At 47.7% G+C, this 67,643-nt stretch overlaps 4 protein-coding genes, 1 non-coding gene and 1 pseudogene across 7 annotated transcripts; 3 read left to right on the top strand and 3 right to left on the bottom strand.

The window, feature by feature from the left end:
- The first annotated feature begins 7,444 nt into the window (after positions 1-7,444).
- On the top strand, positions 7,445-31,188 carry LOC149347429 (fringe glycosyltransferase-like). Its single transcript, XM_089587100.1, has 4 exons — positions 7,445-7,634; positions 9,449-9,543; positions 18,269-18,351; positions 26,341-31,188. The coding sequence occupies exons 1-4, from the start codon at positions 7,541-7,543 to the stop codon at positions 26,393-26,395; spliced, it is 327 nt and encodes a 108-aa protein (XP_089443226.1). The 5' UTR covers positions 7,445-7,540; the 3' UTR covers positions 26,396-31,188.
- Positions 31,189-43,884: 12,696 nt separating this feature from the next.
- On the top strand, positions 43,885-46,381 carry LOC149347428 (uncharacterized). The gene is made up of 2 exons (XM_089587096.1): positions 43,885-44,248; positions 44,949-46,381. The coding sequence occupies exons 1-2, from the start codon at positions 44,046-44,048 to the stop codon at positions 45,058-45,060; spliced, it is 315 nt and encodes a 104-aa protein (XP_089443222.1). The 5' UTR covers positions 43,885-44,045; the 3' UTR covers positions 45,061-46,381.
- Positions 45,281-47,122, top strand: LOC149347427 (uncharacterized; annotated as a pseudogene). Its single transcript, XR_016282572.1, has 3 exons — positions 45,281-45,285; positions 45,859-46,067; positions 46,709-47,122. The product of XR_016282572.1 is annotated as an uncharacterized LOC149347427 (transcript).
- LOC149347426 (uncharacterized) lies at positions 47,072-48,685 on the bottom strand. Of its 2 annotated transcripts, XM_089587094.1 has the most exons (6): positions 48,553-48,685; positions 48,369-48,404; positions 48,101-48,202; positions 47,979-48,023; positions 47,799-47,843; positions 47,072-47,741 (listed from the first exon to the last, which is right to left on the bottom strand). In XM_089587094.1, exons 1-6 carry the CDS (start codon positions 48,648-48,650, stop codon positions 47,519-47,521), a joined length of 549 nt encoding a protein of 182 aa, XP_089443220.1. In that variant the 5' UTR covers positions 48,651-48,685; the 3' UTR covers positions 47,072-47,518. The 2 variants fall into 2 exon arrangements, with proteins under 2 accessions (XP_089443220.1, XP_089443221.1); XM_089587095.1 differs by having other exon boundaries at positions 47,602-47,843.
- Positions 48,686-48,687: 2 nt separating this feature from the next.
- On the bottom strand, positions 48,688-54,662 carry LOC149347425 (uncharacterized). The gene is made up of 2 exons (XM_089587093.1): positions 54,529-54,662; positions 48,688-49,688 (listed from the first exon to the last, which is right to left on the bottom strand). Exon 2 carries the CDS (start codon positions 49,675-49,677, stop codon positions 48,880-48,882), a length of 798 nt encoding a protein of 265 aa, XP_089443219.1. The 5' UTR covers positions 49,678-49,688; positions 54,529-54,662; the 3' UTR covers positions 48,688-48,879.
- Positions 54,663-57,939: 3,277 nt separating this feature from the next.
- TRNAF-GAA (transfer RNA phenylalanine (anticodon GAA)) lies at positions 57,940-58,012 on the bottom strand. Its single transcript has one exon. It is a non-coding gene; the product is annotated as a tRNA-Phe (tRNA).
- Between the last annotated feature and the right edge of the window lie 9,631 nt (positions 58,013-67,643).

Genomic DNA, 67,643 nt, shown 5'->3' with positions numbered 1-67,643 from the left:
TGGGCTCTCTGTAGTGCTGCAAGGCGAAAGCGTTTCCTCGGCACACTGTTTGTTTCTATTTACTTTTTTTCATATTTTGTTTTTATTTACTTTTGCTCCTTTTCTTAATTTTATTGGTTTTTTATTTTTATGTTCGCATCTTATTTGTATTTTTGTTTATTTTCTTATTTTTATTTTTTATTTTCCTTTTCTTGACTTTACTCCTTTTATTGTATTTATGAAGCCGATGCATTCACTAGATGCGCCTTTATTCATGCTGGAAACCTTGAGCCTTTTAAGCAGCGACGCCGAAAGGCGGACGAATCTGCCGACGCGTCTGTCGACACGGCTGCCGACACTTCTGCCGACGCGTCTGTCGTCACGGCTGCCGACGTCACGTCTTCTTAACGACAGTATGAGGCATTAAAGGCTTTCGCCTTAATAAGCAAAATGCACAAAACAAATCACTGGTTGCGTATTTTCTTGGTTTGTCTCGGCTCTTCGCTGTTTCGTTTTTACTTGCCGGCATCCACTGGCCGCATGACCGCGACGACGCATTTTTTTTTTTTTTCAGTGAGGCTTTTAATGCTTTTGCATTTAAAAGAAGGCGTCTATACAGTTCTATCTTAATAACAATCATAATAAAATTTCAGATGGCACTGAAGATGCTTACGTGCTGTGAAGGCGTTTGTGTGTCATCGTGAGCGTTCAACCTCGACGCACATTGAGCTCTGAGAAATTAAACGAAGACGCGCCTCCGGAACGCTAATTCCACAAACTTTTGAATTCGCAAAATAAATTAAAATTCCAACATACCTGGCGCGCAGCAGGGATGTTTTTTAACAGCTAAAACAGAAAGCCAGTCGGGACTCTGAATGTTGAAATCCCGACTTCCTTTGAGAGAATCGCACACTCACTGCGCTTTTGCCGCCCGATGTTCTTTTCTTCGTGCGACTTTAATTAATTGGGTATTTCCCGTAAAATGGGGTGCCTTAATTACGCGTCTCGTTTTAATTGCCGCGCGGCACACCCCGCGCGTTATTCCGCTACTGGCGCCTCGGGGCCCCAACACCGCAGCGATTAAAATAAAGCAATAAAAAATAAAGGCAGCTAATGATACCTAGCCGCCTTGCAAAGGGGCCACGTTTTCTCTTTTGCATTCTGTATACCTGTTCAACGCATAACGATAACGAATGGCTCATTATGAAGCTTGAACTCTGAGAATAAATTTCATTCCGTCGCCGGTCCCGCCGGCCGTGTATACCTGGCCACAGCAGTGAACGGCACACGGGGGGGGGGGGGGGGGGGGTTAGGTTCGAACGGTCGTATATCGAAGTGGCCGCCCCCTTCTGGCCGGCTTGGGCGTTGGCTCGGCTTTATCTCTTGCACCCCTGCTGTTTCACTATACTTGTTTATATTTTTCTCTCTCTATTCGTCCTCGAAGGCCGAAGCACGCAGCGAGCTGCCGTCCGGTCTCCGAGCTGGCTGCCCGTTCGCGTTCTACGTATAATGACCGGGGCGGTCGGTGGGAAAGAAAACAAAAACTATAATCTAGAGAGGCAGAAATGTGGGCGCAGCACTGGCCTATACCATATCGCCTTGCTGCGTGATTTTTATACATGCGCACTGTCTGGGTGTTGTCTAATTGTCCTCTTCTCGGTATCTCGTCGAGTATTCTTTAATTTCTCGATTAGTTTATACTCTTTTTATCACGCGGCGGGTTTCGATTCTGTTCTCTTCCTTTCTTGGAGCTCGGATGATTGCCCCAGTTTTCTTGGCCTCTTATCTTCGCTTCTTATCACTTTACTGGACAAGTCGTCGTGGTCCTCGGCTATAGCGTTGTATAGCATGCACACCGCTCAACGCGTCCGCGTACAGCGGGAACTTATCTCCGGCTGTCCCTGCTTTTTTTGTTTGTTTATTTTTTTCTCCAGCTTGAAGCAATGAAGGAAGCAGGCGGGGAGGGGCGCCCAGATTTGTTCCGGTCTACCAGCTGCTCCCTGGGCTGGGTCATTATAAAACAAAACGCGCGGCTTTGGACGACGGAATAGAGGCCGCCTAACGGCGATGGCGGCGCTCCTATCGGTCCCCCCACCTTGCCTGCCGCGACCAAATGGACCGAGACGGCGTCTGCGGCGGCGCGCGCGTCTGTAGAAGGTCCTCGCGGCGCGTGTTTCTACCACGCGGAACTCAACAGACCTCGGAAAGCGGTAGCAGCTGTCGGCAGGAAAACCTGTGATTACGTTTGGAGAAGCCAGTGTCTGGCAGTGTGTAATCGTGGCACTGCTCCGACCGATTGCGTCCTTTATCTTTTAAACTAGAAACAAGGCAGGTGGGGGGGGGGGGGGGGGGGGTGAACCTGCTGAATTCTGCCAAACGATGGCTGCCCCTTTCTTGAGCGGGTGTTGGTTGTACGACTGGACTGGACGCGCTTGTCTCTCTAGTTGTATACGTTTCTTACCGGCTTTGAATGCAGGCAAGGTTGAGATAACGTAGACAGGTGTTGTGTACGTGCGCTGTCATCTCGCGAAAGATCTCGGGCTTGAATCTGGATCGCTCGGCATTGTGGGTAGCGGGGAACGGAGGGCGAGGAAACTAGGGGGAGGGGGGGGGGGGGGGACCCGTTATTGTGAAAAAACTTCGCATATACAGGGCGTCGCGCGCGCGACCCACATACCAGATGTAATCGCGCTCAAACTCGCCCACTGTTTTTTTTTTTTTTCGCGTCAAGGGAGATTATAACAGAAAAAGAGAGAGAATAACGTGTTTGTCCGTATACGCGCGTGGTGTAATTTGTGAGTCGCGATGTTTCGCGCAGTCGCGCCGTCGGCTTTTCGCTATCTTGACAAGTGTTTTTTCCTCGATGCTGTCCTTCGTTCCGATCGAATGGGTTTTGATTGTGTCGTTTCTTTCGAACGGAGTAACGGTTGTGCCCGTTTCGCAGTTGGATGAAACGGAGCTTAAAGAGATGCCGAAGGCGAATACAGTGGATGTTGTCCTATAAGGTACCGCGTTCTAATCACAAAGGGAGCGCTCATACCGAGTACGAAGGTTTTTTATAAAGTAGAAGAGGCCGAAAAACGAAATACCGGTGTCGCCATCACCCGGCCGATTTCTCAAGTAAAATGTGCGCATCGACAAAAATATTTTCCAGGGATCCCGTACAGCAGGCCAAATCTTCAGCTCGCGTGCGTTACGGCCGCGTTTTCTGCGCTCCTGTAGCTTATGACGGAACAAACATGCGGACAGCTCAATATTAAGCACGGGCTTAGTGAGCCTGTGCTTAAATTTGATATTTTCGCAAATTTGCCCTGTCATAAGCTACAAGAGCGCAGAAAACGCGAGCTGAAGACTTGGCCTGCTGTACACACAGCATTTTCGCTAGAAAGCGATCGTAGCCCGTTCTTTTCGGTGATGATGTCACCACGTCGATTGGCGGGGAGATTTTTAAATCCATTTTTCTCGCCGATGAATTACTTTTTTTCATGTCGGACAGATGTCAACATATTCAGAAAGAACCAGAGGATAAATTTTTACTGAGAATATATATAACAACTGGATGCATCTTTACTCAATGTGTCTGAATAGAAAACTGCTGCTCTTATAAACTGCATTGTTTGGCTGTTAAATTCGGCCAGCAGATACGTTTTTCGAAATCAGCCGAACGTTTTTTGGTTTGGTTTATTGGGGTTTGACGTCCCAAAGCGACTAAGGCTATGAGAGACCCCGTAGTGGAGGGCTCCGGAAATTTCGACCACCTGGGGTTCTTTAACGTGCACTGACATCGCACAGCACACGGGGCTCTAGAATTTCTCCTCCAAAGAAATTCAACCGCCGCGGCCGGGATAGAACCCGCGTCTTTCGGGTCAGCAGCCAAGCACCTTAACCGCTCAGCCACCGTGGTTTGCTTATTATTAAGGCAAGTATCTATTGTCTCAGTGCAGGTCGCAGTAGTTTCAAGATTTTCCCGTTGATCGCGCTTGCGTATATATTCCCAAGAGCATTGCACTTGGCGGTCTGCTTCCTGGGTGTACGACGTTGAGAAGATCTGGATGTGGACATTGAACTCTATTTCTGGCGTGAAAATCGTTTATGCCCAGACGCTTTCGTTTTTGAGATATAAACCGAATTTACTTCGTTCTAACACTCCGAGATTATTCCTTAAAAATCGGATTGAACAGGATTTGTAACCGAAAGTGCGCCGCAGAAAAAGGACAGTTTACCACTGAACAAGTCTGAAGGCATACACCACGAAATTTAGGGCATATCTTGTATGTTATGTATGTACGCGATGAAATAATTGCAGTAAATGAAAAAAAGTAAGGAATATCTGGCTTGGTGAAAGTTTCCTGCTACAAGCTTGCCGTTTATAGATTGTTTATGAATACAGTGAGCAAAACATAGAACATTTTATGTCCTGCGCACAAAAGTTCTTGATAGTGAATAATTTTTGCTCGATAAAAGTTTACTTAGAATAGCCGGATATTTTATAAGGGTAGCTGTTTGGTCGATTTTTGAACTTCTTCTTTATTAACTGAACGCGAAGAAAAGGACCCGATATTTTATCCTCGCCATTCCGAAAAGCAAAAAAGGAAACTAAACCCGAAAACTAACGGCTCTGTTTATGTATAGCGAATCTCATGCGATAATCTCCAGCACTCCGGAGAACTCGGTGGGATAATCCGCGCAAAATTCTGAGCTTCCTTCGGACCACACGATTGGTTAAAACCGCTCGCTGATCCGCTCAAATGAGGATTGGGATTGAGGCCGCTGATCAGTGCTCGAACTTGTTTCCTGTCTTCGTCAATGAGGCCACCCTCGTTGATGCCATGGCGATCGCTTTGGATCACTATACTGACCGGAAACGGAAACGGCTACGCGTTCGAGCCTATAGCGCGCACGACGACTCATCCGCGCTTACAAGCCAGCCTCGGGAAGATTGGCAGCTAAATAAACCCTCCTCTTGGGTGGGATACGGCCATAACAGACAACACAGGGAGGAGGGGGGGGGGGGGGGGGTGAGATTGGTTTGTTTTTTCGCCGGCTTGGCAACGTACGGATGTGCTGTAAACCCAACGGGCTGTGGAACATCCGTTCGGGGGAGCTGGTTGCAGCAGCCGCGAATTGAGGCCCGCGAGCCAGGCTTTGAGTCACGTGTCGGAGGTCAATTTGATATCCTCCTCCGCTGTGTGTCATGCCTGGGAGGAAGGAAGCTTCGAACGAGGGGGGGGGGGGGGGGGGGGGGGGGATTGGGCCGTCGTTGGCGGCCGCCCCGCTGGCTCGCACTCTGTTGAGCTGGCCGGACGGATGCTGCCGCGATGTGGAAGAAAACAAATTGATTTTGGTCGTGTTTTTCTTCCGCCTTTCCCAAACAGTGACAGCTCCGATAGGAAAGAGAGAAAAAGAAAAGACCCGATAGCATCTGGAAGCAGTCACTCAAGCACTGCTCTAACTTCTGCGCCGCAGGTAGCTCCTAGTCTAAAACAATATTTTCATTTCGTCTCTATTATTTATTTACCCGCCGCGGTGGCTCAGTGGTTACGGCGCTCGGCTGCTGGCCCGAAAGACGCGGGGTCAATCCCGGCCGCGGCGGCCGAATTTCGATGGAGGCGAAATTCTAGAGGCCCGTGTACTGTGCGATGTCAGTGCACTTTAAAGAACCCCAGGTGGTCGAAATTTCCGGAGCCCTCCACTACGGCGTCTCTCACAGCCTCAGTCGCTTTGGGACGTTAAACCCCATAAACCAAACCAAATCTATTATTTATTTCTCTTTATGTTGCATAGGAAAGGGCGTGGAAAAGCTCCACTGAACAGCTTGAAATACCCATCACCAGCATGTGGAAGCAGTCAGTTTCGACACGTCTAAACTGACTGTTCCCTCTTATATTGGAGCTGGCTGTAAGCAGCGTTCTTCCGAGAACCGGTTCTTTCGAGAACCGGTTCTTTCGCTACATCTGCTCTGAAGTTTGAATCGTCTCATGGGCATTACCCGTCCGTCCAGTCGGAACCTGTTTAGAACAAAGGGAATCTGTTTACGGTTACTGAACTCCATGTACGCGAAAACTCACGCGAACGCGACAGCGGCAAGCGACGCCGTCGCGCGAAGCGAAATGCCCGTGTCGCTTGTCGTGTCGCTCGGATCTGCAGTCACAGAAAATTTCGCTCGTTGCTTACGCGATTAGCCAATAGCAGCTAATCCGGCAGCGTACGTCACTACCGGGCCTCTTGCCGGGCCTCTTGCTTCACCACCGATTCGTCGTTGTCGCTGCGCTGTGCCCCACGTTCACGGCAAGCTAATTGCGCACGAAGCTTTCGCTTTGTCTCAACTCGCCTCAACCACAAAATTTTAGCGATAAAACACCCCAGATTTTCAGATTGCTTCTGTGCTTAGCGAGTATGCGTCGTTTGACGTCAGAAAGCGCGCGAGGTTCAAACCGGTGTGCGCCCCGCGTTCAGGCAACGGCGGCGCCCGCGACATTGACATGCAGTGACAAATCTGTAAACACATTTTATTCGGCATTTTTCTGCCCAAAATTTTAATCCTTGCAAATAGCGTGACTCGGCGCAAAGAGCTTTGCGGTGTATTATGCCAGCAATAATGATCGTCGTCTCCATTTCGCGTTGTCGCAACGCATGGAGCTTGGCCGGTGGGCGACGGAGCGACAGCCAGCCGTCGTCGCCGCGCCGCCTTGTCGCATCGCTTAAGGCCCAACTCCATCGGCGCTTTTCGGCGCGCGTCCTGCGCGCTTGGGGGCCCACGCGTCGGCCAGAACAGGTCTGCGCATGCGCGACGCGTCGGCCGCCGCCCAGCGCGTCCACGACGCGCGCATCCGACAGTGCCAGATATCGGCGCCTGCGCACGGGCGCTAGCGCGCGCGTCGGAAGCGGGGTCCGGTTGACAACAATCGGAGGACCGCGGGGCTCTCGAGGACTCTTTTCTTCATAGCTTCGTGTTCCTCGAACTTTTCTTCGCGGTTTAACTCGTCCTTTCAGCGCCCCCAACCATGTATTGTTCACGGCTTGACATTATTTCGGTCGGCTCGCGAGGGGGAGCGAGCCAGCACCAGGTGCATGGAGATGCAAGCCCCTTTTCGGCGCTCGTCGCGGCGCGTGCTGGTCGCGCAGGCGTTCCGCGCGCTCACCGAGGGGCGCCGATGGAGTTGGGCCTTTACTTTTTCGCGTACATGCATGAGCTCAGTCTTAATCGTTAGTTCAATGCGAATAACGTGCTTCCTTTAAGATTGGAGCTATTTGTGCGTTAGTGGATATGGTCGAGTCATGCGGCGGTTGGAACGACCAAACTGTCTGTCACTTTCTTTTTTTGCTCAAGCGCCAGTTTGGACAAAACGAGTTTCGTGCAACGTGCAGGCATTCATTTGCTTCCGAAGGAAGTGATGGATCGTGAGGAGGAAGCGAAAATGACGGTGGCCATTAGCAGTATCCACGCAATGTTTTCTGTGTTTCGAACAGCGAAGGTCTGTGTCGCTGATACGTGGAAGGAAAAGAGAAAACTTTTTTGCGCCGCCGCGTCACGACCGTTTTATATTAACCGAAATGTCGTATGTTTTTTTTTTTGCGATGCAGAGCGGGCAAGTTCATCAGCATCGGCGAGCACATCCGGTTGCCCGATGACGTCACCATGGGCTACATTATAGGTGAGTTTGCTCTTGCCTTTTGACTTACTCTAATCTGACCAAATAAACGGTTATGCTTCGGTATTTTTGAAGCCGCCATTAAATCTTCCATTTCTTTGTTGTTTTTTTGTTTGCGCCATTTCTGGTTTGTCAAAATCCACGGTTTCTTTCTTCGATTATAGCCAGTTTTTCAGTATCACAAAGCACTACACTGCAAACGCGTTTTGTAGAACCGTGCACGTGCAGTAATCCATGTACGATTTCATATACAGGTAAATGATGTTTCAGTTTAGATATTTATAAAACGACGGACGGCTTACATGTTTATGATCGTGTTATACTGTTGACCGAGTGCATTATGGTCCAAGCTGACGATTTATTTCATAGGCCTAAGTACACGCGCCGTCAAAGAAATTTACATGAACGAATGCACCGGTTCCGTGAAATAAAGTTGGCGTTGTGAGTGGTTTCTTCCTCTACTAACGTGGCTGTAACTCATTTCCTCATGCGCCTACGCATTTTCGGCATTGTTCGAGGACTCAGTGGTCTCAGGTCTGAGGACTCAGGACTCTCTCTCTCTCTCTCTCTCTCGCGCGCGCGCGCGCGCACGCACACACACACACACACACACACACACACACACACACACACACACACACACACACACACACACACACACACACACACACACACACACACACACACACACACACACACAACCGCGTTTACATGAACGCGACAGGAGTCGACTCCTATTCACTTACTGAGGGAAAGAGCGGGTCTTGAGAAGGAAAGGCGCGACTCGTCTCCTACTGGCCTGACGTTTTTGCGCTTTTCCTCAGAAACTGGACTGGAGTCGACTTCTGTCGCCTTCATGTAAACTTGGCTATAGCAGGTGTGAAACTGGTCGTTGCTTTCACGTATACTTTTGGATTCCGAATTACCCTAATGGCTTCCGGGTCACCTGTAAAGGCCTCAAAAAGGCAGAGGTACTCTGGTTTCTCCGTCTATACCCAAACACGGCACTGTGCCGGGCAGTATTAAAACAGTTCAATCCCGGAATTCTCAGAGAAGTGTCCACATTGTGGGCAGGCGTTCGCGGACACCTGTCACATGCTGTGGACTTGCCCCTCAATTCCTTCCTTCCCACCCCATCCCCACCCTACCTGGGAGGACAGGAAGGCTGCACTGCTCAGTTGCTCTGTCCTCCAGTCCCAACAAGCCCTGGTGGCTAGAGCCAGGGCCACCGCGGAAGCCACGGTGGTCCCAGACTAGGGACCCTCCCCGCTCCCCTTGAATTTTTAAGGGTCAGACCCTTAAGGTCCCAAGGGGTTTGGGGTCAGACATTAAGGGTCTGACCTCAAACCCTCTCTGTACATAGTTTAATAGAAGTTTACCACCACCAGGTAACCACACGGTGGTCCCGGACTAGGGATCCCCTCCCCTTGAAGTTGTACGGGTCAGGCCCTTAAGGTCCCTCTCTGTACATAGTTTAATAAAAGTTTACCACCACCAGGCCACCAGCTACAGAGCACTTGCTGTTCACCGCCTCTTGCGCTGCGTCCTTACTGACCCAGAGCCTTTACGTACCCACAGTAGCAAACTGCATGCCACTCGCTATAGCGCTCCTGACGCGCTCTGTCGATCTGCAGTAACGCCTGTGTGTGGCGAAAGAGAACGCACGTGGTCGTCACGCGGTGTGGGTCGGCTAAGCCTCACGGACGGTTGGCTTCGGCGCCTTGCCGTGTGCACTCTTTCTCTTTGCCGGTTGGCTGGAAGCAGGCGTGACGGGAGCACTGATCCGTTCCTCTCTAATCGTCCCCCTCCCTGCGCAGAGCACCTGCTGAAGAAGAATCTGACCGTGGTCGAGAACTTCCACTCGCACCTCGAGCCCATGAAGTTCCTCAAGAAGGAGGCCCTCAGCGACCAGGTCAGTGGCCATCACTCTCCTGCTGCCCTACTCTGACACGCGCTCAGTTCCTTTGGAATTTTGCGCTCTTTTATTTCGGCATTGCTGGGGGCAACTTTTCTTGGTTGTATCGTGAAGTTGACCGGAATGACTTCAAGGAACAACAACTGGCAAGGTTTATTACGGTCCGTGCATATATAGGGACGTGGGGAGAGAATGCAGGGTTAAAAAGAGGGGAGGCAGTGCAGCACGTTGCACATGAGCTGGTGATAGCAAACAGGCACCGGCACTGATATGATACATTGGTCAAGCAGGTGTCAAACATTTTGTTGTTTTTTTTAGAGCACGCATTGCTTACGGTCTTTCCAACGAGGTCGTATTTAATGCACTTGGATCTTTTTGTGCTCACCGCGTACTTTGAACTTGATTAGCTTGGAGATGCAGTTAATCTTTTTTTTTTTTTTGCAGCTTCAAAGCGTTCCTACATGATAATGGGTACGCGTCGCTCGTGTTTTCTGAAAGCGGCATCATATCGCGTTTTTCGTTCGTTGCATTAAGTGTACAAATTATATATATTCATGCTGTCGTGCGAAGGCAACGTATAATCTGTCATGGGCTGGTGCGCTACAGGGTTTAGATTTGTGCGCCAGTGGAAGCAACACCCTCATAAAACACCGCCTTACACGGCGAATCCTTGATGAAAGTGCCGATCGCAATACGCGCGTTCTGTATTCTGTTGTGAGAAAACATCGATTTTTTTTAAATGTAGGTTCTGCTCACAAGTGCATTCAGTTTTTGGCTTCCAGTGCACATCTTCGACCGGATCGCCCACTTCAAACATTACTTACATTCTATCTGCACTGTAAACAGGAAGGTGTATAAAAAAGAGGGTAAGTTGTCCTCTAGCGCATTCTCTTTTATAATATGGAATTCGCTAGAGGACAGTTTAGTCGCTTTTTATACTCCCATTTAGCCGTATTCTTGTTTAGGGTGTGTTCGCTTCTTAGCTGTTGCAAGCGCCCTGAAGGCTATGCAGTGGTTTCTTTTTGTTTCCTTGTTTCTCGTAGCGGAGACAAACTCCGCAATTTTGTACACTTCGCTATCTAGGCATTCGTTGTTTGTATATAGGGCCCGCTCGTCGAGTGACGCCCCGATGATGATCTCGAAGACCTGTTTTTCGAAGCTCTCGAAAACCATTGATCTCGGAGGCCATTGTTCCGCGTACAGGTGCGGCCTGCGCAGCACGCGCTGCCTTTTCTATCTCGGCCTCCGTGCTCGCATAGACGGCGAAAGAAACGCCGCTCAACTCTTGTCAGCGGCGGCTCTTCAGGAGAGTGACGAATGAGGGCGGACTGTCTCGACGCCGCTGCAAGCCGCTTGCCCAGACGTGCTGCTGCAGGCTAGACATGATCGGCAGACTTGCAGACAGGAAAACTACCAGATGCATATTTCAGAGCCCCCCCCCCCCCCCCCCCTTCCTGCATTTGCTAGTTTGACGTTATCTTTGTGGTTGACGGTTGGATTAAGCCCGTTATACTTAATGGCACCGACCGAGACACCTTTGTTTTTATTTCTAATGCGGTAGCATTACAGCGGCCATGAAGGCGGAACCGCCGCCGTCGGCGTATGTGTCAAGCCGCCGCCTGCCAACCGTGGCCGGCGGTAGGCGTTGTTTAGGGGACTTCCCTGCCTTCACCCGCCAACCGTTCCCCTCTCCACTTGTAAAAGAGAGAAGCAAAACGCCGGACTGAGAATCGCTCAGCAGAAATGGATAAAAGAAGCGATTACGATTATAAATGGGATGCCAATAGGATCAGAATTCGATTTGAATGAGAATTGGAATAGGCCGGTGAATGAAAGGCAATGGATCCTGGAATAGATTGCCCAGTGTAAGAAAAATGCAGTCGCATTTTCGCCGCATTAGTCTAACTGATCGAACTTTTTATTAGTCCCGCCATAGTATTAGTACTTGGTGGCACACTTGTCAGGCAGTAACCGTGTGCCGCTCAGTTGCACTTGTTGGGCATAGAATTAGACGCACCGGCTAGGCTGGGGAAAGGAGAGAACCAGCCATCCTGCATTTTTTTACACGATATCCGCAATTTCTCTGCGAGACACGGAACTTCACGAACCCCGTGTTGCAGCGGCTGGTAGTGATGGAGTTATTGGCAATAACAACGACCATAAAATTTCAGCTATCAAAACAGCAGTGAACGCGCTTTCCTGCAAAGCAGGTTATGCTGGCCGCACGCGACATCATGGACCAACACACTACGCAAGTTTTTGCCACAGTGCAGTCGCGTTAGTTTCTTTACTCTTGTTCCTGCAAGGCATGGCGGCGACGCGGAATCGAACCCCTGTCCTTGGTGCGCGGCCTCTTTGCAGTGGGCTTTAATTCTCCAAGATGAAAGACGGGCGTTTTTGTTCAGCGCGGCACGATTTGCATCTTGTCTCTAATGCTTATCGAACGTAGACGACCGCCTCGCCATATACGTTCATCCTGCACCCATTTCTCACCAAGCTCGCTGCGCTGCCGCTCATCCTTTACATAAATCGTACCACAGTCCGGGACGTCGTAAAGATGCCCGTGAAAAGGCATCCCTCATGGTGCTACTCCGAGCGACAGTGTGTCCTGGGCGCTACGTCTCCATTCGCTTGGAAAGAAAGAGCCGCATTTCCCGCCGAGCCGGGTCTCTCTCTCCTCGCTGTCCAGGTTTAACACACGACGGCGTCGGTCCCGAAACCGGTGTCAACGTCCCCCCACCTCCTCCGACCGTCGCTCGCACTCTTGCTATCGCGGTCGTTTATCGCTGCATCTGCTTTCGGCGCACGTTTTCCCCCCATTCTATAGCCTACCCTTCTTTCTTACGTCCTTCCTTTTTTCTTCTTTCTACAGCGGTAAGCATTCGTTAGGCGTCACCATATAAATATGCGTGCTGCCATCTACCGAGTGTCAGCCGAGACGCCAGCTGGTGTAACCTCGTTAAAGCTGCAGCGGCTGGGCAAGGCTTGCAGGTTCGAGCGACATTGTCACCGTTCAACAAAAAAAAAGGGGGGGGGGGGGGAATAGTCTGGTTGGTTTATTGAGGTTTAACGTCCCGAAGCAACACAGGCTATGAGGGACGCCGTAGTGAAGGTTTCCGGGAATTGCGACCACCTGGGGTTCTTTAACGTGCACTGACATCGCACAGCACGCGGGCCGCTAGATTTTCGCCTCCATCGACATTCGGCCGCCGCGGCCGGGATCGTACCCGCGTCTTTCGGGCCAGCAGCCAAGAGCCGTAACCACTGAGCCACCGTGGCGGGGTGGGAATAGTCTGGGGATATGAAGAAGAATAAAGAAAAATCGGGCGCTGTTTCTATTTTGATAAAGAGGGTTCGATGTTGTACCGCGGCTCATCTTAGATCAGCTGCGCCAGTCTCTTCTCAGTACGGCGCCGGACGAAATTACACCTTCGGGGAGAAGTGACGATAGCAGCAGCAGCGGCGGCGGCGGCAGTCAACGAGCTTTGGCGTGGGAAAATTTCGCGGCCCGGTCCGCACCAGCGCCTGAGGCCGGTGTATATAAGCTTGCTGGGCGCCGGTCCTCTGTCCTGTCCGCTTCTTTCGCAGTTCTTTCTATTCCTTTGGACCTCCAAAGCGGCGGCGGTGGCGGCGGTCATTAGCGGCCGCGAAACCTGGCTGGGCTTGCCCGCCTGCGGCGGCAGTTATACTTCTTACGGGCTCCCAAAGTAGAAGCAGCGGCAGCAGAGCAGAAAGATAGCAACCTGTTGATAAAGAGGCCTGCGCCGATGAGCGGCCACCTGGAATGTCTTGTCGTCGGTCTTCCGCTTCTGGAGTGCACACGGACCCCTCCCCAGCACCTGCCGGCCTGATCGGAGATGGTGTTCGCGAGGCTTTTTTCTTTTCCGGTTGAACGCTTCGCTTATCGCGAAGCCTTCCAACCGTAGCTTTCTCGCGTTAATCGGCGCTGCGCCTGGCGGAAATCCATTAACGTCGATGCTCGGTCCTTCCGAATAGGTGCCATTAGAAATCATTTGAAAAACTGGTGGTAATGACGTTAGTTGTAGTCGAGGTTGACCTGCCTTTAGTTTAACTCCGTACCCTTCGTTCGATGGTACAGCTTAATTAGACCTTTCATTAACTATAACTGGAGAAGGTTCATATGCACCTCGTCTGCAAAAAGAAAACGAGTTTTTTTTTGTTTTTTTATATATGCCCCGATCCCGCTGTTCGTTGTTACGCTGGTCGAAGACTGTCTGGTGCTAACCGTTGGAATGGACATGCGCCGTCTCCCATGAGGCGTTGTGTGCAACAGGAACGTGGCTGGTTGGTTTGATCGAACGTTAATCAAACCGCGTAGTTCAACCAAGACGAATAATGTGTTTGGTACTCGTGGGTGGCCCTCTGTGACGCCCTCGTCATACAGAGACTTCGACAGTCCATCGACTGTCTATATGATTTGTGTGGGCTGTATATTGATATTTTTGTGACGGTTCCTGCGATGGAAAGGTAGGACCCTCCGCCTCTAACCATTCCCCATTCACCTAATGCGAAGTAAGAACTATAGATGCACCGCCTTTCTCCCCCCACACCGCAGGCATGCGTTCATTTCCAGGTCTATATAAATCTCGCGAACAAATCCTGCTGCGCACTCTCAGTCGTCATAAGCTGACATGAACATGGCAGTGGTTCAGTCGCCGTTAGTCTGAAAGCAGTCACGTAACGCTCAAGTGATAACGCCGTTAAAGGCGGACAGACAGAAGTTGGCCTGCGTCGATAGGGTACCGCTTTTCTAACTACAAAGAGGTCATTCTCACCGAAAACAGACCTTTTATTAACAAAAAAACAATAAGAAGTACAGGTGTCGCCATCAGCGGCTGATTTCGCAGGTAAAAATGCATGCGTCGACATCGATTTTGCAGTACGGATCACTGAGGCTACGCTAAACCGGATTTGAATCGACCGGCGGGATGATTTTTAGATACACTTTTCTGCGCGATAAATTCGTTTTTGGCTTACGGACAAACGACAGCATACCTAGAGAGAACCGTAGAATCAATTTTTACTGAGAACAATAATTTAACGGAATGATCCACAGTGTCCCTTTAGTTTTTTCGCATGGGGCGCAATACAAGGAGGTGGATGTCGCATAGTTATTGCAAAGGTATCTGATATGCGTACAGCCTTTGTCAAAAATATGCGGCCCAAAGGGTTTGCTTGTTCACATTGCAGCAGGAATCCTTTCGCACTGTCAACGGCCAAAATCGCTCGAACAGGACACGGATACCCGCCCTCACCTTTCTGGGGCTGAGGACGCCTAGGGACACTAGAGAGCACTACTGCACAATTAACTGAAGCAAACCCCTTGGACCGTATATTTTTGACAAACGCTTTACATGTATTTGCGAAACAGAATAGTGAAAATGAATCTCGCTGTAGTTTTCTGTCGTCGGTGGCTCTCTCGTATGTTTCTTGTGCCTGCGAAAAGTATAACAATGGTACGTTTTTCCTAGCCACTGCTCGTGACTAAACTGAACGGTAATGTCCGTACACCTTACGCCGAATCAGATAACCATCGAGCCGGCCGTTTTGTCGCACGCGTTGTTGCATTCTCTCATAACCGGGGCTTGACGTAACAGTAGCATCTTTAACCGGCCTCCCTGTATGGTCACTTTCAAACGCGGAACAAGCGAAGCGCAAGGTCAACACCGTTCCGAGCTGCGCCCGAACCTGCCCCGCCCCATGACCTAAGGAGCTTTTACGTTAAAGGCAACTACCTCAGATACACTTCTCGTGTTTCCCGCGGTAGGGTTATCCTTCATCTCCTGCCTCGAGGGTGCTCTCGGCAGCCACCCTGCGTGTCGTTAGGCCGTTCCTCCGGGAGCAGCATCCTCTTCTTGATCTCGATGCCCACCTTGTTAAGGTCAGCCCCAGGACGCCCCCTGGAGACGCGAGGGTCAGCGCGCAGCCTTTCCGGCGAATCCTCGCGAAGCCGTTAAAGGGAGAGAAGAAGACCCGTCCCCGTCAAAGAGGAAGAAGGCTCCACACTGCGTGCTTGCCACCGGGGTCATGGCGTGCATAAACACGTTCCCGCCTCGAGCCTCTTCTGTAGATCCCGCTGGCCGCCACGCGCTCTTGCCATAAAGAGGCAGAAGAAGCAACAGCGACCACTCTTGCCCCCTCGGGCTCTTGTCCGTTCTAAACGTCTAGATGTACAGAAGTAGTGCCGCGCTCCCTCTAGGATGGGGGAAAAAAATAAAACAGGGTGGAGAGGAGGAGGAGGAGCTGGAGTAGACGGCGGATGATGTGGTGCCGCGCCGCCCAGGCAGGCAAAGCTGATGCGCTGGCTCCTGCTGCTGCTGCTGCAGTTGATGCGGTAACTTGTCTGGCGCGGCTACCGTGCCGCGACATGTTGCTGCTGTTGGTTCTTTGGTCGGCTGTCTGGTTGCAGTCCGGTCTTCTCTTGAGGAGCCGCCCGCGGGCAGGAGCGCGTCGGCGTGCCGTGTTTGCCGCCGTACATGCCCCCAGTGGGGGGGCGCGTCGGGTGCGTTTGGGTTTTACGTGTGGTCGTGGTAGGATTGCGGAGAAATGGGGGACAGCGCTGTGGCACTACCGAATGGATGCCAGGGCATGATAATAATGATAATAATAATAATAATAATAATAATAATAATTAATATTATTATCTTTATTGCCCTTTGTATTTTCATGTGTACATTTTCTACCACATCAAACCATGCAATGTTTGTGGGTGGGTAGGCAGGTCAGCGGGTACGTACCGGGCAAGCATGTATTACATAATGAAATGATCAGAACGATCGAGTCTCAACGCAAGCGTGAAGCAAGCACGGTACACGGTATGCTAAAGGCATCTAGTGCATCGAATGACTGTCCGCATGCCAGCGATTTTTAAACGCCGGCTAAATTCTCTGCATTTCATTAAAGAGTCTCTCTCTCTATCTCACAGTAGAGGTAAAGAGACCGCGTTTCCGACGAGCGGAAGCATTCGATGACGACCTGCGTTTCGTGCACAGCTATGGCGACACCTATAGTCGTCTGGCGGGCACCGGACTCGCCTGAAACAACACGCAAGTTCCGTCTTTCATCGTTCCATCCCCGTCACCAGATGGACGCACTAGTCGATTCGGTCATGCCTTGTTTGCAAGACGCGTCAATCTTATCTCTGCCGGATACCTGACTGTATAGAAACAACGGGTCGTCTAACGTGCCCGTTGTCGGCGCGGCGTCCTTCTAAGAGCAGCGTTTTGAGTGGGCTTTCCGAAGCACCGCCCGGGGCCCCTTTGTGTCCACTGCGCTTGGGAACTGTTCGGGGCCGAATCAGAGCGGCTTTGCGAGGCGGCTGTTAGATGAATCGTGCTATACGTGATGGATCGACGAGTAATCTCGGAGGCCTCGTCTCGAAGCGACGCTTGCGTAGCGGCAGTAGTCAGTGCTAAGGGACGGTGCGTTTGGCTGGCGCTGATTTGTTTGCATGTGTCCGTCGGCTAACATAACCGGCATTCGTCTCACCTCTTCCATTATCATTGTCCTCTGATTGACGAAAAAGAAACTCAAGCGGGGACGAAGACAATTTTAGCACGAAGGGCATACCATGCACCAGGACTTTCAAGAACTCGGGTGAAAAGACCACTGTGGAACGCGTAGTTCATGGCGCACTGTTAAAAGAGAGAGAGAGCTCACTCACCCCTCGGGCTGAAGAAATTGTGCAGCTGTCCCTCTTGCTTGGTGGCCTCAGGGTGCGACCAAGAGAAGTCTAGGGTTTGATTTCCCTGCTTACATGTATTTCTATCTCCCTGTCGTGAGTCCTGTCACGCTGCTTATAATGTCGCCGTTCCAGTTGTCGGCGCTGAAATGAAATCAGCTCTGAAAGTATGGGTTTGAAGCAGAATTAGACTTTCGTCTTTGCGGGCTGACTAGAAGAGTTATTGTTCCTGGCAGCTTTTGCCCAGGCCGGTCTGAAGATTCATTTTACATCGGCACTTGTTTTGTTTGTTTGTTTTTTACCCTGGAGCATGCTATTAACTGAGCAATTAAAACAAACCTAAGCGGCACAGTTAATCGGCCCAGTATTGGAAATATACTGGCAAACGCCGGTCCTGCAAATGAGCAGGTATAACCATCAATTTCCAATGCTGGACGTATTACCTGTGCAGCATTGCGTTGCTTGAAATAGCTCATATTTATACGGTTGTGTGTATGTTGAATTTTACGGAAACCAATGTACACATAATTCTTACTGAAAACTGCGCAAAAAACGAGGACACAGAACGAGAAGGCACGACACGGGCGCAGACTATCAACTGCCCTCGTTCTGTGTCCTCAACTGTTCTGTGTCCTCGTTTTTTGCGCAGTTTTCAGTATGAATTCCTACCAACTAGCCCAGTTTACCGTTCTTATTAACTACACATAATGTTTGGTTTTATGCTCAGTTGTTTATATTTCTCAAAAGCCTTCCCTCCTTTTAGGTCAGCGCACTGTCACTCGTGTCTGACGCCTCGTCGCCGGCATTGATGCTAGTGCGGCGGTCGTGGTGCGTTTGCAGCGAAGTGGTGTTTAACGATTTCGCGTGTATTTGAAGGGACACAGCGGTCACAGTCATGCGCGGCTTAACTTATGATATGCATTGCGACAAACCTGTTCTTTCGGTTCCACCGTCTTTTGTAGTATACTCAGTGGGACCGAGATTTGACCTTCTCTTGCTTCTTTCCCCGTGTGTTCGCAGGTGACCTTCAGCTACTCCAAGTTCGGCAAGGAGCTGAACGTGCTCAAAATCGACGGCTTCCCGCTCAGGGTAGACCCGACCAGGTCAGTTGCCACCTCTCAAAACAGTTTCCTTCTTTTGACTCGTGAACACAAGCTACAGCCTGCAGTTTAACGGTCGCTAACCTAATGTCCATGTTGCTGAGGGAGCCCAGTTCTAGTTGACGCCTGTAACTGAGTTAACACGGTGACATCTGAGATCTTGTTTCACTCACCCCTCGGTATCCTGAGCCATTAATAAAAAAGAAGAAAAAAAATCGGCGAGTTAGCAGGTTTGTTACGAAGAGCACCGTTGACTCCGCCTGTGAAGGTTGCAACAGAGAATATATCTGTCAGACCAAAAGTCAGAGAGAGAGAGAGAGAAAAAAAATGAATTTCAATGAGAGGGAAAGGAGGAGAGGTCGGCCGGTGGCAACATGGCCCTGGCCTGCTGCTCCACAAAAAGTCAGAGGGTGCACATATCTCCAACTTCGGTGCTTTTTGTTTGTTTGTTTTCAGGACTGTGCGTATGATTTCAGTTGTCTGTGCTTTTCTGTTGCCCCATGTTCAACTTTTCGAACTTAAGTTGCATGCGCGGAGATTTCTTTATCTCTTTTCTTGGTCTATTCGCCGCTTATCGTAGCCGCATTCCTCAGCGGCAGGCGCATTACGCGCCGTGGCATACACGTAGCGCGTGCATACGTACAGGCTTTGCGGTCGATCGTAACTCGCGTATCGAATTATCGCATCGGACAGCCGGGCCTTTCCTCCCATGCAACCCCCCCCCCCCCCCCCCCCGCCCCCCCCCGCAGCGGACTGTGGCGCGCGGGAGCGAAACGATACAAAACGAAAACCGGGACGACGGCCGGACGGATGCGCGATTCAACGGCGTGCCAAAAGCGGCCGCTTTGTTGCTCGTGCACAGCGGATGATGTTTGAAGCCATTGTCTGCTACGCGCTGACGGCTCCCTGTCATTCGCGCCGCCCAGCGGCGGCCGCCGAAATACTCTCCGCTGCTGGCGGTGGGGGGGGCGCTGCAGTCGGCGAACGGAAGATGCCTCCCTGTTGTTGGCCATGACAGCTAAGTCCGGGAGTGCAGAACTCGGTGCTGCGTGCAGAGCCGTCGGCATTGGCGTTCCTGCTAGGGCGGTGGAAGGCGACGTGTAAAAAGAGGAGGAGAAGGAAAACTTTGCTTTGAGCGTAAATTAAATGGCTCCGATTAAATACCCCGAAGGAGAGCGAGTTGTTTGGTGGGAGTTTTTCGTTAGGACGGTGGCGTTTACGCTCGCTTCATTGGTTTGTGAGCGGGGATGGCGAGCAGTAATACGAACGTTAAACTGGTTCGCAGGGCTTTGATTAAGCAGTCCTCAGGCCTTAGGTTATTTAGAACGTGTATATCTATTCTCATGCTAGGGCTAGAGTCAAAATGAAACCTATTGTACATGAGGCTTTCTGGAAGAGGGGATACCGTCACGACAACGGTACCAGGATGAACATGTACAGGGCTCTCCTTTCAGCTGGGTTTAACTGCGAACCTGCATAAATAAGCTAGTGATTATAGCAGGGCAGTGCATCGTTGGTTGGCTGGAAGTACTTTTTAGTGGCAAATTTATTTAGCGCTGAAAAACAGTGTTCATCTGGTATACACGAACGCCTAGCAGTGCCAACTCGCTCGAGTTTTGGGAAACCCTGCATGTTTTGACGATTGCTCTCGACCGATCCTGTACCTAGGAACACCACCTGCAGCTCAAGACCCCAACCCCGTCCCATTTTGTGGAATAAAGTTTTATACTACTACTACTACTACTATCGACCGGTGCTCAACGTTAATCACATCTGTTGTTCCCACTGGGCACTTCTGTGTCGCGCTCATCTTCTCGTCCACCGCCTCCCTCGTTTTCCCACCCAAACAATTTAAATACAAAAGAACGCGCAGACTGCGTTGCAAGCATGCTCAAAGTCCATCTTCCCACGGCCGAGCAGGGTACGCTAGACGTACGGACCCAGTCCGACAATAGAAGCCGCTCGCCGCACGAAGACGCCCAGTCCTCTTGAAAAACAGCATTGTCTTGAGCCGAATCTCCGCTTTCCGTGTATGCCCAGAGACGCTGTGTGAAACAATGCGCCCAGCTCCCCCCTGAGTGACGGGGCCGCGCAGCGTTCCATCGTGCGAGTGCTCTTGAGCGAGACGGGTTTGTTTTCCACGAGCCAGCCAATTGGTTCGGGGAGCCTCCTGGTCTACGGGCTCTTGAACGAGGCGCGGTGCGCAGTTCAAATTTGTTCGAGTGACCGCAGGTGGGCATGGTGCTTGGCATACTCGGTCTCCTCGGAGCGGTGTAGACGGTGGTGTCGAGAGCACTTGGGCAGACACGGTTTGCTTACTGCGATAACAAAAGTGCTACCGTGCGGAGAGTGGCCGCTGTTTTGAGGACGAAGGGCAAACGAAGAACAGAAGCGTGGCTGTCGAAGAACGAAGCGAAGGAGTGAATATTTCGTCGTCTTTCGTCTCGTAGCGAGGTAGAGCTTGAAACGACAGACAGCATCTGAAGCAGTCCGCTGCTCCGTTCCAACTCCGAGCTGCGCGCTATATATATACACGACGACATATGCGTGTGGATGAATGTGCTGAGTCTGCGCCAGATGTAGTTCCCACTTAGTTGTAGTTTATTTCGATAGGAAAGAACTGCTCCTGGAATTGCCGCAGCCCAAGCCAGCCTTACATCGTCTTTTGCTAATTGCTCAAGCGCAAGCGCCGTGCCTTCTTATTAAAGACATGTTAAACCTGGAAAGCGCATAAAAACAACGTTGTTCGTTGTTTTTATGCGCTTTCCAGGTTTAACATGTCTAACCAACTCGCCCAAACGCAGCCATTATTGAACTTATTAAAGACACCGCAGTGTTCTACTACGATATATCTGATGTACACGGCGTTGGTCTAGTAACATATAGTGACGGAAAATGTGGTTCATGTGGGCCTTAGATGCGGGTACTTTGTGAGGTTTGCGGACAGCCTGAAGGTTTTAAGTTAGTCGTGCATGAGTGGACAGGTGCATGTGGGTCGGACATTCAGAAGAGTTCCACTTGCGCAACAAGCTCATCCCGAAGATAAAGGTGGTTGTACGTTGTATGCTGGGTTTAACGTCCCGAAGCGATACATGGGTTTTATGAGGGATGCCGAAGTAGAGGGTTCCGGATTAATTTAGACCCTCTGGGGTTCTTTAATGTGCGCTGATATCTCGCCGAACACGGGCTTTTCTTTTTTTTTCATTTCCCATCCATTGAAATGCGGCCACCACCACGACCGGAATTCGATCTTGTGACCTTGGGATCAGCGGCCGAGCGTCAAAACCACTGAGTGACCGTGCCGGGTCAAAGAGAAAAGATGGCGGTATCGCAGTGTTTAGCGTGCAGAAGCTCCCAGTACCAACGCAGTGTTCCGCACGCTCAAAGCAATTAAATAAATAAATTCGTAAATTGGCTTCTCGAGGAAAGGAAATGGTGCAGTATCTGTCTCACATACGAGGGGGTACCCAAAAGAAACCGGACTAAATTTCTTGGTCGCAAAGCTTCTGTGGTACCGCGTTTTGCCCCTAGGAGCGCATAGAACGAACATTCCAGAGTCAGTAAGCCGAGTGCCGTCGTTGAAGGAGGTCAGACTAGTTTAGGCAGATATTTAGAGTGACGACTGTTTTGTGTGAACGTCGTTTTTGCAGTGGCTGATTTTCGTGAACAGCGTGCGCCGGTGAAATCCTGATTTTTGCTCGGAAAAAGTTGAATGGAAACTCTTGAAATATTAAGAAAGACGTACAAGGACAATGCTATGGGGACAACTAAAGTGTTCCTGAAACGAATCCTGAATCAAAGCAACAATCATGCCAATGGAAAACTTCAAATTCACCTCGCCTCAAGAAAGCTCGTCAGGTGAAACCAAACCTCAAAACAATGCTGATTTGTTTTTTCGACGTGAGAGCAGTCGTTCATTCAGAATTTGTTCCGCAGGGTCAGACAGATAGCCAGGCTTTCTACTTGGATGTTTTGCAAACATTGGGCAACAGTGTGCGGTGGAAGCGGCCAGAATTGGGGTGGTCGGGTGACTGGTTTTTCCATCATGACGATGCCCCTGCTCACACAGCCCTGTCTCTATGACAATTTTGGGCCAAAAATGGCATGACCCCTATTCCTCAACCCTCATACTCTCCCGACCTTGCCCCGTGCTACTTTGTTTCCGAGAATGGAAAAATAGGTGAATGGAAAGCGTTTTGATGATGTTGCTGAGGTGGAGAAAAAAACGACGGAGGCACTGTCAAGCATCACAAAAGATGAATTTAAACAATGTTTTGAAAAATGGAATGAAAGATTCGACAAGCGTATCATTGCAAGTGGGGAATACTTTAAAGGAGATTGAAGGTCGTTGCTTAAAATGTGAACAAATAAGTTCAAACAAAAATAAGTCCGGTTTCTTTTGGGTACCCCCTCGTATCTCGGCGGACACCTGAACCGTGCCGTAAGGGAAGGGATAAAGCTGCGAGTGAAAGAAGAAAGAGAGAAAAAGGTGCTGTAGTGGAGGACACGGGAATAATGTCGACAACCTGGGGATCATTAACGTGCGCTGACATCGCACAGCACACGGGCGCCTCTTGCGTTTCGCCTCCATCGAAACGCGGCCGCCGCGGTCGGTCCGGAATCCTTTTCTCACCGAGGAAGCTTCAGCCTTCCGCTCGCAGCACCAGTCTCTTCAAGCTTCTTCTTTCACAGAGCAGCGTTTGCTTCTCACAGCTGTTGCACAGCCTATTGCATAAGGCCGTTAGTGATATGCATTCCCTGTTAATTGCGTGTATGGGCCACATTACCTCATGGCAGCGCGCTTCAGAGGGGATCCCACTACGTGCCCCTCTAGTTGCGTGAGCCCCGTGTTTTGAGAACCTGCAGTAAACTGCGTGCTCGTCGGCGACCTTGGCGCCACCTGCCGTCATTCCAGAGCAGCCTCACTGCCTGCGGGGCGGGAAGGCCGGGCGTAGGCAGGCCCTATTACATGCCGCGCCGTCGCCGCCGTCTCCAGACACGTCGCAGACGCGCCGGCAACATCTGGCAGCCGGGGCCGGAGTGCCGCCGATGCCCGCAGCTTGTGGGCAGCCGGCGGCTGTGAGGAGGCGGCACGCGCGTCCATCCCTCTGGGCTCCTGGTTACCCCCCTGGTCACAACAGAGAGCGCGCCAAGTGGACGAAGGGAGAAGTGCAGTGCAGGGGTCACGGGCGGGAACGAGAGCGCCCGTCTTCTTCGGCACCGGCTGCGCTGAAAGAGAAAGCGATAAAAGAGAGTGACAGCGGGGGGTACTGGCCCCGCTCTTCGAGATGTCTTCGAGGTCGGGGAAGGAGGGCGCAGGCCTGGAGGAGTAATTCGAGGCCCGCGTGCGTCGCAGGGACGAAGCAGCCGCTGTCTTTGAGGAATTACTAAATTAAGAAGGAAACAAAAAGTTGGGGGAAGATGGGGCGAGGTGGTGTGGGGGAGGGCGAAGCACTTGCCCACTTTCGCTCGGGTTCCCCCCTGCCTGTCACTCTTGAATGCCTGCTGCTTCTTCTCTTGCCGCTACTTGTGCTGTCTTGAATGGCCTGTCTTCAGCGCTGCACGCTCTTTGGCGTGGCTGCGTAGGGGATGATAAGGAATTCTCTCCACAGTTGTTGTTGAAAGTCAGTAGAACTGCTGAATAATGGAGTAACGAAGTGGATGTGGAAGTAACTGAACGGCACGTTCATCATATTGTGCGAAGCGGCTCTACAGAATAGCGTGTAGCAGTAGTTTCGAGCGTCTGCCTTGTGCTTTTGTTGGCCATTGAATGGTGCTGCGGCCTAGCGGGAGTAATCCGGCTGCTTTGTAGTAACGGCATTACATGTGCCAGTAGCTATAACCGCGGCCTGAAGTCAGCATCTGCTAATGCAGCAACGGCGAGGTTCATTGTTCCGAGTACCCGAGCTACGAGGAGTTCCCTGTAGTGGCAGGCCCTTGTAGTGTTCTCACTGACTGACCTTGGCTTATGAATTCTTCGTTATATAAACATGTATCTTAATTCTGTGTCTGTACGGTTTCCTTTTTCTTTTTTTTGTACTGTTTTGCTGATTGACATTGAACCTCTGCTCTATCAAAGCTATAAAATGATACTTGAATTTTGGGATTTCAGTAGCGTGCAGTAAAAATGAAAAAGTAAGCGCGTAGTTGTGAAAAGTACGCCGCAGAAAAGAACGAAACGCAGGTACAAAGGAGAGACTAAACTGTAAATAAAAAGGAGTAAAAAGAGAGCTGTCCTTTACCGTAAGTCCCTTGCACCCCCTGGAGAACAGCTTACTCCCTCTTTATTCCCTTATAGGAGCATCTGTGTTTAGAGTATACAGGACCACCCACTGGAACGAGTAATAGCTCCCATTATTTTCATCACCACTCCGCAAAAAGAACGGAAGTCAACCGAGACTGCTTGAATACTACGGTTCATGCGTACTCTTTAGTACATCGTTTTCTGTCCCGTATTTTCCTGCTCAGCGGTCTTTCAAGCCGTAGAAAAAAAAAAAACGAAAAATAAAAACGTGGGAATTCGACACGGTTCAAGGCTTCGTGTGTCCAGCTTGCGACCGAAATCGCCGCGGGACATCTCCTTCAAATGCCTCGCGTGTCACGTCGCAAATAACCGGCATCTGGCCGGAGGGGCCCCGAGGTGTGCGCGTCGCCTCTTAGACATCGGCCAAGAACGACTTGGCGCCAAAAAGTGGCGCAAAAGCGTCGATGAACCTCGTCTTACAGCCTGTTATTTGCCAGTTTTCGGCCGTCCTCGCCGATCGCTGCGCCACCTATGATGATCACGCCGCCGCTGTATGCAGCTATATCTTTGTCTCGGCGTCCAGTGAAAACGTGCCCAGTCGCGCCACTCGTAGCCCGCGGGCAGGACTGTGTCCCGGCGCCTCCCGGTCTCGTCGTGTGAGGGGGCGCTGCGAACGCTTCTTCCATGCGGTCGTCGCCGCAGTGTCGCCCCGGGCTGTGTTGCGCGGTGTAATTACGAGGACCCCTCGCTGGTGACTCCGTTCGTTCGCGACCTGTCCAGGCATCCCCCCCCCCCTCACTTCGTCCTTAATCCCCTCCATTCGTTTTTCTTCTCATTTTATTGTCTCGCGTGTACACGGCGCCTGGGCTTGGCGTCCGAAAATTGGCCTTGCACAACAACCGCGCGATCATTGCGGCAGCGGGACAGGTTAATAACCAGTTTGAAGTGGGCGCCGCTTTGAAGCGACTTTGTTCAGTTCACGGCGCCTCCTCGTGTGTGGGGGTATCTTCGGCAATTTTTTGTTTGGTAATACGCGAAGCGTCGTGCGAGGCTGGGAAGCAAAACAGCATTTTTCCTTAGTCGAGCCCGTGTGTAGCCTTGTCTTCATAATCCTCACTTGTCCGTTCCACGTGCGAACGCAAAGCCGCTGTGAATCGGGCTGGTTGAAACAAAATAAAAAAAGCTTATGCGTTTTAATTCGTCCATATCACAAGCCATCAGTGAAACAAGCACTTGTCATGTATGCCTGTGGAGACGTATACGTGAAAAGAGTACGTTGTTGGGCGAGTCGGTCACACGTAATTTCAAAGTATACTGCGCACACAAAAGCAAGGACGTTGCTTGTTGTGTGTGCCTTCACGTCCTTGTTTTTGTGTGCGCAGTATACTTTGAACGTATACGTAAAAGGGCACGGTTCTGCAATTCTGGAGTATGAAGGCAGCGATGTAAAGACAGCACGCAAGAACCGATAACTGCACCTTAACTAAGTCCAGCTATTGAGCCACGTAGTCGTGTCTCTGTGTGCTGCATTTTAAGTTTGCTACCATCACGCCTTATAGTTTGTCCAGCCACCCAGCGCCCCCTATCAGCTTCAGGTGGGGTTCTAAATTCGGCACACGAAGTACAGTGTTTAAAATCGCCAGTTTCGTTTGAGTATCTATGTATTCGCTTGGAGTGCACTGGTAGCCCTTGTTTAACAGCGTGGCTTCTAATTCTTTTACGTCATCTTTCTTTTCACTGTTTTCCAGGTTCCTCTCGCTGCACTGCCAGCTTTTCCCGAACTTCAGCTTCTGCCCGAGGTAGCGACGCGCCTGGCCACGCCTGATGTAGCACAAAAGATGCCAAGAGCAACGATGCTTGCCAACTCTGGACAGTGGTGGACTTCAAAACGCTGTGAAAACTTTGATATGACTCTGTGTGTGTTCCCAATAAGAACACAGTCTCTTGACCGATGGTGGAAGACAAGGACTGTACTCGTCCTGCCCGGAGCATAGTGTGGTGTAAAAGACTCCGCCGCATCGACAATGACTTGAGAGGCAGCGTGTCGTCACGTCCAGAAAAAGACGTCGTCACGTCCAGAAAAAGACGTCGTCACGTCCAAAAAAAGACGTCGTCGCGTCCAGAAAATGACTCCCGATGTTTCACGTACGTCGGGATATCCTCGATTGTGGTTCCGAGCGCTGTGGCCCTCGATCCCACCTCCCGAAAGGACTTCTAGTGTGTTCATTGCTGTGTTCTGCGTCGCATTTCATGGCTGTCAGCAAGGTAGCACCAATTTTGCAGACTACACTGAGTGTCTTGCTTTCGGTCGGGCAGATAGGCACAGCTCAACTTGTGTCTCGGCCCCCGTGCTGTGTAAACGATCGTGTAGAGAAAGACGTAAGCTTATTTGTGAGTACTATAAGCTTATATCTTGTTTTACACGATATGTTATGTTCACGGATACGGTAAGACTCTCTACATTTCACTGATGCGTGGAAGGAGTTTAAGCATCTGCTGTCTGATGCTTGGTACATGGATAGGCAATGAGAATGACTTGTCGTATCTAGAGTAAATTCTTGCTCGCGCATATTCTGATGGCTACAGTACTCAGAAGAGCATCTGCAAAGTTATGTGTTGTTGGGCCTTCTGAAGTTCTGATGTGATCAGGCGGCCGAACACGCTCATCCTCTAGAACAAAGACTGGACGAACTTCGTTGAGTCGCCTTTGTGACCTAGTGCAAATTTTTATTTTTGAACGAACTCTGCAGCGTGCACGTGCGAGCAATACCTTCAGAGGGAATGTTTCTTTCACTGGATGACAGGTGGCAATGAGCTTTCCTTTCGCTGGATGGAACCAAAATTTAAAAAAAAAATAAAGTGTAGGATGCGGCGGTGGGATTCGCAGAATTCTCAAGCATATGACCTGTTCATAATTCGCCTTTGCTTTTTTTTAACTTACTGCATCTTGATTGATCACTTGTGTCTACAATAATGGCTAACCAGTGCTTTTATGCATGGAGACTTTTGTGAGTGTTTAGTTGCCACTGTGCTGCTTATTATTAAGCTCATAGCCGGCTTCTAATTAGGTGCACAAGAGAAGTGAATAAAAAATACTAATCTTTCATGCCGTAAGAACAAAATCGCCCGTCATTGCCACCTGTTCAGTGCATAAACCTCTCTCCTGTCTTTTGTACAGTATATAAGCTGTATTTCAGTTTATATTGTTTTTAATTACTATTCTAGTGGTCTTTTTTGTTTGCGCTGGACCTTCTGTCATAAATGTATTTGGATATTTTTCATGGCCTGGTTTCGGCTGACAATTTACCGGAAATGTCTGGGATGTTCTTTTTATGAAACTGTTAAAAGGCGTCAAACTTTGCACGCCGGCATGGAACCCTGTTCGTCACAGACGCAAGCTACGCTGTTCTGAAGCTTGTTTGCGGACATGGTTTGGTTCTCTGCTCAGACGTCATTTCCGGTGTTTCAGTCTGTGCTAATGGAAGTCCTGCTGTGCAAACTCTTCATGTTTGGAAGGACTCCAGAGTATTCGTGCGATGTCAGTGGTAGAACACGATCGTAAATGCCGCCATGTCTCATGCCGAAGTTTTATACTGTCGAAGCCACGCGCGAGATTTTGTGACTGTTGTGTAAAAAAACGCGGTCCCTCGCTTTAGTAGTTATCCTCACTATCAATACGAGTCCAGGGCACTTGCAGCTAGTCGGTTATTCTTGTTTCCGCAACGATTTTTCGGAAGCTCGAATAAAATGAAGGCAGTGCGAATACGAATACACAATGCGGAATACTTACGCGTCTGAGCAGCTTAGCATATATCTTGAGATGATTACCAGTCACTTTTGCGGAGCACTAAAACCATGCACTTTCTCTAACCGTTTCCATTTTATGGGTCCGTCGCTGCGTGCGTATTTGCCAGTGTGGCCAGAAATGCAGATCATCAAAACAGCAGCACGTAAAACAGAGTGCACTGCCCGTACGCTGCTTGGCGCTTTTTCGGGTCTTAGAAACCTTTTGGGCAAAAGCACCACTTGCCTCGAGACCGTGCGTTTGCAAATCCTCATACCATCCTTATAATGTTCCACCGTTGCCTGTACATCCATTGTTCAGAACCGATCATGTCCAACATCCCCGATCAAAAGTTTTGAATACTGGAATATTGTAAGGTATTGTTATGAAAATAATGGGCCCCGCCGCGGTGGCTCAGTGGTTACGGCGCTCGGCTGCTCACCCGAAAGACGCGGGTTCGATCCCGGCTGCGGGGGCTGAATTTCGATGAAGGAGAAATTCTAGAGGCCCGTGTACTGTGCGATGTCAGTGCACGTTAAAGAACCCCAGGTGGTCGAAATTTCCGGAGCCCTCCACTACGGCGTCCCTCATAGCCTGAGTCGCTTTGGGACGTTAAACCCGGAAAAAGCAAACCAAACCAATGAAAATAATGAAGGCAATGGACCATTGTTCGGATGTGTAGCAGAATCTTTCTTTTATAGAGTGTTTCACCACTCGCATCGAGCAGTCAAGACTGGCATAAAAAAAACCAGTGGGGAATGCTTTCGACGACAGCAAAAACGTTTATTGCGGAAAAATTCAACCCTGCCGACGGGTTGCAGATATATTGATCTTTATTGTGAATCCGCGTATATATTGATCGTTATTGTGAAATCTTACAATATATGAAAAAAAATTGCATCATAAACTGGTCCCTGTTCAAAAATTATTTTGTCCGTGAGAAAGAAGACGCAGCACAACAACGAAAGCTACCCGCTGTATCTGGCTCGCGTGGCTACCCGCGAACCTGCCACCGGCTGAGGCGTGAACTCAACCACGCGCCGACAAGAAAGTACAAAACTATCTTCCCTCTTCCCCCTGTCTCGAGCGCGTAACAGCAGTAGCAAGGCGGCAGTCTTAAACATCCCGGCTGTCGCGCTGTATTGCAGCGGCCGGGAAGCAACGACCTGTAATTGCGTCCACGTCGTCGTCCCGCACTTGCGCGAGCCTCTTGCGTCGTCCCCGCTTAATTGAGGCGGCCCTTTCTCCCCCCCCCCCCCCCTTTCCTTGCCTCCTCCTTCCTGAACTGCCGCGAGGTCGGTAGCCGAGCCAAGCTAAGCCGGGACAATTGGTCTACCGCCAGCGCCCCCCTGCGGGGAGGGCTGCTGACCAATCAGAGCGGACCCCTGCGGGCGCGACGTGCCTGTCCGCCTTCTTTACGCTGAGGACAGCGGACGCCACTGGGGTCATTTGAAATACGTGACTGCGCAAGAGATATGGCTGGACAACGAATATTTCGGGTGACGTGCCATGTGCCTGAAAGGTATTGCCAGAGATAGTGCGGTAATTACGTATGCGCTGAACTCCGCGCCTAGGTCTTCTTTTCCTTTTGACTGTACAGGGTGTAGTGCGGTCACTTAGCGTAATCCAGTACTCTTTTTTTTTCTGGCCTGTCGAAGAAGCTGGCGGATGGATCCCGAGCTTGATACGATAAGCCTGCTGTATTAGAGGGCCTGTTTTTGCGAGTCTTTACGCCGCCGGGGACGGCGTCAGAAGCTCCTGTCGTTATCATAGCTAATGGACTGGTACGTTTAGAGATACGAATGGAAATAAAAAAAGATTACGGAAAGGGGAAAACTGAAGTGCCTTTAATAGCCTGCTCTGTAAACATGCCATCCGAGTTGCGTGCGGACAGGCATGTCATGTTTAGAACTTTCGAGGTTTTCCAGCGCCTTTGCGTTGAACACGAAACCTTGCACTCAATATAACCTCATGGCTTGACGTGTGTCTGGAGTCTTGTCTCTTGCTATTTTCATGTCAACGCCCGAGCAATACGTGCCAAAACAAGAAGCTCCTTCCAGGAAGCGCATTTGCGGTCGTACTGCCTTCAGACAGCCCGCAGTCAACGTTGTTTCCGGATTATGTCTTGCTTACAGCATGTTCTCTTCGGTTTGTTCATGTTCTCTTCTGTTCAGACGTTCTGTGTTCACGTTGAATGCGTTCGTTTGTATATTTGCGTAACTGGTACTGAAGACCTTCGCTACTCCTGATTTTCTATTATGTGCAATGTATTTGTGTTCTCTCAACGAGGAAAATGTATTCTGGAACTGTGTCTGCTCTCCTAGCCTCGACTTTTGATGTCATCTCATCAGAGCCATCGCTCTGGCAATCTGAAGTATTCCTTACATGTTACAACACTGTCGCGAGCTGTGGCTCATTTCGAACGATGTTTTAAGTGTCCTTTCCTTGTTTACGTGAGTCCTAGATGAGCAAGTATTGTGTAAATATGTCTGTAAATAGCCTAGTTCTCTGTGTGGGCCACTTATTGCGCATTGTGTTGAGAAGGATGCGCTTCCAGTGACATAAAGTGGAATGATGGCGCTGTATTTTTTCACGTGTACATATTCGGGCGACGAGCAAGATACTGGGGCAATTTTTATTTTTTTTTACTCATGCCTCACGGCAACCCTGTGGATGCCCCACACTGTTTTAAAAGGGGCTGTTAGGCGGCGCTTTTGACATGATGATTTCGACTCCATCTGTCACGTGTGCAACAAGCGTGCGGAAGTACGCGAATAGGACAATAATAATAAAAAGAACAATTTCAACGAGACTGTGTGTTTGTGTTATGTCTGTTCATTTGCTTACTGAGCACTGGATATCTACAAATGTTGATAGAAACCAATTGTTTCGCCGCTTTATGACTACATCGCATGTGTTGAGAGGACAGACGGCAACGCTTTCTGCCCTTCAGAAAGTCCCCAAGACAAGGCCCAGGACAGAGGACCAATGGCAAGGATGATGAAACGATAATGAGTCACGTGGTTCCTAGACGGGGCTCTGTCCTTCACTGATTCAACGTGCCGGGTGAGAGTGACAGCTTGGGAGTCTAGCACTGACTAAATATTGGTGTTTTCTCTCGTTCGTTTTTTTTAATCGATAGCATTTAGGTTGTGTTGCAAAAACCGCCCGGTTTCTCCGTAACGAAATTCCCTCATTGGTCAAATGGGAGATGATGTAATCAGGGTCACGTGTACCTACAGGAACCAATCGGAGAGCATCGTCAAATTTGAAATTCCGAAGGATCCCAAAATTTGGCAGTTGGCAGAGAGCACCATCAAATTTCAAATTCCAAAGGTTCCCTATAATTTTGCAGTTGACCCACCTTCAGAAAATTTGCCAGTTGACCCACCTAGAAAATTCGGACCACTCCACAAATTGGCAGTTGGCGCACCCCAAATTTTGGCAGCTGACCTACCCGAAAAATTCCCAATTGGCCCACCCTCAGTTGGCCCATCTGCAAGCTTTGGCACTTGGCCCACCCCCCAAAATTTTGGAATTCACCCACCTCCAAAAAATTTGGGAGCTGGTTCATGCCCAAGACATACCCCACTTGACCCACCCTTAAAATTTTGCAGTTGGCCCATTCCCGAAACTCAGCGGTTGACCAAAAGCCCAAATTTCCCACTTGGTCCTCCCCCGAAATTTGGCAGTTGGCCCATGTCCAAAGTTTCGTAGTTGGCCCACATCCAAATTTTGTGCAACTGGCCCATTTGGCACTTACCCATCCCCGAAATCTTGTCGCTCGTATCACTACAATATTTGACAGTTGGTCCACCTGATTTGCAGTTTTGGCGCGTAAAGGCAGCATGATGTGGAAAGGGCGGGAAAGTCAGATTTCAACCAGTTTTGGCAGGAAAAGGAGGCGTGATGCGAAAATGGTGGGTAAATCTGGCGCCAAGCGGTTCTCTGAGGGAACCAATTGTATATGTGTGGCATTGCGGCGCCGAGCATTTGCTGGGAGCTCATGAATAGGGAGACCGCCTGTCGGTGTCCCTGAAGTGGCTTTTTGTGTTTCTGTCAGCATGAAATAGTGATGACGAAAGGTAAAACAAGGCTGTGCGATGTAGAGGAGCTCTAATGAAGTTGCGGTACGCGTGTCATGTCAAAGGCCGCCGGTTTACCAATATCCTCCAGCAAGAATTTTTTTTAATGCACTTTGTAGGAACCTAGTTTTCTGTAGAGAAAGAGAGAAACTAGAACACCTTTAATCTCCAGGTAGTCGAATCTATTCCCGAGCACTCCACTACGGCACCTCTTCTTTCACTGTCTTCTTACGTTCTCTCACGACGCGGCTGAGATGTCCACAGGGAATTGAGACGATTACGGCGCTCCTTCCCTCGAAATCAATTTAATTTCAGAATACTGAAAAAAATTGTCACCAAACAAACCTGAACGCTTTTCTCCCTATCTAGGGATGGCAAAGGAGTACCGACACAGCTGACCCTCTTGAGACGCCATCGAAGGGGACCGTGCCCACCACCACCAAACGTCGCGTGGCGGCGGTGTTTATGATCTAAACTACAGTGGCTGCTGGCGTCTCTTTATCATTACTTAGGCAAAAGCCTTTAATGCCTCATCGTTGTCGACAGAAGGTTGTCAGCAGCGCTGTCCCGCTTTTCGGTTGGTCGAAATGGGTATGACGTCAGGGTGCGCGGATTCGAAGTAACGCGGTCACCCACGGATGCCTGGTGCCCCCTTTTGGAGCAGACGACAACTAATAAAATAGTTGCGTAAGGCGTCCGTGGGTGACCACATTATACATACCTCATTACTGCGAACAGAGCCATGGATACAACCGAACTCGTCGAAGCAGAGAGAGAGTCGTGCCAAAGAAGCAGTCAAAGTGTGTAATTTTAATGTGTAGTCAAAGTGTGTAGTCAAATAAAGCATTAGTACAGCACAAACAGTCTCGCAGTCAGAGCCAAAGTGCCCCCTGGACTTTTACATAAATCTAGCTCCTGCAATTAACTGCGATGTGCGAAGTTTGTTCGGTAGCGATTTTAAGAGGGGCTACGAATGCATATGTCTTTTGGTTTCCTTTTTGTCGAAGCATCTCCAACATGAACCACTGTTTGATTGATTTGCCTCTCCTAGCAGCAAACAAAATATTGGATGTTTCCCCGTGCTTTCCTCAGTTCGAAACACTTTTGGCTTATTTTGCAAACGTCACGGGAAGCTACAGTCGCCCATTACGGGCACACCACAAGGTTAGCTATAAGTTTGATTTCAGCCCTTCATCAATTCTGAAGAAAGAGGTATCAAGGCGCACAAGACAAGGATAAGTGGAAGAAAAACAAATTCATACCCGTTTGTGCGTAGTTTATTTATTTATTTATTTATACACAGTACCTACAGCGCCCTCACTGGGGCATTATTGTAGGGGGGAAACATCATAAATAAGAATAAACTTCTAGTACACAATAAATTAGGCAAATGATGCGGTCTACAGAGAAAATACAGAAAACCATTGCAGAAAGGCAAACATACCCTAAACACACACACACACACACACACACACACACACACACACACACACACACACACACACACACACACACACACACACACACACACACACACACACACAAAAGATACATTTTAAAATACAGCACTGCTTAAAGAATAAAGCTTTAGGAATAATCAACTTCGTAAAAATTTCAAAAAAAGCAACATGATACACTCGGACAAGAATTATTGCACTTATATTGACAGGTGGCTTTGCAAATCGGCCAGAAATGATGTAGGAGGAGCGGTAGCGACCCGAGACGGGAGACAGTTCCAGTCATGCACTGTTCGTGGGAAAAAAACTATATTTGAATACGTTTATACGGGTATTGTACTCGCGCACCTTAAGTGGGTGGTCAGTGCGGGCGGAAATGTAGCTGGGTTCATTAATGTATTTCTCTTTTGGAATTCCAGTTTTATTATTAAGCACATTATAAAAGAAAGAGAGTCTCAAATATTTGCGCCTGTTTTCAAGTAAGGTTATCCCAACTTCTCGCGCAAACCAGAAGAACTTTTTTGGAAATTGTAATCGGCAGACACAAACCTAGCAGCCCGTTTCTGGACGCGCTCCAGCTCCTCAATATTCAGTTTTGTATGCGGGTCCCAAACCGTGCAAGCATACTCAAGTATCGGACGTACGGTAGACATGTATAATGCCTCCTTCAGCGTAAGGGCAGCGTCCTTAAAGTTACGTCTGAGAAAGTTTAATGTGCGGCTGGCTTTAGCAGATATGTAATTTACGTGTGTATTCCATGATAGATTAGTAGAAAAAAAGACTCCCAAGTACTTATAAGTTGAAACTGTGGATAATTCAGTGCTACAAAGGAAATAGTCTGTTTGGAAGAATTGTTTCTTGTTTGTAAACCGGACCAGATTACATTTGGAGATATTTAGCGCCATATTCCAGTTGTTGCACCAAGAGAATACAGAGTTGAGGTCATGCTGTAGTGAAATTGCATCTGCTTCAGAAGAAATGTTGCGGTAGATACAACAGTCATCAGCATAAAGTCTGATTATACCTGAAATGTTACTAGTGAGGTCATTTATAAAAATGAGAAAAAGAAGAGGGCCCAAAACCGACCCCTGCGGAACACCTGAAGTTACACCCACACCTTCCGAGCTGACACCGTCGATAACCACGCACTGTTTCCTTTCCGCAAGATACGCTTCAATCCAGGATAAGAGTGAGGTAGGAATATTTAATTCTGAAAGCTTTTGTAGCAATAGGTTGTGAGCAACTAAATCGAACGCTTTTCGAAAATCTAAAAATATACAATCTACCTGACCGGCAGAGTTTAAGGAAACAGAAATGTCATGTGTGAATTCCACGAGCTGTGTTTCACATGAGAAGCCGGACCTAAATCCATGTTGTGTCGAACAGAAAAAACTATTGTTTTGTAGATGGCTAATTAACTGAGTATAAATGACATGTTCCAGTGTTTTGCACGACACGCTCGTCAGCGATATGGGCCTATAGTTACATGTTTTAGTTTTGTCACCACTCTTATGAATCGGAACGACATTGGCACTTCTCCAGTCAAGGGGTAAAGAAGAATTCTCTAACGATTTCTGAAATAATGCAACTAGATACGGGGCAACCGAAGCCGCACAATTTTTCAAAACGTAATTGGAAATGTTGTCAGGCCCTGGTGCTGATGTAACTTTAATTTTCTGTAATAAAAGCATGATCCCCCGTTCAGAAATTTCTACGTCATTCATTCTGGTCAGGGTGCTGGAAGATTGAAAGTCAGTATGTATATTAATGGGATCGGAAAACACCGATTGGAAATAAAGATTGAAACTTCTCCCTTTACCTTTTGAATCCCTTCCAAAATCAGTTTCGTCTAGTATATCAGGCGCAGAGACCCTGCTGTTTCTCTTATTTTTAACATATTTCCAGACTGCCTTCGGGTTTGTCTTTAGTTGTTGGCCTAGTGTGCTGAAGTATGCCCTTTTTGCTTTACGGATTTCTTTCGATAAGTTCTTAGTTTGCTTTTTCATCTCGGAGTACAAAGTTAGTGCGGGCGTATCACAATATCTGCGAAACAGCCGTTTCCGCCGGTTGATCATTGCCCGCAACTGTCTATTCATCCAATGCATATCGTCACGACGTTTGGCTGAAATCAAGCGGGATGGGATGAAAGTCTGCGTCAGCGACAAAATTTTAGTTTTAAACAAGTTCCAGAAGGAATCGATATCCAGAGATGGCCGATGTGAAAGAAACTAAGGAAAAAACGCGTCGAGTTCCCGTGATAGCCAAGCATAATCCCCTTTTTCATAAAAATACACTTTGCGTGGTTGGGTGTAGTGGGTCTTCACAGCATTACAGGATACTTTTGCAAAAACTACATCGTGGTCGCTTATGCCTGGCAGCGTTATGACAGACGAGACTAGGCTAGAGTCATTGCAGAAAAACAAATCTAATACATTAGCACTGGTAAGGCTGAGTCTGGTAGGGGTTTGAACAAGCTGGAATAATGAGTGAGCACCAATTACTTCACGGAAAGCGGTATACAAGAGCGATGCAGTGCGAATTACTGGTTTAAAAGAAGACCATTCTACGCTGGGCATATTAAAATCACCGGCAAGGATAATATGTGTTGCGTCTAAGGCTAATAATGTGTTGCTAAGTTCAAAAAATGGCTGTGCGCAGGTTCATTCATTCATTCATTCATTCATTCATTCATTCATTCATTCATTCATTTTATTTCTACTTTTGCCATACAAATTACCAAAACACTGACTGAACCCATAGCCAGAGGCTAGTGTGGGGTTCAAAAACAAAATATATGAAGGCAATGACACAGCGCTTATGAAAAATGAAAAGCACAAAATCACGGCGAAAGACCCAAATACATCATACAACAAGGAAAGAATAAAATAATGTGCATTTTACAGCAGAATGCAAAAAAATCTTTCATTAACATCATGGTACAACAGACACAAACCGAAGACAACTGTCACATATGTCAAATAAGGCTCATAAAGTATGTTCGCAATTCTCTGTTTGTTTCATGAGACTGCTTTATTTCTGGGGGTAAAGCATTCCAAACCTTGGCTCCTGAAAGCTGCACCAATCTTTCGCTGTAAACGTTATAATTCGGTGGTAGATTAAAGTTACTATGTGTAAGGTTTCTTGTGAGTCGAGAAGATGAGCGAAACAGGGAGGCATTGAAAGGTTGATTATATTTGACTATGTTGTTTACACACACCGCTATCTTTAAAGAGCGCAAAAGGTCAAAAGGAAGGATATTTAATAGCTGGAAAAGTGGTTTACTTGGCTCGGTATACTTGCTTTGTGTTACAATTCGGATAGCCCGTTTTTGTAATCTCCGGATCGGATCAAGGTAAGTATTGTATGTCAAACCCCATGATTCTATACAGTATGTTAAATGACTATTAATAAGTGCAAAATAAAGGGTACGCAGAGTTTGTGTGTTAAAACAATCGCGGGCCTGTAGTAAGGCGTAACAGCCTGAGGCCAACTTCGAACAGACGGCGTTAATCTGATTTTTCCAGTGAAGATGTTCATCTAGAATGACTCCAAGATACTTAAATGAGTGTGTTCGTTCAAGTGGGTGGCCATTAATAAAAATGTTAATTTGGTTGCTATGGATGACTTTTCCTCTTGAGCTAAATACTATATATTTGGTTTTGCTTGAATTAATTGTTAGCTTGTTGGTAAAAAAAACAGCTTGAAATTTTTTCCAATTCAGTGTTTGTTTTTGCTTCTAGATCCTCATGGTTGTCAGCTGTAACTATGATCGCAGTGTCATCTGCATACATTAAAATATCCGAGCAACTTAGGACCTTCGGCAAGTTATTCAAATATAACGAAAATAACATGGGCCCTAAAACAGATCCTTGAGGAACCCCTGTCTTTAAATATTGAAGGCATGATATAATGTTATTCATAATTACAGCTTGTTGACGGTTTTCAATGTAACTGGAAAGTAAGCGGTAGACTTCACCGCGGAATCCATAATGGTTTAACTTGTTGAGCATAATAGCGTGATCCACGGTATCAAACGCTTTCTTTAAATCAACAAATACAACGGCGGCCAGTTTGTTTTCATGTAATGCTGTATTAATTAACTGAGTCAAACTTAGGACTTAGGTTGAACCGGGCGTCCTATAAAAAGAGCCAATTGCGAAAGAAGTACCATCGCCCAGCTGTACCTTGCACCAGGCAGCTTCACAGGAATCGTTTTCTAGGTTAACACACACGCTTTTCAAACTGCTATGAACGAGGATGAACACACCACCACCGCGTACATTGCGATCCTTCCTATACGTGGTATAGGATGGAGGAAATATTTCACCATCGCTTATGTTGCTGTCCAGCCATGACTCGGTTCCAATCACCACATGTGCGTTTGTCATTTGTAAGAGTGAGGAGAATTGGTCAGTTTTGTTTTTTAGACTGCGACAATTAACAACAATACAGACAAGTTCATTTTTAATAGCAGTTTGTGGGCTAGCTAAAAGCCTCGGTGATGGCTATTGGTTTACACAAGTGATATCGTCTGTTTCAATGCTGTACATATAGGTTTTGTTGTCCAGGTTTAGCTTAATAAACCGCAGTTTCACCGCAGTTGTGCGTTTCACTTCTTATTTTTCGATCCCGGCCGTTGCGGTCGAATTTCGATGGAGGCGAAATTCTAGAGGCCCGTGTACTGTGCGATATCAGCGCACGTTAAAGAACCCCAGGTGGTCGAAATTTCCGGAGCCCTCCACTACGGCGTCTCTCATAGCCTGAGTCGCTTCGGGACGTAGAACCCCATAAACTAACTAAAACTAAACTTCTTATTTTCTTTCGTGCCGTTTTGAGTTCTTTCAACACACCGATATGTCTGACGTACCTGCATCTGGAAGTCACTAAACACTAAACCGAAATACAATAATAGCCGCACGTTAACAGTTCACGCTCACAGGGCTTTTATTACGCTTAGAAATAATTATTGCTGATAGACAGATTCCTCACCTCGGATCGATGAGCATCGGACAACATCCCGCAGGTAGGAAACGTACACAGACGCAACGTGCATCAACGCAAATAGCCGCACAAATAACCGCCTTGAAGAAAGAATACATGCCGGGGCTGAAATGATCGTGTGTACAAGTCCCAAGAACACCTGATCGCCACCGTGGATAGTATGTGCGAACCATTGCTTTCGGGGATGGGCGCCTACTAGCCCGCCGCAGAATGACGGTCGTAAACGTCCCTGCCAAGCTCAGATGTCCTCCATTGCTACGGCGTAAACAACGTGCAAATTGTGGGATTGAGCGTACACTGAGGAAAGGCGATGGCATCCTTTGGACACAGGAATAGAAATCTCTAAACGTATTGTTAGTGCGTCATGCGCCAGCCAGCTGTTGTACCTGTTGGTTCTCAAAACAGAGCAGATCTACAGGTAACCGATGGTCTGCTAGATAACAGGGTGGATTCCAGCGACAGGAAAACAGCCGCGGGTAAGAAAGAGTCAGGTGGCGAGATCAGATTAGGAAATTTGCTCTGATAGGATGGCCGGGCTCGGCGCTCGACGGGGATAATCTGACTGAGCTGATTATAATGGGGACTGCTTGGAGGTTAGTCGTTTGACACGATTGCATTTTCTGCTTGGTACCAGTGGAGATCCCTTCCTGTTGATTGATTGATTTATTTTTACCCTCAGGGCCGTACAGGCATTGCATATGGGGAGTGGCAGAAACATTTACAGCAAACAATGTTGTACAAAAAACGGGCATATAAAAGATTAATCCTGTATATGCAATGTTAACTTATACATTAAATACATTAGTGCAGAACAATACTGTCAGAGTTTATACAACGCAAGTCGAAGCTAAGCGAAAGTTATTTATGTCAGTAATAGACACAATTTCATTAGGAAGATAGCTCCAGTCTTTAGAAGCACGGGGAACAAATGAGCTTAAGAAAGAAACTGTTTTGCATAAGGCGATGAAAAGAAAGCGTTCTTGACTCGACGGGCACCCGGAAAACTAGGGACACTGTCAGTTATTGAAAGGCATACCGCAGCTGACGCTGTCGCCACTCCACCCAGACCGCGCCAGCTTCGATAAAGAGAAAAATAGTCGCTTAAATTTAACATTGCTTTACGACGCGATAAAGTCATTTCACTGAATCAAATTAAAGCTGCTGTTTAGAACACGGAATTACTTGCTTAGTGCTGGAGGAGGTACTCACCCATGTCACAGCTCCTGCTATTTTTTGGTGGTACAGTCGTTGAGTGGATTTGTCTCGCGATACAAACGGCTGTGGTATTGCGCCTGGTTGACGCAGACTGAACTCCGTGCCTTTCAGCTCAGTTTCTCAGCGCTCTTGAGCACAGTTGTACTGTGCGGGACACTAGCTGTCCTCAGAGAAAAAAAAAGAAATTGAAGAACTTCCTCGAGACCCCGTTCAAAAGCGTGCAAGGCGAATTCTTCGGTGGTAGCGGCGCCAACCATGTGCTTGCTACAGTATGGCTCTCAGGCATTACAGGTTTTTACGCTGTACAGGCTGACCGTGCACTCAAGTGGGGCTAGTTAAAACGCGCCAGTACCGGTTGTATGTATGTATGTATGTATGTATGTATGTATGTATGTATGTATGTATGTATGTATGTATGTATGTATGTATGTATGTATGTATGTATGTATGCATGCATGCATGCATGTATGCATGCATGCATGCTTGCATGCATGCATGCATGTATGTATGCATGCATACATCGTATGTACATACATACATACATACATACATACATACATACATACATACATACATACATACATACATACATACATACATACATACATACATACATACATACATACATACCTACATTCTTGGTTTGGTTTATTGGGGTTTAACGTCGCAAAGCGACTCAGGCTATGAGGGACACTGTAGTGAAGGGCTCCGGAAATTTCTACCACCTGGGGTTCTTTAACGTGCACTGACATCCCACAAGTACACGGGCATCTAGAATTTCGCCTCCATCTAAATTCAGCCGCCGCGGCCGGGATCGAACCCGCGTCTGCTGGCCCGAAAGACGCGGGTTCGATCCCGGCCGCGGCTGCTGAATTTCGATGGATACGTCGTGGCTGACGCAGTCCCCCGCGCGCCGTGTCGGCGAGCGGTGGTGGAGGGGGCAGCCACACACAAGGTTAGCTCTCTGGGGTTTCCTTCTCCCCCGTTTTATGACTCGCGCAGGCGGGAGCCATCCGCGCGGCGCTGTTTTATGCGAAGCATATTAACGTAGGTTTCGGGCCTTCGCGCGACGCCCGGCGGTGGCCACCATTGACCTTCAAGTGACCTTCAAGTAGGTCACGTGACATGACGTCACGTGATGACGTCACACCGGCTGCAGATGGGGCCTCATATCGCGCCGTCGGTCGCCTCCCGGCGGTGGCCACCATTGACCTTGAAGTGAGATCACATGATGTGACGCCACGTGATGACGTCACACCGGCTGCAGATGGGGCCTCATATCGCGCCGTCGGACGTCGCCCGGCTACAGTGAACTAGAATATTTTCAAATATTCTAGTTCACTGTAGCCCGGCGGAGGCCTCCACGCTTCGGTTCGCGCCGTCGCGCGCGACGCGGCGGCGGCGCCACCATCGCTGCATCACGTGATATGTGACGTCACGCCAGGGATGAGGCGGCGCGCGCCTGCCGTCGCGTCAGTCTCTGCCCGCAACCGCGCCAGCGTCTTTGCGCCGGGCGTGTATGCGGTCAAGATGCCTCCAAGCGCTAAGGACATGCTTCGCATCCACTGGGCTTAACCTTGATAAGCTTCCAATTTTTTTGTTTCTTCTTTTTTCAATATTGCGCCGAATTTTGTGACAGCGTGGTATGCATGAAAAGGAAATTTATTTCTTCGCTGGAAGACTCTTGGCTGTCATCATTAAGGCAATTACAGAAACGCCACAATGGCTCCAATGTGATGAACCTTGGACAGTCGAGGGAGTGTGTGCTAAGCTGCACAGCACATCGCACCTAGTCCCTTTGCTACTAAGATGTTGTTCCTAGAATCTGTTCGGTGTGGACATTGTCTAAATGCTTTCCTAAAGATCAATTATATTAGGATACGACTTAAAAAAACAGTTGTTGCTAACAATGGGCAGCGATCCGCGGCGTCCTGTATTACTCCGCTGGCCAATCGCAAATATAAAAGAAATCAGCTTTTTAAAGTTCGACTATATCAAACAATCCACGTATGAAAATTTGAGCTCATAATTTTTTTACTTGTCATAAGCTTCTTGTTTAGGTAACAAGAAACGTTTAAGCATCGGACTAGTTTTTTTATTGTGGAGGAATTCTCTGCGCGGAGGCTCAATGTGGGCGGAGCTTCACTGCAGACTTAAGTTGTATCCGACTATAGGCTGCTGATTAAAACAAAAAAGGTCTAGGTAAATAAATAGGCGCACACACCTTTTTTCCAAGCCCGTAGCCATAGCACTTTACTCAATGAATTGGCACCTCTAGAGCACAAGGCTTAACAATGATGTACGATAACTCAGAGGTAAAATTTATAACATGCACAGTACTTTGGCCATCACTGAACTGCTTGGGGAGAGGGAAATAACTAGAAGAATAAGAATGGGGTGGAGCGCATATGGCAGGTTCCCTCAGATCATGAATGATAGTTTACCAATGTCCCTCAAGAAAGTAGTATACAACAGCTGTATCTTACCGGTACTCACCTATTGGGCAGAACTGTGGAGGCTAACGAAGAAGGTTCAGCTTAAGTCAAGGACAACGCAGCGATTTAGGGAAAGAAAAATGATAGGCGTAACGCTAATAGATCGGAAGCGGGCGGAGTGGGTGAGAGAAGAAATGCGGGTTAATGATATCCTAGTTGAAATCAAGAGGAAGAAATGGGCTTGTGCAGGGCATGTAATGCGAAGGCAAGATAGCCGCTGGTCCTTAAGGGTAACGGAGTGGATTCCAAGAGAAGGCAAACGTAGCAGGGGACGGCAGAAAGTTGTGGGCGGATGAGAATGAAATGTTTGCGGGGATACAGTGGCCGCAACCGGCAAAGGACAGGGTTAATTGGAGGGACATGGGGAGGCCCTTGCCCTGCAGTGGGCGTACTCAGGCTGATGATGATGATGAACTTCTTGTACAGATGACACACGTGCATTGCTGAATCAACGATTGATGTAACGACATTTGTGGCCAATATCCAGAAGAATGGTTTACTGGCAGAGCTGACAATGTTTTTACGACAGGCCAGTATGCACCTTGCAAAAGGCAGCTGCAGAGATCGAAAAAGCTTAGCTTTGTATGAATGTGAAGCCTAACCAAATTCTGCGCCACGACAAAAATTCGCTGTGGTTTAGCTCTGGTTAAACCCGGAGTGACGCAATAGCTACAGCTGGCCGAGTGGAACTCGCCCAGAGACTTTCGCAGCTCCGTTTCGCTGGGCGTTCCTTCATGTTCATCCCTGGCGTGGATTCAATCTCTCCCCCCTCTCCACTCGGTTTCGCCGCCAGCTGCTCCGCGTGCTCTGACGTCACTCCGCGCATGCGCACAGCTGACGTGGCGGGCGGCGTCTGCTCCGCCGTCGGCGCAGCGGCGAGGCGCGCACACCAGCTGCGGGCTATGACGTCACTCCGCGCATGCGCACAGCCACGCTGACCTCGCGAAGTGGCTGGCGTGGTATAGCTGTCGCTGCAAAAAAGCTGTTTGACGATTACGCTTCTCGGTAATGCGATTTTTAAGCGCAGTTGCTGCGGCATTCGGACCGTAGGCGACCGCATACAGTACACGCAGTGCCAAAAGGAGGCGGCTACTCTGGCGCCATCTCTTAGGGCGCGTTCACATTGCAGCAAATTTCCGGCGAGCGAAGCGGATTCGCTTCGCTGGAAAAAAAAGGGACTGTTCTCATCACCCCGCCCGCGACGGCGGATCCGACGCGGAACTGCTATGCTAGCCGCCATAGAACTGCGGCTGCTTCTCGCTTTTTCACGAAAGCGGCGAGACCTCATGGCAGTTTCTTTTCCGGTATCGGGAATTCGCGAACGAAGCGAGAGCGCGCGTGAGCCCCGCAGACAGTTCGCGCGCTTATGTCGCTGATTGTTCGGCTGTACACTGTCTTGCGCCGTTTTATCGCAGAATGGCGAGCATTTCAGAGGAGGAGGAGATTGTTTCGATTCTTCTCTGCAACTCTGTAAGGGCTATGCTGGAAGAGTTGCGGAAGGCAGAAGAAAGACCAGCTTCGCGGCGGAGGCGCCCATCTTTGCAAGAACGCGCCCGTTTGGGCCAAGGCTACAACCTCTTGCCGCTGCTTCGGGACCGGGACGTGGAGTATTACAGAGAGTAAGTGCATGTGTATTTCGTCGTGACTTTAATATGCGAAGCGCTATCACCTAACTGGCTTGTTCTCTTATCGGCAGCTACCTGCGTATGTCACCCAGCAGCTTCGACACCCTTGTAGACCCCGCCGCCGCGGTGGCTCAGCGGTTATGGTGCTCGGCTGCTGACCCAAAAGACGCGGGTTCGATCCCGGCCGCAGCGGCTAGAATTTCTTTGGAGGAGAAATTCTAGAGGCCCGTGTACTGTGCGATGTCAGTGCACGTTAAAGAACTCCAGGTGGACGAAATTTCCGGAGCCCTTCACTACGGCGTCTCTCATAGCCTGAGTCGCTTTGGGACGTTAAACCCCATAAACCAAACCAAACCAACCCTTGTAGAGCTCCTTGGCCTCGTATTCAGAAAAAAGACACGAGATTACGTAAGGCGATACCCGTAGATCAGCGCCTGGCGCAGGTTATCAGGTGAGGTGGAAATTTTAGATTGCTCTTACGAGATTACGTGCCGTTGGTTTCATTTTTCATTTTGATTGTCATGTCTGAGAAAAATAAATAACAAATCACCTAGTGTTTTTCAAGGCTAAATGTTTGTGTTGATGCTCAAACACATTCATTCTTTCCGTGGGACTCACCCACAGACGGTATTTTCGATGTTTCATAGCCCCTTTGAATATTATTAATGTGCACCTCATCTCTTCCTTATTTCAGATTTCTGGCAGTTGGTGAAACTCTCCGCTCCTCGGCCTTTAATTTCCTGACCGGCCGGTCAACAACCTGTAAGCTTGTTGAGGAAGTTTGCCAGACCATCTTCTCCAAGTGAATGGTTACGAGTAAGTCGTTCCTTGTTTCACACTTCACGTTTTATAGAACATGATTTAGTGGCAGTGCTAATGAAAATAATTTAGCAAAGAATTTTTTACACCAGTGCAGTAATTATGGAGTTCAATGTATACAGAATACGAAACTGTCAGAAAAATATTTTTGTTACCATATGATGCATAACATATGAACAAGAAACAGACTAAGTTTGTTCATTTCGCATGGAGTGTGTTGTATGAGGTTATCTCACATGCTTGTTTTAAGCATAATAATTGTAATAAAAAGCAGCTAATGTTTGTCTTTTTCTGCCCCGAACCTAGGTTGCCAGAGAATTTGAAGAAATCTGGCAGATGCCTCACTGCATAGGGTCAATAGATGGCAAACACGTCAATATTGAGTGCCCGGACAACTCCGGAAGTGCTGACCGCAATTACAAAAATGCGTTCAGTAAGTCTGTGCTTGCAGTCAGTGATGCTCATTACAGGTATTCAAGTATATTTGTTTTACTGGCTGCTTCTTATAGCCTTTGTATGTGCTGAACACCACTTAATTTGATTTTGTAACTAGCCCAAGTTTATTTTTCGCTAAGGTTAGTCCCATTCTCATTCACTGGTTTGGATTTGTGTAATGTACTGCAATTTAATATTATTGTGTAAATAACATTAAGACAAAGCTACCACCAAGACTGACAATAAGTTAGGCAAACTTTTCATGCAAGTATAGCAGCCCTTTTGCTTGTGTGCCCTGCAGGCTAATATTAACCAGAAGTTACAAATTAATTATCTTTCTGCTCATTTAGGTTCTTGTTTGTGGAAGTGGGCCACAATGGGAGCGAGTCCGGTGGTGGGAATTACGGCCGCAGCCCATTTTTCAAAAGTGTAGCTCAAGACCAGGCAGGCATCCCAGAAGACGCGCCCTTGGATGATATTGGCAACATGCCCTTTTTCTTTGTGGGAGATGAGGCTTTCCCTTTAAAAACCTTCCTCATGAGACCATATGCAAGGAAGAGTAAGTAATTCAATTCGTTCTATTCAATAATAGTGCATTCGTTAGAACTGAGATCAATTATTATCGTACCAACTTCAGGGCTATTTGATATGACTAGCTGCTTAAGGTTCACCAGCCAAAGTTATGTACGTAAAATGAGGCATCGTGTCGAAGGCTTAAAGTTAGTTTACTTTAACCAACCCAGCCACTGTATATGGGCATTGATTGTAAAGAAAAGCGCAGTATCTACCTACCTCTTCCGATTGCAATTAAACATCCAGCCTTGGATTGCCACAGAGCAAAGCAATGCACACTGAACACTGAGTATGCTAAAATTGACATCGCATAATTTCACTGCATTTGTTTTCTTTATTTTTCAAATAAGCTGAGCCGCCGCGGTGGCTCAGTGGTTATGGTGCTCGGCTGCTGACCCGAAAGACGCGGGTTCGATCCCGGCCGCGGCGGTTGAATTTCTTTGAAGGAGAAATTCTAGAGGTCCGTGTACTGTGCGATGTCAGTGCACGTTAAAGAACCCCAGGTGGTCGAAATTTCCGGAGCCCTCCACTACGGCGTCTCTCATAGCCTTAGTCGCTTTGGGACGTTAAACCTCATAAACCTAAACCTAAACCAAATAAGCTGAAACTGCATTTGTTGTTCTGCAGGTCTCCCTTCCTTGTTTACCAGTCCTGAGGAACCAGATGACCAACCAGCTACAGGAACACCCAGCCAATTTGCACAGGTGCATGCAAAACGGGTGTTTAGCTACAGATTGAGTAGAGCAAGGCGTGTCGTATAGAGAATGCCTTTGGAATTCTCGCTCAAAAGTGGCGCATCTTGCGTCGGCCGTTCAAGGCAAAGGAGGAAAATATTATCCGGATCATCACAGCCTGCATATCGCTGCACAACTTCCTGATGTCTGAGAAATCAGCTTCCTGTGCAGTCTACTGCCCCCCCCCAGGCACAACTGACCATGAAGATTGGCAAGGAGGGCTGATCGAGGATCCTGGAGGCAGGAGAGAGATGGAAATGGAGGGCTAACACCTTTCCCTGCCTTAGGCTCTCACCCAACTCGGTAATCATGCTGTTGGTAAATATGCTTAAAGAAACATAATTAGTGGTTACTTTTAACTTATACAAATGTGCTTATGACTGGGAGTCAGAAGTGTCAGTTTTACAATTCGGAGAGACAGCCCGTTCTCTTTAACGTTCCATGAGTTTTCCATTCAGGCTTGCACATGCTACCAGGGATAAGCTATGCGACTACTTCATCAGAAGCGGCCAAGTCCCGTGGCAGGAGAAGATCATCAGAAGCAGTCGAGTGTAGACAATGGTAACATTTATTTTTGCTCTGAAAGCTTGCTTGCGCTGCTGTCCGCAAAGAGGGGAAAAAATTTGCCAAGATATATGTATTTAATATTTGCCTCAGGTATTTTCTGCTAGTAAATTGTAAGGTTGTCTTATTTAAACACCTTTTACAGCCTGTTGTATATTAAGTTCTGGATATCAAATATTGCTTTATGTTGTTCTTTTGGCGGTAGAATCCGCAGTTGCCCAGCGAGTGCCATACACGTGTGATAAATAGTATCACGCGGCTCCTGCTGCTGCTCTTGAATCCGTTGGTTTTCATTCCGCACAGCCTGCAAATGTTGCAGACAGGCAGCAGCAACCGCAGCATGTGGGGGAGCTTCTGATGAGCTGGAATTTGAAACATGCTATTCATACCCATTTGCCGTTCATAAATCTATTTTATACCTTTCTGCCTTCCTAGGCGAGCGGCGTCGTTTCTTTGGCCTTGGGCTGTAAAGAAATGGAATGTTTATGAACAGCGAGATAAATTCACTCCAGAAGCAAGCAGTGCAGCCATTAGTTAGGTTCAAGTAAGCATGCATTACAAGAGAGATGAACGACCTGATGTCAATGTGTAGCATTTACCTTTCCACATCAGAATCGCAGTCACTTGCTCTGCTCTCCAGTTGACTGCAAATAATAGGGCAGATGTGGTGCATTAAAGTCCAATGGCTGCAATAGCACACTTCACATTTTCAGATGTTTACCTTTCAGTTGTACCTGCTTGTGGAGTGGGTGGCCTGCTTGACTCCAAAGACGAGCCTGATGTTCCTGGCAGTGCAGGAGTGAGATCTGCCTGGGCTTCGGATCTATTTGCAATGAATAAATCAATACCATGAATTAAACGGCGTTTTCTTTTACATTTTAACTGAACCCACATATGAACTGTTTGATCAAGTTTTTTAATCATGTGACATGGGCAATGGAGGTACAACCAGTAAATAATGAAAAGTTGTACACTGTTTCAAAACTTACTCTTGAGATCGGGTGAAATCAATGGTTGAATACAGCCTGAAAAAAATGCAATGACACATGAGAAACACAAAAATATACAGTATTCATAGTAACCTAAGTTTGTAGATTGTACCTGATACTGCAATCACGGAATGAATGCCCAAAGAGTGCATAATGATGCAGACTGACAAAATATTCAACTTACATTGGCTCTCTCGATACGGGCTCCATTAGGGCCTGCATCTGCTCATAGTGCTTCCACTTCACAGTGGGGATGTCGGCAGCTCCGGCTCCACTCTTCATACTACATCTTATTTGGTTCCTCACTTTAGAAAATGTATCTTTTAATTTATCAATGGTCTAGAAAGCAGCACAGACGGTACTCGATGAAGTCAAAACAGCACTAGAAATGCTATACGAATGGCTTATTGCACATATCACTGCGGACAACTCCGGGGCAGCAATTTTCACAGCTGATGCTGCAGTCACACACAAAAACGCAACCACTCAATGATGTAAGCCATACAGCAAATCAGCAATCTGGAAGGCGCGGTGTACTCTCGCCATCTTCTGGAACGCTTGTCGTCAAGACTGCACTGTTCGCGAGCAGTTCAAGACCATCGGCGCACAATCCATCTGCACAACCATTAGCCTCCTGGTTTACAACAGAGGAGTCCCAGTTCGGTGTTAGCGACGGAATAGTCGGCACAGCTCTCAACGGCGAAGCTACAAAACGATCCGAAGACGGCGCTATACACGAAGGCAGCGGCACCATGGTCGGAGGCCCATCGTCATCGCTATCATTTGAGTCAACCGCTTCGAAGTGCGCCACTACCGGTGACATGGCAACGTTTTCCGGTAAAATCTGCGTCTTTGGCTCGCTGAGTTTCAGCGCTGTTCCAGTGCTAAGCGATCTGGGACTGGTCACTTCGAGGCCCGGATGTCGACGCAGGAAGCCCTGGCACCAGTCCTTGCCAGCCCGTTTGGTCTTGACCGAGAACGGGTGGTTGAGGCCGTTCTTAACGGCGATGTCGTAGGCCAGCTTGCGCAGCGTGATCTTGTCGATGACGATGGACCGTCGCTGCAGCTCGAGGACGAAGTCGCTCAGCTCCCGCTCGAAGTCCTCGCCCAGGGCACACTTGCGGCCCAGGTGCGGAGGAAGGTCCATGTTCCTCTTGACGCGGTCCCGCAGAGTTCCATGCGGGATGCCGAACACGAGGCTGGCGCTCTGGGTCTTCATGGCGCCGCTCCGGATCAGGTGCACGGCTTTCTGCAGGGCGTCCGGGTCCCAGGTGGCTTTGTCACTCTTTCGCTTGTAGTGGCGCACCATGGCTACGGCAGCTGCAGCAGTCATACCCAAAAATTGTGAACAAAAACATTTTTAAACGGCACAGAGCTTATGAACGCACTTTTTGTATATATTGTAAGACTTCACTATAACAATCAATGCAACAGCATTCTTCGCCGAATACAGTTTAATCTCCTACATGCACCAGCCAAACTTTATCTGTACCGGCACACTTCCACACCTCAGTGCCCAAACTGTCCACACACATATGCAGACATAGAACACTGCCTTACACAGTGCCCCTTTCAGTCCCCCGCCTATCCTTTCCCGCCACCCCCACCGTGGCCCACCTGGCTTGCCCCCCGGGACCTGAACCTGCAACGCGCCCTCGTCACCTTGGCCCAGGACCTAGTGAACGCCAAATATAAAGAATGTTCTAATAAAAGTGTCACACCATCACCACCACCCCTCAACAGGCTTGTATTTTTTCGTTTTTGCGATCGTCAAAAGCATTTCCCATTGGTTTTCTGTAGCAGTGTTAACTGCTCCATGCCAGCGATGGAAACAGTTCGCAAGAAAAATGTTGTTACACATCGCAAGAAGGCACCATTACTTTCAATATTTCCATAACAGTACCTTACAATTTTCCAATATTAAAAATTTTCGCCGAAGAATGCTGGACATGAGTGGCAGTTACAAACAGCCCTTCACGTAGAAGCCATATGACGACTTTCCGCCATATAGTTTTGCTCTGTAAGGCTATATCCCCATCCTTCGCTGGATAACTACGTCAACAAGAACTTCAAGCTTCCCTCATTTTAGGTTTTTAATACGTGCCTCGTAATAAAAACGAAAGCAAACATCGAAACCGCGAAGTAACCGTTGACAGGTCGCACTGGTACAGATGTATGCAGGGTGGTATACAAGGTGACCAAGCGCTATGTTTCTTTATTTACTGCTGCGCGACGATAAAAATCTGGGTTGCATTGATTTACACGTCAGACGGCACATCGAATGAGAAGCTGGGGTTGTCCACGTCCTTATAAAAATGGTCTATAGAAAGTCTATAGACTTCTTATTGACTCTATTGACTTCCTATAGATATTCCTTTATGTATATTCATAGTCTTTAGACTGTCTATGGACAAAAGTCTACTACAAGTGTAAGGCCATAAATCTATAGATTGTTTATAGACTGTCCACGGCATTTGTATTGCCTATAGACTGTTCTCTAGGATTTGTCTATAGACAGTCTATAGACTTTATAGACAAATCTATACACACTCTATAGACTGCCTAAAACTTCTTTTACGTAAGGGCGAAGTGCTTTTGCCGTGCGCGCATGGGGACAATGTCGCGTTGTGTGAAAATCTGACGGAATAGGCGTTAGTTCCTCTAAAGGCGAACGTATGAAAGGCGCTCAAGGCATTCGCGTAATCGGGTCGTAATTTTTACTGGCGTGGGCCCACTCGCTCTGCAGTCGCGTTTCGGCGGCGTTTTCTCTCCTCGAAATACACGTAAATTTGAGAGACCGGTGCTTTCATTCGAATAAACCGGAAGTTCGAATTAAGCGATTTCGATTCAACAAGATCTCACTGTAGTGCACTGGGGGAAGCTGAAGCACATAACAACCCTACTGAAACGTTCCTCTTGAGCCGTGCATTCGGTATTATGGGAATAAAATATGGGTTACAGGATGCGCGAGCCTCGGTGTGCGTGTCAGAGGTGGTCATGTGATCACAAGTCCCTATCCGAAGACGACGAATTGTAGTGCAAGACACGTGCAGGAGGTGCTCACCTTATTGGGGGATGTCGCAGATAAGCTCTAGATGTTAAAAACGTACTGTCGCATGCGGCATTTGCTCTTCCCTGAGGGAAAAGTCAAACGCTACTGTTAGAGGAAATTTGTGACATTATATTTTGTAGTTTTGACAATAATGAGGTCGTCTGGATGCGAGCAGAGCATTTGACTCCGTTTCGGATAAGCTGATGCTAGAGAAACTAGAAAATATGGGACATTAAGGCCCCTTCATCAATCTACTCCAAAGACGAATATGCCTATATGGGAGTAAACTGTCCTCTAGCTCACAAACATTTAGGGACAAGATATGCTGTCCAAGTTCCGGAGTAGATTTCGACCACTAAATATGCGGAATGCTTACTATTCCCACTGAAAAGTATAGTAACTTCATGCAGTATGCAATGGGAAGAGAAATTTAAACGCGGTCACGGAGGTATTGAGGTTTGCAAATGGAGGATATAGAAACCTCGGTTAAAATCTTCGTCACCGCTAGAACTTCGCATATTTTGAAGAAGGCATTTGTCTACGTTATCAACCCGCAAGTATTCCGTCGTTTTAGGGATGAAAAATCTACCCCTGCTGCTTGGGCAGCATACCCTGCCCCTTGAAGGCACCAGCGGATAGCTTATTCCCATTTTATTCCTTTCGTGTTTAGAGTGCATTTACGAACATCCCCGGTCATGCAAAAGTTGTCTGCGCAGAAAACTTTTCTGGTTCTAAATTTTATTTCGAAATCTAGCGTCTTGCAAGCCCCAGTGTCAACCCCACTTTTACTGGGCCTGCATGTAAAGGACTTACCGAAGGGAGTAATCCATTCTTGTGAGTTTTGGCATGCTTGCCTAATAAGACTGCACTCCGACGAACTTTTTTCAAGTGGGTGGTATTTTATCTCGAATTTGCAAGGTCGCAATTTCACCTTTATTAACGAACGCAAAACACAACACATCTGTTTCCATAAACACAAAAATAAAGTTGACCTCATGACGTGAGATATTTTTCGTTTCGCTTCAGCTGTCAATGCACTGCTCTCTATTTCTGTACTAATCAAAAGTATTTATGCTTCGTTTTTTACAGTGATATGCCTTGTAATATTCACTGAACTTTTTCCTGATTGGTAGAACACCTTGGGTGCTTTATAATTTTTCCTTTTTGCTTCGTTTTCAAACTCGGAAGGTGTTTGCATCCCTTTAAAACCATCTTAGATACAGAATCACATTGCCACTGCGTTTCAACATTGCGCACGAAAGTAACCTATTTTACACAGGGCCTCTGATAAGTTATTTCAACACAGTTATTCCATCTGATGCCAATCTGTTCACTGCCCTTAAACTACCCTCTTCTGAGTAATTATTTTCTGATTATTTCTTCTAACTGCTGTATAAAACATATCGTCATTGCAAAGTAATCCCTTGACGCTGAGTGTTCCTATGCGGCCCTACAGAGACAATCTGTTCCCTGTTCCTAGTTATTACACGCAAAATAGACGCTCTGTTAGACGGTTTAAAGTAACCGATACTTACTGGCATACCTTGTAGGTTTATTTCCTTCGTCATCTAATATTGCTTTGAGGCAGTATTCTACAGTAAGCTGTTCTACATATCATTGTATTTTAGATGTCTTGTCGATGTTTTCTCATTTTTCTGCTTTTCCTTCTTTGTGTATTTTTGCATAGCATTCATTGTTTCGTCAGCCATTTGTGAGTAGGCTGTAGGCCTAACCCAGCTTAGGCTGATTCTTAGCTGCACTTGTATTTTCTTCAAATCAAAACATCACCATCTCCATTATCATGTTGGTAGTTAGCGTCATGATCATCACAAACATTATTTTATGTGCATAAAGCGCCAAACCGGCCGCTTGAGCAGCGTGTACAATTTCTGAGGAACTCCACTCGCTATCAGCATGCGCGAGCTACCACGATCTGCTTGGTTTTCTTTGTCCTCTTAAAGCGGTAAAGAGAAGTACTGAAAAAAACTACGATCTCCGAAAATACGTTATTTGAAATTAACTTCCGACGCTCAAAAACTTTTGACACGTTTAGCCATCTCCAGAGCATTAAAAGCTCGTTATTCATCCTCGCGTTAAGAATTAAATTATTGTGAACTTAAATTTGCGCAGATTTGCACGAGGAAACCTTCTGCAGGATGATTGCAAAATCCGCTCTCAATAGGAGCTCGTGTTTTTTCTTTTCTTCTTAATTTAGCTCACGTAACGCAGGTCAGCAGCGTTTGTCTATTTTCTACAGCATAGAAAACCACTGCTATTGTGAGACACTCGAACGTGAATGCACCGATTTTGAAACACGCATTTTGTGACAAAGCGAGAGATCGACAGTTTGTGCGTCTTTCAGGGTTCAAACCCGACTGCAGAGCGGAACAATAAAGATTACTCGTAGTGTCCACCGCGCAAATTGATTAGCTCCTCTCGAGTTCTGGCCGGAAGTAGAACAGCGCGTTTTTGAGCAGACGACCGGTAGTGACCTCTGCATCAAAGCACATCCATCTGTGACCGTTTGCACTACATATATAGGGAAACAGATCGATTTCAGATCTTTCGCACACAGACGGTCACACAAACAAACAACGGTCGCAGCGGTTCACAGAACGCTAACGAAGCATCGGCCCATTCACCTGTCACGTGACAGAAGCGCGTTCACTCACCCCCCCCCGGGGTGGACCTAAGCGGCCCGAAGCTGCGCCGAAACGAAGGGACGGCTAGCGACCACCATCACCCAGCTGATAGGACGGCAGGAGACGCCATTACCCCTCCCATCAAATCGTGGTTGGAAACCACTTCAAGCTCAAAATTTACAGCCTCATGGGTGCGACCTTGACAAAGCGAAATTCTCTGTTGACAACATGCGTGGCAGATACAAGTTCGCGTTCAGTTTCGGCCAGATACTAACAAATAGGCCGAAGGTTAACAGGCAAACAACTGCGTTTTCTCACAAGCGAAACGCAACGATTTCCTTCCGCACGGAAGCGATGTTCAATAAGCCGCCGGGTAAAGGTGCGCATGACTGACCTCGCAACTCTCCCCGTACGGACGGCAAGGTGTAAACGCATAATGCGGAATCAAAGACAGGTATGCACTCACTCGCTTTCCGTGCCACGCTTCGCAGCGCCGGAAGGCCGACCCGACAGGGAGGTATTTCTCTCGCTTCGTCGATAAACGATGCAGCACGTGGTTTGCTGCCAGTAGATAACAAATGCCTGAAACTTCAAGCCGTTTGTACGTGTGCTGCGGCTGCCATCTACCAGCTGTTGCCGCAGTGAACTTTTCCGATTTCGCCGCTAGGGGACTAACACGCGGGATTTTTAAGCAGCGAAAATGGTCTCATTAGCGGAATTGCGGTGACAATGGATGTGTTCCTCCGTGGATTCGAGGGAAAGGCGCTGGGATTTGTCATGCATAAAAGAGTCATGCTCGGCTGCGCGTTAGGTGTCGTAAAAAAAAAGAAAAACTTCTCATGGGATGTTCAGTGCCGCATGCATAAAGAGCGTTGAGCAGCGCTAGACGTGAAGCTTAAAGCCCAAATAATTTTTGTCGTTGCATTACTGGATTTAAGAGCACAGGAAAGAATATGAGAGCGCAGTTTCTAATAATGGACGTGGACCACGGAGGTAGCACCAAACTTTCCAATGTTATAAACATGTCATGCATGCTGCTGCAACATTGCAGGTTACATTGGATGTTACATAATGTTAAAAATTCCATAAAGTTGTATGTTATATAAGAAATATTAGCTTAACATTCGAAGTTAACATTATTCAACTGCTTATTTTTAATGCTGTTATAATGATAAAATATCAGAAAACAATGGTTCATGTTTCATCATAGAAAAGTAGATAAATGGTGCGAATACTTGACATTGTTTTACTATAGTCGTCTATATTCGGACAAAACTTAAGTCTGCAGTGAAGCTCCGCCGCCATTCACGACCACCGCACTGAATTCCTCCACGACAAAAAAAGTAGACCGTTGTTAAGACTTTTCCTGTTACTTAAACAAAAAACTAATCACAAGAGAAAATTATAAGGGCTTGAATCTTGATACTTGGTTTGTTTAATGTAATCAAGCATTAAAAAGTTGATATCGTTTACTATTGCGATTGGCCAGCGGAGAAATACAGTACGCCGCGGACCGTGGCTCAGTGTTAGCTACTGCTGCTTTTCAAGTTGTATCGTGCTATATACTGTATTAAGAGTTCAAAATGTTAATATAATGTTTTAATCATATCTCTAAAGTGACATTGCAAATATAATTCAAGCACTGGACCCCAGAACTTTCCATTGTAGACAGTGCCATGAACTTCGGCCCACTGTTTATGAGGAGCCCTTGCAAGGCTATGATGTGCACGCACTTTCTCCGGCTAATGTGCGAGGCTTCAACTAAGAAAAATAGCTACAAAATTCTCTCCTTCTTTCACAGTAAGCTTCTATAGTGACCACGTTGCTGACACCATGAGCGGACACATGGCATTGCCGCATGGGGCACCGTTATTTTTATGCGTTGCCAAGGGCGTCCACAGAACTTTTTCCAGGGGGGTGCAGCCGATGTCTGGGGATGGGGGAGGCGGTAGGTTTGTAGTTGTTTTCTACTAGGGCATAAATAATATCCGTAATTCCAAGGGGGGGCAACCGCCCCCCCTTGCCCACCCCCTCCCGGACGCCCATGTGCGTTGCATATTGCAATCACTCAGTTCAGCCCTTGGGCGCGGCCGGGCAGCCACCAAACCACGTGACGTGACGTCACGACTGCCGGAGGAAAAGCTGGGCCCCAACTCGCGCGGTCGCGCGCGGCCGCAGCCACCACCTGACTCCCACTCCTCCCGCTAGGGGCGCTGCGCAGGCGCGTGACGTCACGGAGGAAAAGCTGGGCCCCAACTCGCGCGGTCGCGCGCGGCCGCAGCCACCACCTGACTCCCGCTCCTCCCGCTAGCGGCGCTGCGCCGGCGCGTGACGTCACGGAGGAAAAGTTGGGCCCCAACTCGCGCGGTCGCGCGCGGCCGCCAGCACCACCTGACTCCCGCTCCTCCCTCTAGGGGCGCTGCGCCGGCGCGTGACGTCACGGAGGAAAAGCTGCTGAGAAAATCGAGTGCCGCCAAGCAAATACCTCGCGCAAAAAGACCGCGCAATATGCAACGCATTCTTGGCTTAACCAAGCTAAGCCTGGACATCTTTTTTTTTTCCGACTAAGGTTTAAAATATTCGCGTGACGCTCTCTCATTTTTCATTTGTTTCTCCATGAGTCCTAGATTGTACTCTCAGTACTCTGGCGCACGCCCTAAACCAACACAATTGGTTGGAATCAGCTTTGTTGCTGTTTAGTGTGTCCAACCTTGCTCCCCTTAGAACAGTTGTTGAGTCATTGAACCTATTGGTCTTTCACTAAAAGTTTCTTTTTTCTTTCGTCGGCTCCTCGGTTGGCATTACTGTCTTCGATTTCGTAGGTATTTGGCGTTTTAGCGTCCCAAAACTGCACGTAGGTTATGAGAAGCTCAGTGGTGGAGGGCTGGATTTGGAACACCACGGGCCAATTGATGTTGGCCTCTCTATTACGCATTAGCGACCGTATGGTGAATTTTTTTGCACTTATTATTCTGAATGACCTTTTTCAATCGCAATGCTGTGGTTATGGTTGGCATTCGATCCCGTGGCCTACACTCCTCAACCGAACGCCGTAGCCACTATGCCACAGTGACGGGTGCGTCGTAGTGTGCATGTTGCTATTGCGAAGCTTTAAGTCAAGGCATCGCTTTCATTCTCGAATGCTGCCTCCTTCTCCGCCCGCTTTAAATCCGTCCCTGCAGTACGAATAAGTGTAGTGCACACTTTGCCAGGCTTCTCTAATCAGAATGAACACAAGCTTGCCTACCCCAATGCGCACTGAAACTCCCTTAAACGTCCACAGAACGTCCAATGGAGTCGCAATACCCATTGTGACCATGAGAAGGTGGATACCAATTTTGATAAATAATAATTATTATAGTCCTGTTTGTATACCTAACAGGTCCGCAATATTTCGGTTTCTCCCTCAGTTTTCCCGTCCCGGATAAAGCTTATTGAGAATGGAAGAGTCAACGAAGCATATTCGCGCTGTTTTAACTCTGAAAATTTATTTTACTTAAACTTCAAATTAATTTCAACGGGACTCTCGGTAGCATGGGTGGATGCTTGCTACCGGCCATGTGACATCTGTCATCATTTGATCCTTCCAAATAAACGCTTCACCTTGTAGCATGGCGTTGAGTTCTAAGAATCGATGTAAGCGTGTCGGTGTGGCATAGGCCGCATAACAGATGTTTTATTTCATCATTGTCATTGTGAGACTAGATACGTCTTGTGCTAGACAAAGGCTTAGATCTCATATCCTTCCAATTAATTGGGCCAGGTGTCGCAGTTCAACCCCTTAAGTTTACACATTCAACGCTCACTTTTAGGTTCCGATTTTTATTTGTCTTCGGCATGTCAACCAAATTTCAACCTAAAATGCAAAAAGCAGGTCTGCCGAAACCCGGGATCGAACCAGGGACCTTTAGATCTTCAGTCTAACGCTCTCCCAACTGAGCTATTTCGGCGACTGAGGAAGAGCGGGTTAAGAGAGGTACCAATACATAAAGCATCTGCTTTGTCATGTTTGCTCATTCTGATCGCTTATTAGTGTTCCTAAAGGATGCAATATCAAACAGGGACACGCAGATTTAAGTGCTTTACGGCGCAATATCGGAGTTGATACTGTGATTCATATCAAATGCTATTGAAATTAACGGCAGCAAGAAAATGCATCAAACATATAAGACTACGAGGAAAGGCAAGATTCGGTCAGGCCTAATACTAAGGCATTTTTACTGCCACTAAACCAACTGAACCTTGCACCGCCTGAATCAGCGAATCTCACTTGTTGTAGCTTGGTGAATACGTGAAAAACGAGATCACAAAGCATGTATCGCCACCTGCCGATGCTTGGCACTAAAAGAAAATTGATAGTTTTGTTGTTTGCCACTAGATGACACTACATTTCTAAACGCTGAGATTCGCCACGATCATGCCCGCAACAGACGACGGCGCTGAAGGAACCTGCACGGCTGGTACGGCGGAGACGGCCGAGGACAGAAAAATGAGCTGTGATTGAACTACTGCTGAACCTGGTTAGAGGTCGAAAGCTCTGGTGTATCGAGCAACTAGACGCGGCTCGGCGTCTGTAACGCTGAGTGCGTTCAGAACAACTGCCAGCTCCGGAGCTCGTCGAAGCGACTGCGTCATCATTCCCGTCGATGTCGCCGCCCTCTGTGGCGCGATCAGCCTCGTTAAGCGCCTCTTCAACGTGCTGACTGATGTCATGCTAAGTCGTGTGACTTGCATTGCGTTATACCGTATATGATGTCATCCATTTACACACTGTTATTCTTACATTTCGCTAAATTCTTTTTCACGGTCAAGCTGAAGGTCACGTAACGTGTTTAGAACTTGTAGTTGTTCTTTGCTATAGCAACGTACATATAAATTGATTAATTACGGAATTAACCTATCTAATCAGTGTTAATTAGGCTAAACTTCCTCTTTCCACTGATGCTTTACATGTGGACAATCATGGAGGAAGGAAAACTATGGAGAGGCCCTTCGTATTCCCAATGCATTGACAAGAGTGTGACGGAAGTGACGTCAAAATTTAGGCTTAAAAAGTCGGGCCACTAGCAACGTTGTCGTTGTTGCTAAGAAAACTCGGGCCACTAGCAACGGCGTACGGCGTCGTTAGCGTCGTTGTTGCTAGGGGCCCGAGTGTTTCGCGGTGGCGGTGTACGGTCTTTCGGCACGGTGTGTTCGGCCTTGCGTGTTAAAGTCTACATGCCTGGCGTCGTGACGTTACGCACGCATCTAAGATTGCTTTTAAATGCAGCAAATAACCGCTCATTTGATATTTTGTTCGTCAAACTTGGTGTTGTTACGCGGAGCGATCGATGCATTGAAATGAATCTCGCGAAAAGGTGGCACTCCGGAACCGCGCTTCGACACGCGAAGAAGCGTTGATTGTTTTGATCAGCGAACTTTCGCACCTCACCAAACAGCACAGAAACTTCAATTCGTTACATACTATGTCCAGAATGTCCAACACATTGTACTTCATCTATTTTTTTCTTTGTTTTCTTTTTTTTCTGTGTTTGAAGCGTTACAAACTGTTGTTTGCCTTGCAATGTTGAATTTGTATTTATTTCTTGCGCTTGAACTATAATGCCTTTGTAATAAGTATCTGTATTTATTTTTCCTTTGTGATGGTGGTGATGTTTCCGACACGCTGCAGTGCCACCATGTAGGGGGCCGGGGCCCCTGTCAAGCTGTTTTTACAGCTTTTAGTCCCGGCTCCTACCTTTTCGAAAGGTAAGGAAATAAAGAGAGAAAAGAGAGAAACATGAAGCCGCTCTCGGCGATGCTGAGCTGCGTTTCGAAGGCTACACGGCGGGTGTACGGTAGCCCGAAGAGGATGGCGAGCTGAACTATAAGCGGCGCGCAATGTCGTCTTTCTTCGCTTGGCGTCGGAAAAGGTTCACCGCACCTGTGCGCCGGTCTGTGTCTAGGTGCGTGTTGCGGGGAGGGAGGTGTAGGAGTGTAGCGGCGAGCGGCGCGGTTTTTTTTATACCTTTCTTTTGCGAAGCGCTTGCGAGTCGCGCGCGATCCCCGCCCTGTAGCTCGGTGAAGGAAGATAGTGAGGAGAGCCGAGCCAACTTCCGGTTGCCGGCGGCTTCACAAAAAGTGACGTCACGGCCTCTCCTTAGTTCTTTCCTTCCTCCATGTGGACAATCTTATGCTCACTGCTATTACAGTGAACTAGAATATTCTAGGTCACTGTACTGCTATAGTCGGATACAACTTAAGTCTGCAGTGAAGCTCCTCCCACATTCAGCCTCCGCGCACAGAATTCCTCCACGACGAAAAAGTAGTCCGCTGGTTAAACGTTTCTTGTCACGTAAATAAAAAGCTTACCACTAGAAAAAGATTATGAGCTCTATAATTTTGACACCTGAATTGTTTGATATAGTCAAACATTAAAAAGCTCATTTCGCTTACTGTTGCGATTGGCCAGCGGAGTAATACAGAACGCCGCGGACCGCGGCCCAGTGTTAGCAGGTGCTGTTTCTTTAAGTTGTATCCTACTATAATTATGCTTATTCCTATACCATGACGTCATCGTGGTTAACCACACTAACTAGCGCACACTTATATACTATCTTAGTTTAGCGATCCAGCGGAGCTACGCCGCGGTGAAGACCGAAGCTCGGCTCAAAAACCACTAGTTTCTAGACGCAGATCCAATTGCCAGGGGCGCCGTTGCTAACCGCCGGCAACACGTAGTGAAACTTTGGTTCAGACTAGCAAAGTGGAGCTTTTGCTCTAGTAGTTGCGTCGACCAAGAGGAAACTCGTCGACCTTATCGAATGGTGAAGAGCAGTCATCATCATCATCATCACCAGCCTGGCTACGCCCACTGCAGGGCAAAGGCCTCTCCCATGTCCTTTGGCAGTTGTGGCCACCGTAATCCCGCGAACGTCAATGGAACTTTTATGGTCTATTGATTATCACTCATCGAATACATTTCAATTCATTTCAAACTTTATTCTCACCTCTTTGCCTACTTTTGCTTCCCTTCGCTTCACAGCACTGACCCACTTCGCAGAAATCTTATTTTGCGGGAAATAATGTGTATCATATGCGTAACGGCCAGCGTGCGCAATGCCGGCTTAAACGGGCAAATGATAAGCGTTGTCAACCGAAGCGCTGCGCTTGCCCCCTCGCCCTACTGTGGGTATAAATACGCGCTGCTCAATAAAGCTGGGTCTTTTTGCCCCCTGGCATCCGACATGTCATGACATCGATACATATTGAAAGACCACATCGTTGCGGCCGCTGATGTTCGTGCAGCCGACGGCTGCGCAGAACGCCGGCATGATGGGTCCACCGCTTCACTCGATGCTGCACACGTTTCTGTACTTCACCACAAACATAAAAAAGCACAAATATAGAAACACACGGCAGCTCGAAGCAGCTCATGATGGCACACACGCAGAAGCAAGCACGGTCGCGGAGGCTGCGAAGCGACGTATCACCAGTGTTTACGTCACCACTCCGCGGTTTCCGGTTTCGGTTCGCATCATCAGGGTCATCAGCAGAACTTGGCGGATGGCGGGGGGCAGAGCTACTACGCAATTTTAAACAGCGATTATGTCGCTTCTAAGTTATGAATCTGTAAAAAAAATTTCACCCGCATAATTTATCAGGTTCCCACATCCATACGTGAGCGTCTTAATGCATTCGAAAGACTCTTCAGCGTCCCTTTAAACAGTCCTCCTTCTAACAACCGCTACCCACCTTACCTCATTGATGGTGCCATAGGCAGAGCTTCAAATCTTAACCCTAATCAAATACGGCAGGGGCATCGCAAAGAAACCAAAAATGATTACAGAACAAATCTAGTTCTTACGTTAAACAGTAACCCATCGAACATAAACAAAAACCTTAGTGAGCAGTTTAATATCCCCTAAGAAAGCGAACGACCATCTATTATATTTACACGCGCACGCCGTGTGATTTACAAGCGTGCTAAAAACACACAACTACCTAGTCCACTCCGATGAACACAAGACCCCAAAATATGGATGTCGCCACTGTGGTAAAGGTCGTTGCAAAGTTTGCAAACACATGAATGTCATATGTTCTGCAACGAGTACGAGATCAGGGTTCCAGCATTCAATCAAAGGCAACGCTGACTGCGACTCATAAACATTATTTATATTCTTGAATGCAGTCGGCGTAACAAGCAATACATAATACAGAGAGACACTGCATTCTGCATTCGGTTTGACAACCACCGTGCCCACACCAAGTTTCTTCTGAATCTTCTCTTATCTAAACATGTAAAGAGAACAGTCATTTGAAGCTCTAAAAGTAACAGTTCTTCAAGAGTGTTTCAAAAACAAGAGAGAACGCGAACAAAGTGAATACTGTCTTATCCACAAGTTTGATACCATTCAAGAGGGTCTTAATAAATTACCTCGAACACTTTCTTTTATCCATGCTCTCCAAATCAAATAATGCCACACCTCTAATGAATGGGTAACCTTATATGTCCTTTATAACTCTTATTCAAAGCCTCAGACCTTTTTCTCCTCTGTACTATCGTGCCTGGTGCAGTATTGACAACTTTCGGGAAGATCTGTTTCAGAAGCTTAGTGCGTCCTTCGTGGCTAGTTAGTTTTTTTCTTTTTCTTCCTTGCGAGAGCTTGAAAGCCTTCCACACAGCCTTGCGTTGCCGCAACTACAAAGAGGTACTTCAGGCGGCCTCGGTTCGACGACCTGCTCAAGGAGGATAAGCAGGGCCTCGGGGCGGAAACGTTGTTCACTTGAACGCAAACCCTGTGGTGTGTAGCCTCGTTTGCATGAACGCGACAGCGGCGGGTCGAATCAGGGGATCGAGTTGAGCAAGGTCTGCCCAACTCGACGACTGCGTGTTTACATGAATCCGGTTTTAGTGAGTCGAGACCGGTTCAACTGAAGCGATACGAAACTTCGAGCAGCGTAGCAGGAGAGGGCAATAGCAGGCTCCAAGATTGTAACGCGGAAGCGCTGTCTCGCAGGCGAGACGGCGCAAGCGAAAAACAGGTTCGCATTTATCCTTTCCCTCCCGCTAACCCGACTCTTCGACTCGATGCTTCTAGAAACGCGGGTCTAGCGAGTTAACCTACCCCCGGCAGGCGAATTAACTCGACTCGCACTGCCATTTATTTTACTCGACCCGACAGCGTTTACATGAACCCGGCAACTGGTTTTTTACCCGACAAGCAAACTCGACTCGACTCTATCGAGTTCGTGTAAACAGGCCTTGTGTTCTTGCCCCCATGTTCGGGAAGACGTAGCCTGTTTCATTCCTTCCTAACGTTTTCGTCGGTCCACTAGAGGGAAATTAGTGAAAACCTCTCAGAAAGGTCCCGCGTCTGTGTATTCACCGCCGCCTGTGTTCTTGGCTCAGGGGTACCTCCTCGGCCCCTATTCGGCGGTGGCGCCCAACTTTCTATTTTGCTTGTTTGTTTTTATTTTCGTACTTCTGTCGTTGCCACCCTAGCCAGGTACCCCCCCAACATTCCTTCTCCTTTCTCTAGTGTTTTTTTTCTTTATTTTTTTCCTCCTCCTGATCTTGTCCCCGTCTGTTCCCCTTCCACGCTTTCTTCGGCTGCTGGTCGCGTGTTTGCCTTCTATTCGCCGTTATCTGCACATCACAAGCCTTTAACATGTCAGTCTGACGCGATACTACTGTAGTCTTGAAGTAGACCAGACCCCGGTCGTCGACAATAAATGTGTTTTTGAGAAGTGCCAACTTTATTAAACCTATATACATGCACACACACATGGGAAGGTTGTCCAAAACCCGATGGGCAGGCAGCCTGCCACAAAGCAGTCTTCAAACAAACAAACAAACAAACAAACAAACAAACAAACAAACAAACAAACAAACAAACAAACAAACAAACAAACAAACAAACAAACAAACAAACAAACAAACAAACAAACAAACAAACAAACGAACGAACGAACGAACGAACGAACGAAGAAGCCAACAAACAAACAAATGGGTAAATGCGGGGAATGGGCACTTTACGTAAGTGCGGACGCACTAAAAACGGTTGCTTGGCAAAGCATGTCTGTTCGCATTTCCTTTGTACGGCACGGGGGTTTCAAAAAACCGCTCTCAATTGGACGGGTAGAGATATGAGAGAGGTACTGGCCTGCAGTGGGCGTATAGTGAGGCTGCTGATGATGATACATGGAAAGCCGGGCGTTTTGTTAATTTCTGAAGAATATACCAGCAGGATTCGAAAAATAGCAGTCATTTTGCTTAGCTCAGCTTTCATTGTCACTTCTACAAGTGTTTTCCTATCTGCCCTGATCCGTTCATCAGTTTCACGCAGAAGCGCAAGTCAACGTTTAGTTAGTTGAAGCATTTGGTATTCTCACTTGCACTGATGTGTGCATTATCCTTTCGCAGGTACCCATACCCGACAACGAAATCCCTTTTTACTCCGACATGTCATGGGAAGGATTTCGTCATCTATTAAAGGCGAAAGCCTTTAATGCCTCATCGTTGTCGACAGAAGGTTGTCAGCAGAGGTGTCACGCTTTTCGGCTGGTCGAAATGGTTATAACGTCAGAGCGCGCGGATTCGAAGTAATGAGGTCACCCACGGATGCCTGACGCCCCCTTTTGGAGCAGACGACAACTAATAAAATAGTTGTCGTCCGCTCCGACAGGGGCGGAAGGCGTCCGTGGGTGACCACATTACATACCTGATTACCGCGAACAGAGCCATGGATACAACCGAACTCATTGAAGCAGAGATAGAGTCGTGCTAAAGAAGCAGTCAAAGTCGGCAGTCAAATTGTGTAGTTGTAATGTGTAGTCAAATAAAGCACTAGTACAGCACAAACAGTCTCACAGTCGATGCCAAACAGTGCGCCAGGAAAGGCTTTCGACTTGCAGCACTTTAAAGAGCCATAGTGCCCCTGAAGTTTTTTTTTTGTGCGATATTTTTGTTTTTTTTTTGGAAGCTATTAAACGTCGGAACGAAAGTTTTCTCGCAAGCGTTGGCATTGACGGTTGCGGTACGCGTGCTCATTGATTTCACTTTTAATCTTTATTGCTGTTTCCTCTTTTATAATTTTTTAACTGCGGTTCAGTTTTTGTAAGGCGCTTACCTAAAACAAAAATTTCTTGCTGCCATTCACCGCTAGTGGCATCCGCTTCTTTTCGGTCAATTTATCTTGAAGTAGAAGTCCGAAGAACTCCATCCAAATACTGCTGCCAGTAAAAACAGATTTCTCTGTAGCTTTCATAGTATATTAACGTTTGTCCGATAGCAGAGTACAGCACTTATGGCTGAGAAAATTTAATTAAAAAAATTTCCTGCCTCTCGATTCAAACTTGTAACATTCACACTAAAAAGGAATAGTTGCCGCCGTTTTAGGAGTGAATGGAGATTTAGTCTCTCAGATTGACACGAAAAAAAAAGATTTTGTTTACTCGAAATATCGGCTAATGATGGCGTCAACAAAATTTCTTTCCTGGTCTTTTCTAGCTAATAAAATTTCCTTTGTGAGAGGGAGCGGTACGTGAGAGTGGTCTGCTTCTCGTTAGAATGCAGTACGTATAGTTCATCGATAGAAGCCACCCTTAATTTGTCCCCCGAGTACCTATAATAGCGTTGCTTTGAAAGCCAATAGCAGCGTTTACCAATTGTCTCAACATTTCGGATTGGCAGGAGTGCTTACTTCTGCATAAAAAGAGTCATATCAGCGCATCATGCCGCTATAACGACGCTACCCTGACAAATTTTTTTAGACAGTCTATGGACTGCCCGTAGACTTCTGTCTACAGACTCTCTATAGACAAATCATAGAGAATGGTCTAAGGCAATACAAATGCTATAGACAGTCTATAAACATTCTGTATATTTATGGCCGTATACTTTTTGTCTACAGATAGTCTATAGACTATGAATAGTTAAAATAAATACCTATAGGAAGGCAATAGAGTTTATAAGAAGTCTACAGACTGTCTACATACCATTTTTTTATAGGTCTAACGCTGTGACGACGCTATATCATGTCGCTATAACGACGCCTTTGAAAACAGACCGGAAGGCTTACGTGGCATGAAAACGATCTGTTTATGGGGGCGAACCTGTGAGTACAAGCATAGAGCTACTCGACACGTGGCGCTAGCGGTGAATGTCCTGAATGGACTACAGAAATCAAAATACCGGTTGGTCTCTGCCGTGGTCGTTTATTTTACGGCAGCATCGAACTTTCGAAAGGAGAAACACCCAATATCATCCCCAGCATGATAGAAATGCTCGCGCACCATCATGGTTTTTCCGGAGCACTCTGGTCGCTTCTCGCCAAGAAAACTGCGTGTCCCTAGCTATAAGCAAAAAAAAAAAAACTATGCAAGGCACTTAAAACTAAACTACTTACGTGCTTTGAATGCTAAAGCATTGCTTTTTTAAGGCGAAAGCCTTTAATGGCTCGCACTCGCGGCCATTACTCTGTCCGTCCGTCCGTTACATCTGATGGTTTATGGTTTATGGGCGTTTGACGTCCCAAAGCGACTAAGGCTATGAGAGACGCCGTAGTGGAGGGCTCCGGAAATTTCGACCACCTGGGGTTCTTTAACGTGCACTGACATCGCACAGTACACGGGCCTCTAGAATTTCTCCTCCAAAGAAAGTCAACCGCCGCAGCCGGGTCATTTAGACATTAACCAATAATGACTAGTTAGTCATCAATCCATTAGTCATGACTAGCTAGTCATTAACGAGTCATGACTAGAAATGACTGATTAGTCACGACGAGTTAGTCATTAACGAGTCACGACTAGTTAGTCATTAACCAATCATGACTAGTTAGTCGTGGTCATGACTAATTAGTCATGACTAGCCAATCCAAGTCACAGTAGCAGCCAAAGTTGCTTGGAAAGGCTTTCGCTTCGCGCACTTTAGATTGTCAAATTTTGTATTTCTTTTTATGTTTTTATTTTATTTTTCTCTTCCTTTATAATGAGACACCAACTCGTTAGTACACAGTCGTAAGGCAACGCATATGCTAAGTTTAGATTTGTTCGCCAACAAGCAACGCGGTTTTGTGGCCTATGGGCTGCGCACCCTCTGAGAGCACTCGGTTCAATTCTCCGCACTTTCGGACGAAATTTCATTCTTCTTTGCCTAGTCACGTCGGTTCTGGGGCGTCACTTTTTCTGGGCACCTGGTTTCGTTGTCGGTGAGCCATACAATGCTTTCGCATTAATAAGAAAAGCAGCGCTTTGCAGGAGTGCCACGCCCCAACCTACAATCCGTGCTAGGGGTAGGGAACTCCAGCTTGTTTCGATATGAAATACTTCAGTACACCCTGGGGACTGAAGGAGAGCTGATTGATAAAAATTAATAGTTCCTGTGTATGCAAGCAGCTCCAGAGAAAACAGAGGAGGCCGAATTGTCAGAGGCACTGGAAAACCCAGTTGCTCTGTTTTCTCAGGCAGTGGGTCGAATACCACTAAGACATGAAGTTTTTTTTCTGCTGGATACCGTTGCTACGACAAAGGTACGATGCTCCAGTTGGCTACCCGGACCCGGCCACTCCGTTGCCCACACTTGCAGCTACGAGCAGTGTC

This window comes from Amblyomma mixtum, chromosome 4 (assembly GCF_055824585.1).
Source record: "Amblyomma mixtum isolate Tamu chromosome 4, ASM5582458v1, whole genome shotgun sequence".
In the NCBI taxonomy this organism is placed as follows: Eukaryota; Metazoa; Arthropoda; class Arachnida; order Ixodida; family Ixodidae; genus Amblyomma; species Amblyomma mixtum.
Note: the sequence above shows the minus strand (reverse complement) of the source record. Positions and strands in the feature narration are given on the sequence as shown.

Coding starts and splice junctions, on each gene's coding strand:
- LOC149347429 (XM_089587100.1), top strand. CDS start 7,541: ATGTTTTTTTTTTTGCGATGCAGAGCGGGCAAGTTCATCAGCATCGGC. Junction 9,544..18,268: donor AGGAGGCCCTCAGCGACCAG/GTCAGTGGCCAT, acceptor GTGTGTTCGCAG/GTGACCTTCAGCTACTCCAA. Junction 18,352..26,340: donor CTCAGGGTAGACCCGACCAG/GTCAGTTGCCAC, acceptor ACTGTTTTCCAG/GTTCCTCTCGCTGCACTGCC.
- LOC149347428 (XM_089587096.1), top strand. CDS start 44,046: ATGGCGAGCATTTCAGAGGAGGAGGAGATTGTTTCGATTCTTCTCTGC. Junction 44,249..44,948: donor GACGTGGAGTATTACAGAGA/GTAAGTGCATGT, acceptor TCCTTATTTCAG/ATTTCTGGCAGTTGGTGAAA.
- LOC149347426 (XM_089587094.1), bottom strand. CDS start 48,650: ATGAAGAGTGGAGCCGGAGCTGCCGACATCCCCACTGTGAAGTGGAAG. Junction 48,405..48,552: donor CCCGTATCGAGAGAGCCAAT/GTAAGTTGAATA, acceptor CATTTTTTTCAG/GCTGTATTCAACCATTGATT. Junction 47,742..47,798: donor TCGCCTAGGAAGGCAGAAAG/GTATAAAATAGA, acceptor TTCAAATTCCAG/CTCATCAGAAGCTCCCCCAC.
- LOC149347425 (XM_089587093.1), bottom strand. CDS start 49,677: ATGGTGCGCCACTACAAGCGAAAGAGTGACAAAGCCACCTGGGACCCG.